The following is a 71,706-nucleotide window of genomic DNA, read 5'->3' as shown; positions in this document are numbered from 1 at the left end:
GTGGAGTGGCCATACTTGTTTAGAGTCTTGGAGAGGTTTGGACTTGGCAAAAAATTTGCAGCCTGGGTCAAGCTATTATATCACTCACCTTTAGCATGTATACAGACAATGAAAAATCTTTTGTACTTAATATAATTGTATTTATTTGTTTTTGCATTTATTGCATATATGTTTGTACGCACCGTCAGGATTGGCTATTTTTTAATTTTGTTGTACTCGTTGCAATGACAATAAATGAATATTATTATTATTATTATTAAATTATTGGCGATCTGAGTATTTTCCATTAACACGGGGCACTCGCCAAGGCTGCCCACTGTCTCCGCTTCTTTTTGCGATTGCAATTGAGCCTTTCTATTGCACTTAGATCAACCACAATATTTCAGGGCATTAGGAGAGGAAACATGGAACATCGTGTGTTTCTATATGCCGATGACCTCCTTCTTTATGTGAGCGACCCTACAGCTAGCATCCCTGCTATTGTGTCATTGTTAGATCAGTTTGGAACTTTCTCTGGCTATAAACTAAACCTCCAAAAAAGTGAATGCTTTCCCGTCAACCCAGCCCTACAGATCCGACAGGAATCCCTGCCTTTTCCCTTATCTCAAGATGGTTTTGTATATCTAGGAATACGCATTACCCACTCTTTTACATCTCTGTTTAAAGCTAATTATACGCCTCAAGTTAGGCAAATGAAAGCTGACTTTGAGAGATGGCGTAGTCTACCCCTTACTATGGCTGGGAGAGTACAGTCGGTGAAGATGACTGGACTTCCCAGATTTCTTTATTTGTTCCAGTGCTTGCCGGTCTTCCTATCCAAGTCATTTTTTAACTTAGTTAACCAATCTATAACCTCCTTTATATGGGGCAATAAGGTTCCAAGGGTTAATAAGTGTACTCTTCATAGAGGTCGTGAAGTAGGTGGACTGGGCCTTCCTAGTTTTATTCATTATTATTGGGCATCTAATATCCAAAAGATATTATTCTGGCTCCACCGACCAGATACAGACTGGTGTCTGCTTGAGTCACAGTCTTGTTACTCCTCGTCTCTTCCAGCTTTAGTATATTCCTCCCTGCCGTTGAAATCCTCTCGATTCACATCCAATCCTGTCGTACTATCCACCCTCAAAATGTTTAATCAATTTCGCTGTCACTATAAGTTCACATCAGCTTCAGTTTTGGGTCCCGTTCACAGTAACCATTTATTCCCCCCCTCTACACATGATTCTACCTTTAGACAATGGGGTTTGAATGGTCTTAAGTGCATTAAGGATTTATACAATGTCAACATATTTGATAGTTTTGATAACCTGTGCAGAAAATATGGCCTCCCACATAATCATTTCTTTAAATATCTTCAGATCCGCCACTTTGCCATGAAAAAAATTCTTCTTTTCCTGATCTCCCGTCTGTCACAGTGTTGGATAAACTCACTCTTACCTTTGCAAATAAAGGACTGATCTCCATATTATATTCTCAATTGATGTCTTTAGGGGATCAAAACATGAACAAAATTAAAACTAGGTGGGAGGATGACCTTGGTATGGATCTGTCTGAGGAATGCTGGACAGAAGCACTGAAAAGAGTCCATTCCTCGTCATCATGTGCAAGATTGACAATAGACAATAGACAATAGACAATAGGTGCAGGAGTAGGCCATTCGGCCCTTCGAGCCAGCACCGCCATTCAGTGCGATCATGGCTGATCACTCTCAATCAGTACCCCGTTCCTGCCTTCTCCCCATATCCCCTCACTCCGCTATCCTTAAGAGCTCTATCCAGCTCTCTCTTGAAAGCATCCAACGAACTGGCCTCCACTGCCTTCTGAGGCAGAGAATTCCACACCTTCACCACTCTCTGACTGAAAAAGTTCTTCCTCATCTCCGTTCTAAATGGCCTACCCCTTATTCTTAAACTGTGGCCCCTTGGGGCTCATACAATTCAAAATTTAAGCAAAGCCAGGCTTGCCGACATATATCCGGGGACAGACGCTGACTGTGACAGGTGTTCCTTCTCTACAGCCAATCTAGCTCACGCATTCTGGTCCTGCCCCAAACTTGGTGACTACTGGACAGTGGTTTTTAAAACCATCAGTGAAGTCCTTGGGGTGACAGTGAGGCTTTGCCCGCTTGTAGCTGTATTCGGCGTAACAGATGGAACTTTGGGTTTAAATGCAAACCAGTCTGACATCATTGCATTCAAATCACTTTTGGCCCGTAGGAGAATTTTGCTGGTCTGGAAATCTACAACCCCTCCATCTGCTGCCGTTTGGCTAGAGGACGTAATGTTTTTTCTAAAACTAGAAAAGATCAAATTTACACTCAGGGGGGTCTGTGAAAAAGTTTTATTCAAAATGGGAAACTTTTCTGTCATACTTTGAGAATCTAAAAGAACTACCCACTGACTGAGGGCACTTGATTGTAGTTGGGGATCTGCCTTTAATTATGTTTTACTTTTATTTATTTACTTATTTTTGTTTACATAATTGCCGATTACCTCACAGGATGGCTGATGCATAATGAATGAGTGTATCCTGAACCATCTGACATGTTGTAGATATGTATGGTCCTGCGCCTTGGAAGAATGTAGATGTTTTGCTGTCAAATTGTGCATTTGTATTTGTGATATGATGTATTGTGAACACATCAGTTGCAAAGGGGTGACAAGGGAGGGTGGGTGAGGGTTATTTTTGTTGTTATATATAAAAAACAAAATGGAGGGGAATAGTACCTGCTAAACAATGTTTCAGAAACATTTAGGCAGGTACATGGATAGGACAGGTTTAGAGAGATAAGGGCCAAACACAGGCAGATGGGACATGTTGGACAGTGTGGGCAAGTTGGGCCGAAGGGCCTCTTTCCACGCTATATGATACGATGAAACTATAACTACATTTTTTAACGTCTGGTGTTGATTTCTAATGTGATCTCTATCTTGTTTCCAGTATGCCTTAAAAGCAGGAGATTTGATTGAAATCTCTCGAAAGCTTGGGTATAAACACTGGGCCATCTACGTTGGACGTGGAAACGTCGTACATTTAAATTCAGGTAAAAGCTGTTCACTTTTTTTCTCCTATTTAACATGTTTTGCATTGAAGACTTCTCTGCCCACGCGTGATTCAACCCATACCAGGGATACTATCAGATGATAAATCTGGGCGGCACGGTGGCGCAGCTGTAGAGTTGCTGCCTTACAGTGAATGCAGTGCCGGAGACACAGGTTCGATCCTGACTACGGGCGCCGTCTGTACGGAGTTTGTACGTTCTCCCCATGACCTGCGTGGGTTTTCTCCGACATCTTCGGTTTCCTCCCACACTCCAAAGACGTACAGGTATGTAGGTTAATTGACTAGGTAAAATGTAAAAAATTGTCCCTAGCATGTGTAGGATAGTGTTAATGTGCGGGGATCGCTGGGCGGCGCGGACTCGGTGGGCCGAAGGGCCTGTTTCTGCGCTGTATCTCTAAATCTAAAAAATCTAAATAAAAGACCATTTAATATCTATTCTAGATGGAGTGAGTGGAGTGATAAGGATGGAGCCTCTCACTGAGGTAGCTGGCTGGAATACCTGGCGTGTCAACAATAGTTCGGATGAAGGATGGACACCAAAACCTGTGGACAAGATAATAAAAATGGCTATGAGAATGATTGGATTGAAAGTGAATTACAGTGTGATAACTGCAAATTGTGAACACTTTGTTAATTTAATTCGCTATGATGAAGATATATCGTTTCAGGTAAGTAAATAACGTGGACATAAAGCAATTGTTCTTTGAGGTGCCTGAGATAACTTTGGGGCCTGGTCCTCCAGCTAATAGTTGCCCTCCAAATGCATGGGACATGATGGTACAAGGGTGTTATATGTATAACAAGGGTGTTTTATGTATCCATCGCCTCTACTTCCTTAGAAGGCTTAGAAGTTTGGCATGTCCCCAGAACTCTCACCAACTTCTACAGATGCACCATAGAAAGTATTTTATCGGGAAGCATCATATCTTGGTTTGGGAAACCAAGCTCCATCCAAGACCGGAAGAAATTGCAGCGAATTGTGGACTCATTCTTTAGATATGTTAAGAGAAAAAGATTAGGAAAGACAAATGTGGGTCCCTTGAAGGCAGACACGGGTGAAACTATTATAGATAACAAGGAAATGGCAGAAGAGTTGAACAGGTACTTTGGATCAGTCTTCACTAAGGAAGACACGAAACAATCTCCCAGATGTACTAGAGGACAGACCATCTAGGGAGATGGAGGAACTGAAAGAAATTTGCATTAGGCGAGAAATAGTATTGGGTAGACTAATGGGACTGAAGATTGATAAATCCCCAGGGCCTGATGGTCTGCATCCCAGGGTACTCAGGGAGGTGGCTCTAGAAATAGTGGACGCATTGGTGATCGTTTTCCAATGTTCAATAGATTCAGGATCAGTTCCTGTGGATTGGAGGATAGCTAATGTTATCCCACTTTTCAAGAAAGGAGCGAGAGAGAAAACGGGGAATTACAGACCAGTTAGCTTGACATCGGTGGTGGGAAAATGCTGGAGTCAATTATTAAAGAAGTAATAACGGTGCATTTGGATAGCAGTAAAAGGATAAGTCCAAGTCAGCATGGATTTATGAAGGGGAAATCATGCTTGACTAATCTTCTGGAATCTTTTGAGGATGTGATAAGTAAAATGGATGAAGGGGAGCCAGTGGATGTACTGTATCTGGACTTTCAGAAAGCCTTTGATAAGGTCCCACACAGGAGATTGGTGAGCAACATTAGAGCACATGGTATTGGGGGTAGAGTCTTGACATGAATAGAGAATTGGTTGGCAGATAGGAAGCAAAGCGTAGGAGTAAACGGGTCCTTCTCAGAATGTCAGGAAGTGGCGAATGGTGTGCTGCAAGGCTCGGTGTTGGGGCAGCAATTATTCACCATATATATATTAATGATTTGGAGGAAGGAATTAGAAGTAACACTAGTAAGTTTGCAGATGACACAAAGCTGGACTGCAGTGTTAGGAGGTTGCAGGGTGACCTGGACAGGTTCAGTGAGTGGGCAGATGCATGGCAGATGCAGTATAATGTAGATAAATGTGAGGTTATCCACTTTGGCGGCAAAAACAAGGAGGCAGATTATTATCTCAATGGTGTCAGGTTAGGTAAGGGGGAAGTGCAGCGAGACCTGGGTGTTGTGCAGGTACAGCAAGCAGTGAAGAAAACTAATGGCACGTTGGACTTCAGTAAAGGAGTAAAGAGGTTCTTCTGCAGTTGTATAGGGCCTTGGTAAGACCACATCTGGAGTATTGTGTACAGTTTTGGTCTCCTAATTTGAGGAAGGACATCCTTGTAATTGAGGCAGTGCAGCGAAGGTTCACGATATTGATACCTAGGATGGCGGGACTGTCATTTGAGGAAAGATTGAAAAGACTAGGCTTGTATACACAGGAGTTTAGAAGGATGAGAGGGGATGTTACAGAGACATATAAAATTATAAAAGGACTAGACAAGCTAGATGCAGGAAAAATGTTCCCAATGTTGGGCGAGTCCAGAACCAGCGCCCACAGTCTTAGAATAAATGGAAGGCCATTTAAAACTGAGGTGAGAAGGAACGTTTTCACCCAGAGAGTTGTGAGTTTGTGGAATTCTCTGCCACAGAGGGCAGTGGAGGCCAAATCACTGGATGGATTTAAGAGAGAGTTAGATAGAGCTCTAGGCACTAGTGGAATCAAGGGATATGGGGAGAAGGCAGGCACGGGTTAGATTGTGGATGATCAGCCATGATCACAATGAATGGTGGTGCTGGCTCGAAGGGCCGAATGGCCTCCTCCTGCACCTATTTTCTATATTTTCTATAATACCCCAGACCATCAGACAAACCAACCTCCCTTCCATCGACTCCATCTACACCTCACGCTGCCTCAGCCAGGCCAGCAGCATAATCAAGGACTAGTCTCACCCCGGTCACACCCTCTCCCATTAGCCAAAAGGTATAGAAGTGTGAAAACGCACACCTCCAAATTCAGGGACAGTTTCTTCCCAGCTGGTATCAGGCAACTGAATCATCCTACCACAACCAGAGAGCGGTGCTGAACTACTATCTACCTCTTTGGTGACCTTCGGACGATCCTTGATCAGACTTTGCTGCCTTTACCTTGCACTCAACGTTATTCCCTCATTGTATATCTGTACACTCTGGACGGCTCGATTGTAATCATGTTTTGTCTTTCTGCTGACTGGATAGCACTCCACAAAAAGCTTTCCACTGTACCTCGGTACAGGTGACAACAAACTAAACTAATCTAATGTTCACTGGCTGGCTTTTGTATATTTGGCAGTCAGATCCAACTCATTCCACTGGGGTGGTGATTGGGGTAAAGTTTAGACCAAAATAGTAACGCAGACCGAGTCACACATTGAAGGGAAGAGGCGGCAAAGGCACAAGGTGACTGGACAAGTTCGATGTAGGAAAAATGTTCCCAATGTTGGGGGAGTCCAGAACCAGGGGCCACACAGTCTAAGAATAAAGGGAGTTCATTTAAATCTGAGGTGAGGAAAAACCTTTTCACCATGAATTTGTGGAATTCTCTGCCACAGAAGGCAGTGAAGGCCAATTCACTGGGTGGATTTAAAAGTGAGTTAGATAGAGCTCTAGGGGATAGCGGAATCAAGGGGTATGGGGAGAAGGCAGAAACAGGTTACTGATTGTGGATGATCAGGCCATGATCACAATGAATGGCGGTGCTGGCTCGAAGGGCCAAGTGGCCTCCTCCTGCACCTATTTTCTATGTTTCTGTGGGCAGTCACCAGAGGTCATGTCATCGATCACATAACTTAGAATCACAGAGTCACTTGGAACATTTCTACTGTAGAATCCATTACTGTACTTGAAAATATCTTTTGTTTTCACAGGTTAAGAAAATGCGCCACAGTATTACTGCATTTGCCTTCATCTTTCTTGCAAGGTTTTCTTCTGTGAGCCCATCGGTGAGCACATCAGTGAGCCCATCAGTGAAAAGCACAGGAAAACAATACGAGAGAGTGTTGAGTTTATCTCAAGCAGTTAATGAATCCCATTGACTGAGCCGAGGTCATTGTTGAAATATAACCATATAACCATATAACAATTACAGCACGGAAACAGGCCCGTTCGGCCCTACCAGTCCACGCCGACCATTTTCTCTGACCTAGTCTCATCTACCTGCTCTCAGACCATAACCCTCCAATCCCCTCCCATCCATATATTGGACCTCTGGTTCAGCATGTTCCACCAGGTGGCACCACCAGCACTGGCTGCCTCGCCAACAGTCTGTCTGTCCTTTCTACTATTTTTTATTATTTTAAGTCTGTGTTAAAAGTATGTTTTCATGTTTTGGTTTATGTGGGGGGTGGGGGGGGAGGGAAATTGGGGGCAACTTTTTTTCAATCTCTTAACTCGGCGGAGATGCGATTTCTCTCCTTATTTTATCTCCGTCCCCATTGCGGCCTAACATCGAGGAGTTGGCGGCCTTCATACCGCGGGCACGGCGCTTCATGTCGCGGTAGGGGCACAGACTTTAACATCGCGGAGCTTGCGATCCTTTGCCGAGGATCGATTGTGAAGAGCTCCAACCGTGGGGCCTGTGGACTTTAACACCATGAAGCCCGCGGTCTCTGGTAAGAATAGGCCGACTCAGGAGCTCCATGCCGCGGAGAGTTTTTCAATCCGTCCCGACACGGGGAGTTTCGATCATCCCGACTCGAGCGCCTCAGACAGTTGGCAGCGGCGACTGCGTACGGTTCAACAGCCACGACCGCGGTCGAACAAAGAGGAAGTTGATTGAACTTTATTACCTTCCATCACAGTAAGGAATGTGGAATCCGCTGTGGTGGATGTTTATGTTAAATTTTATTTTATATGACTGTGTCTTGGTGCTTTTCACTTAGTATGGCTGTATGGTAACTCAAATTTCACTGCACCTTAATTGTACATGTGACAATAAATTGATCTTGAAATCTTGAATCTCTCTTCAGGTCTAAACAGGGTTTATTTAAAGTGATCACAGCGCTGCTATGATCTAGGACTGATTTCAAAGCCAATCCACACCAAGCCTACCTTGTTATGGTGCCACACAAACAGGGTGAAGCATCCTACCGACGGGTGCCAACTATCTCACTCCCAAATAAGGGACACGGTGACATCACCGCCCCGCGCCACCTCACCCAGCTAGCGGCCACGTGATCCCACTCCACCAATGGTGGCCACCCGGGCCCGGAGGCGGGTTGCTACGCAACCTCCGTTAGGTGGCGCCCTGGCCTCTGGGCCTACACTGTCTGGACCTACACTGTCTGGACCTACACTGTCTGGGCCTACACTGTCTGAGCCTACAGACCCCTCCGGGCCTAATACGGGACAAGGGTTGTCCCATACGGGACAAACTAATTTAGACCAAAATACGGGATGTCCCGGCTAATACGGGACAGTTGGCAACCCTAGTTCATGTGCACTTCACCGGTGGCAAGGCGAGCAGATGGCTGCTTAATCTCGAGCTCCCGATAGCAAGTTAAAACTAATCTCCCTTAATTCACTAATTGCCACATAAATCGCACTATTCTGTATTGGAATGAGTGGGGGAGCGACAACTAGAAGTCAAAAGAAACTTGACAGATTAGAAAGAAATAAAGAGAATTCATGGTCGGACATGAAATGAACAGGTATGTGTGAGCGTGGCTTCCCGATTTCTGCTCAAAGTCTACCTGTTCATCTCTGTCATATGCTTGAGGTAACCCACTATTGAACATTATGTACGACTCGAGGCATTCTTAGATACCGAAACGACAAATAAAATGCAACGTCGAGCTAAAACTGGGGGAAAAGATGGCGTAGTCTCAAACAAGAATATTGCAGCCCCTAGCTGGTGATGGACCTGAACTACCAGAGGATCTCATAGAAACATAGAAAATAGGTGCAGGAGTAGGCCATTCGGCCCTCCGAGCCTGCACCGCCATTCAATATGATCATGGCAGATCATCCAACTCAGTATCCCGTACCTGCCCTCTCTCCATACCCCCTGATCCCTTTAGCCACAAGGGCCACATCTAACTCCCTCAAAAGGCTTTTTTGAAAGGCTTTGAAAGCCTTCTCGAAAGGCTTCATTCAGCACTCCTTGCAGATATGACACAAGCGATTAATTCTGCCCTAAAAAGAGAACTTGAAGATGCTTTGTCGCCGGTGAACACCACTCTGGAGGAAGTTAAGTCCTACTACGAAACACATGATGAACGTATTCGCGAGGTTGAAGATGGCCTGAATGACCACAGTGACAGGCTGGTGAATGCCGAAGCCGCCATAGCTACATTACAGAATGAAAACGCACTTCTGAAAGGGAAGCTAGGTGACCTCGAGAATCGGTCACGGAGATCTAACCTAAGGGTGGTCAGAATTCCTGAAAAATTGGAAGGTTCGGACCCTGTCAAATTTATGACTGAGTTTTTTAAAGAAGTGCTGGGGTCTGATTTCTTCCCAAGACCTCTCATGCTTTTGCGTGCTCACCGAGTTGGACCTACACCAACGAATGCCTTGAATACCAAGCCATCTAGACCAAGAGTGTTTCTGGTTCTTTTTCACTACTTTCAGGACAAACATCGCATCATCACCAGACGGAGGCAGGAACTGTCTTTCCGTGGGCACCGGGTGTTTTGTCATGAGGATTTCAGCGTGGAGCTGGGGAGAAAACATGCAGCTTTTAGGGAGATAAAATCCCTGCTCTACAAAAAAGGGGTTCGGTTCAGCTTCCTGTATCCTGCCCGGCTCCAGGTCACTCATGAAGGAAAAAAACACTACTTCGATACACCAGAAGCTGCCAAAGAGTTTTACTACTCGTGCTGGGGAGATGATGGCCGTGAAGAGCAATGACTTTTTAGGATATTCATATGGCATTGGCATAGCCTCTTACGTCGGTAAACTGTAAATTTTTGTAATTGTGGAATTTGATTGAGCTGGATTGCCATGCCGCTGAATCTGATCAATGAGTCGAGGACTTTCAACCAGCGAAAACGTAAACGTCTAGAATTGCTCTCTGGGGGGCAATTTTTATTCCTTTCTTTTTCGTAATGTTTTGCTTAATCTGTGTTATCCTTAGCCTATAAACCTCAAAGGGAAAGGTAGAACAAACAACCGTACAATCTTTGAGGAAGGGAGCCACCTTCAATTGGATTTAAAGTTTTAGTTAGGGAGCGCATCAGACGTTTTTTTGTTTTGTAATGCCTGCCATCATCCTCAGTTGGGGAGGAAGATCTAGGTTTTGGGGGTTAAATGTATGTTTTTTGTTATTGTAAGGGGATGAGGGAAATGTTTTGGGTAATGGCAGCTTACTTTTTGAATATCACAACTGCACTAGACATTTGTTTTGGTGTTTTCACATGCAGCCTTCGCGTTGTTTTGGATGGCAGGCCCTGGTATGTATTCTTGAAATATGTATTTTAAATTATGGCTAATGGTAACATTGATGGAGGCCATCCTGTGAGGTTTATATCCTGGAATGTAAATGGGCTTAATGGTCCTGTTAAAAGAGCTAAAGTTTTTTCTAATTTAAAGCAATTAAAAACAGATATAGTACTTCTACAAGAAACTCACTTAAGATTGGAAGATCATAATAGACTGCGTAAAACGTGGGTGAGTCAGATTTTTCACTCTAGATTTAATAGCAGGCAATATTAATCGGCAAAAGAATACAGTTTACACCATCTGAAGTAGTCAGTGACCCTAATGGCCGGTTTATTATAGTTACTGGGACTCTTTTTCAAAAACCTGTCGTATTAGTGAATGTTTATGCCCCTAATTGGGATGATGTCTACTTTGCAAATAAGGTTTTGTCATTAATACCTGACCTGAACACATGTCAGCTAAGCTTTTCGGGAGACCTGAACTGTGCTATTGATCCATTGCTTGACAGGTCTAGTTCCAAGGGGATATCTTCTGTTATGGCAAAGACCTTCTCACTGTTTATGCAACAAAATGGTTATGTGGACCCCTGGAGATTCTTGAACCCAATTGCTAGACAATTCTCTTTTTTCTCTCATGTTCACCGCTCTTTCTCCAGAATAGATTACTTCTTTATAGACAGCTCCTTTATTCCTATGGTTAAGAAAATTGAATATACTGCCATAGTAATATCAGATCACTGGCCTGTGATACTGGACCTAGATTTTCCTTTAAACATTAGAGAACGACCTCTTTGGAGACTCAACTCCCTTCTGCTTTCCAATGAGAAATTCTGCATTTTTGTATCGGCTAACATACAAACTCCTTACAGTGCAGCACCCGTAGTCAGGATCGAACCTGAGTCTCCGGCGCTGCATTCGCCCGGACAGCGTAGGTCCAGACAGTGTAAGTCCAGACAGTGTAGGTCTGGAGGCCCGGGCACCACCTAACGGAGTTTGCGTAGCAACCTGCCTCCCGGCCCGGGCGGCCGCCATTAGTGGAGCGGGAGCACGTGGCCGCTGGCTTGGTGAGGTCATGTGGGGCGCGGGGCGGTGACGTCACCTTGTCCCTTATTTGGGAGTGAGGTAGTTGGCAACCCCTAGTGCAGGGAAAGGGGTGCAGGTGCCAGATGGAACGGGGTGTAGTGGCGGTTGGCTGTACTTAGGCAAGAACACAACCATGGACACCCCCCCCCAGCTCCTCAAACCTCCCCCCCCCCCCATTCAATGTGATCATGGCTGACCTCAACACACCTCCGAGTCAGTTCCCTCATCAATCTTCCAAAAGCATTTATCCTTGAGAGGGAATCTTATAGCGACGTATAAAATTATAAAAACACTGGACAAGCTAGATGCAGGAAAAATGTTCCCAATGTTGGGGGAGTCCAGAACCAGGGGCCACTCACACAGTCTAAGAATGAAGGGGAGGCCAATTAAAACTGAGGGGAGAAAATACTTTTTCACCCAGAGAGTTGTGAATCTGTGGAATTAATTCTCTGCCACAGAGGGCAGTGGAGGCCAATTCACTGGATGAATTTAAAAGAGAGTTAGATAGAGCTCTAGGGGCTAGCGGAATCAAAGGGTATGGGGAGAAGGCAGGCACGGGTTACTGATTGTGGATGATCAGCCACGATCACAATGGCTGGCTCGAATGGCAAAATGGTCTCCTCCTGCACCTATTTTCTCTGTTTCTATATCAACTGATCTGACCTGCACCAGCCCGAGGGACAAAGAATGCCAGAGGTTCACCCACCTCTGAGAGAAGAAATATAATTATATTGATTTATTAATTCGTTGAATCTGATCACGTGTTATCTATGAGTATTGTGTTTACAGATTTGTTCTGCTGCAGCAAGTAATTATTTCAATATTCTGTTGTTTTGGTACACATGCCAATTAAACACTCGGAACTTGATTTAATGACTGTCTCTCTCATTGTTCGTGGCTCCCACAACTGTGCACATCTCAACATCCATCCAAGACGCAAAGTGCTGGAGTAACTCAGTGGGACAGGCAACATCTGTGGAGAACATGGATAGGTGACGTTTCACAGAGTGCTGGAGTAACTCAGCGGGTCAGGCAGCATCTGTGGAGAACACGGATAGGTGACGTTTCACATAGTGCTGGAGTAACTCAGCGGGTCAGGCAGCATCTGTGGAGAACATGGATAGGTGACGTTTCACAGAGTGCTGGAGTAACTCAGCGGGTCAGGCAGCATCTCTGGAGAACATGGATAGGTGACGTTTCACAGAGTGCTGGAGTAACTCAGCGGGTCAGGCAGCATCTCTGGAGAACACAGAGAAGTGAAATTGCAGGTTGGACCCTTCAGAATGGGAACGGAAATCTCCCAACCGGTTGAGTTATTCCAGCACAATGTATATTTTTTTAAAAACCAGCATCTCTCCATTTCACTCCTCCACTGTGAAATCTCCTCGAGGTATGCCTACTGTGAAGAGGTCCTCAGATACTGCAAGATACTTGTTTCAACACCTGGTATTCCGACTGGGCAGTGTACCACACTAGGAAGCAAACACTGAATTTTTCAATTTTAGGCAACGTCTCTCTCTCTGTCCATCTCTCTCTCTGTTGCTGTCTCTCTGTCTCTCGCACTCTCTCTCTCTCTCTGTTGCTGTCTCTGTCTTTCTCTCCCCCTCCCCATCCTCTCCCTCTCTCTCCCCCTCTCTCCCCTCTCTCCCCCTCTCTCCCCCCTCTTCCCCCTTTCTCCCCTTCTCTCTCTCCACTTCTCTCTCTCCCCTTCTTTCTCTCCCCTTCTCTCTCCTTCTCTCTCACCTCCTCTCTCTCCCCCCCCTCCCCCTCTCCACCCTCCCCCTCTCCCTCCCCCTCTCTCTCCCCCTCTCTCTCCCCCTCTCTCCCCCCACCCCCTTTCTCCCCTTCTCTCTCTCCCCCCTCTCTTCCCCCTCTTTCTCTCTCTCTCCCTCTCAATCCACCACCACTATTCCCACTTTCCCCCTTTCAGTTTCAGTTTAATTTATCGTCCTGTATACCAAGGTGCAGTGAAAAGCTTTTGTTTTCTTTCATATTTTCATATTTCAGATACAGCACGGAAACAGGCCTTTTCGGCCCACCAAGTCCGCGCCGCCCAGCGATCCCCGCACACTAACACTATTAACACTATCCTACACACACTAGGGACAATTTTTACATTTACCCAGTCAATTAACCTACATACCTGTACGTCTTTGGAGTGTGGGAGGAAAGACAATACACAGTTCCCATACCCTCCTCCCCCTTGCACCCATTTATCACCCATTTCTGTCCCCCTCTTGGTTCGATCCACCTACCACCCACACATTTTACTCACCAGATCCACACCCCTACCTCGTTGCTCTTGTCCTCAACACTGCTATCCACAGCAATGCTGATGACTCTCTGATCACAGGGAGAGAGGGAGGGTGGGTGGGGGGATGCACTTCTAGAAAACCTGTAACCCAATGTTCCATAAAATAGTGTACGCATGAACAGTGTACCCTTCCACAGTTTTCCACTTTCCATAAAGGAATGAGAAGGATGAGAGCAGATCTTATCGAAACGTATAAGATTATTAAGGGGTTGGACACGATAGAGGCAGGAAGCATGTTCCCAATGTTGGGGGAGTCCAGAACAAGGGGCCACAGTTTAAGAATAAGGGGCAGGCCATTTAGAACTGAGATGAGGAAAAACTTTTTCAGTCAGAGAGTTGTGAATCTGTGGAATTCTCTGCCTCAGAAGGCAGTGGAGGCCAATTCTCTGAATGCATTCAAGAGAGAGCTGGATAGAGCTCTTAAGGATAGCGGAGTCAGGGGGTATGGGGAGAAGGCAGGACGGGGTACTGATTGAGAATGATCAGCCAAGATCACATTGAATGGCGGTGCTGGCTCGAAGGGCCGAATGGCCTCCTCCTGCACCTATTGTCTATTGTCTAGCAAGATGGCGGGGATTCGAGCAAGATGGCGGCGCGCACGGACGCAGCGGCTCACAGCTCTCCCTTTCGGTGCTTTTTATGTGTGTTATCTGTGTTATGTCTGTTAGTCAATTTTAGTCATGCAAATCAGGCAAATCAGGCAAATCCTACTTACAACCAAAAGGATCTTCTGATCATAGGATTCCAGTGCAATCGGGACCTTACGAGCGAATTGCTACACCCACGAAATATACCGGAAGAGATAGCCAGGACACCGGGCTCTCCGTGGATAGTTGTCGGCGCGAACAGGCGTCGAAGGCGGAGGAGAAACAGGAAGCAAAAGCGAGGACGCCGGTACTTGCCAAGCTAAAGAGACAGCCACACAAACCACCGCTACCCAGCATGTTTCCCACCAACGCCAGATCCATCATCAACAAAATGGACGAACTAAAACTACAGATATCAGCAAACAAACTCGTGGAGGACTGTTGCATTCTCTTAGTAACAGAGACATGGCTTCATCCACTTATCCCAGACGGAGCCATTGAGCTAGCCGGGCGTACAGCGTTTCGCTGGGACAGAAACATCGACTCCGGTAAGAGCAAGGGGGGGGGGGGGGGTTATGCATTTACGTGCACAACAACTGGTGCACTAACATCCAAATCATAGATAGCCATTGTTCTCCTGATCTGGAGTTCCTAACAGTTAAATGCAGGCCTTTTTACCTTCCTCGTGAATTTACAGGGGTTATAGTAACAGCAGTCTACATCCCACCGAATGCTAACGCTAGCACAGCTTTAGGCTACCTGCTCGGTGCAATAAACTCACAACAGTGCACATATCCAGAAGCAGCCCACATCATAGCCTGGGACTTCAATCATGCAGACCTAAAGTCAGTTCTCCCGAAACTTGAAGATGTGCTACCAGGGGGAAAAACACACTAGACAAGGTTTATTCAAATATTAAGAAGGGTTTCAGGTCAGCACCACTACCACACCTGGGGCAGTCAGATCACCTGTCCATATTCTTAACTCCAGCATACACCCCACTCAGGAGGAAAGCTCCAGTCACCATAAAGACTGTTAAGACATGGCCTGAAGGAGCTTCCTCGCAGCTGCAGGATTGCTTCGAAAGGACCAACTGGGATATTTTTGAGGATCAGGACTTGGAGGAGTATACATCAACTGTACTCTGCTACATCCAAAACTGTGTTGACAATGTCACCGTCGACAAACGTATCCGGTTGTATCCCAATCAGAAGCCCTGGATGACAAAGGATGTCAGGTCTCTCCTCAAGGACCGTAACACCGCCTTCAGGTCTAGTGATAGAGCTCTATACAGTGCTGCTAGAACCAACCTGAAGAGAGGCATCAAGGATGCCAAAGCGTCCTACAAGAGGAAGATTGAGGACCACTTTACCAACAATGACCCACGGCGGGTATGGCAAGGCATCCAGCACATCACCAACTACAAGACCAGCAACCGCACGACTGCCGACGGCGACGCCTCGCTGGCAGAGGAACTTAACTGTTTCTTTGCTCGTTTCGAGGTGAAAGCTGCAGTGGCAGACATAACACCCTCTCCAGCACCTGACAGCAACACCTTCACTGTGCAGGAGTATGATGTTAAGCGCGTGCTCAGAGCAGTGAATCCCAGGAAAGCTGCAGGCCCCGATGGTGTGACGGGCAGAGTGCTGAGGGAATGTGCAGACCAATTATCTGTCTTCACAAAAATCTTCAACCTGTCCCTTTTAAAATCCACCATCCCTCCCTGCCTGAAGTCCGCCACAATCATCCCACTGCCGAAAAAGTCTGTCATCAGCGGCCTTAACGACTACCGTCCGGTAGCACTCACACCGGTCATCACAAAGTGCTTCGAGAGACTGGTCCTGCAGCACATCAAAGCCAGCCTCCCACCCACCTTCGACCCATACCAGTTTGCCTACAGAGCAAATAGGTCTACAGGGGATGCCATCGACACTGCTCTTCACACTGCACTGACCCACCTTGAACACCAGGGGAGCTATGTGAGGATGCTCTTCCTCGACATCAGCTCTGCCTTTAACACGGTCATCCCGAGCAGACTGGTCACCAAACTTTCTGACCTTGGATTTTCCCAAACCATCTGCCAATGGATCAAGGACTTCCTGACCAACCGCCCCCAGACCGTCAAAATAGGCCCTCACCTCTCCTCCACCATTACACTGAGCATCGGCTCACCACAGGGCTGTGTGTTGAGCCCCATCCTTTACTCCCTCTACACTCACGACTGCGCCCCCACCCATCCCACCAACACCATCATCAAGTTCGCGGATGACACGACTGTGGTTGGACTCATCTCAGGAGGAGATGAGACAGCCTACAGGGATGAAATCCAAAGGCTGGCAGCATGGTGTTCTGTGAACAATCTTGTCCTGAACTCCTCCAAAACAAAGGAACTTATAATTGACTTCAGGAAAACCAGTGTAGAATACGACCCACTCTACATCAATGGGGTCTGTGTGGAAAGGGTACCCACTTTCAGGTTCCTGGGTACGCACATCGCAGAGGATCTTACCTGGTCTACCAACACCATCACCACAGTGAAGAAGGCACAGCAGAGACTCCACTTCCTGAGGATCCTCAGGAAAACCAACCTGCAGGAGAAGCTCATGATGTCCTTCTATCGCTGCTCCATCGAGAGTGTGCTGGCATACTGTATAACCACATGGTATGCCAGCTGCTCAGAAAAGGACAGGAAGGCCCTTCAGAGGGTCATCACGACGGCCCAGAAGATCATCGGCTGCTCACTGCCCTCCCTGGAGCACCTGTTCAGCCTACGCTGCCTAGGTAGAGCAGGCAAAATAATAAAAGATCCATCCCACCCCGGCCACCGTCTGTTTGTTCATCTGCCCTCTGGTCGACGTTTCAGGTCGATCAAATCCCGAACAAACAGACTTAAGAACAGTTTTTACCTCAGGGCCATACGAGAACTGAACACTGCCTTCTGCACTAGGCAACACTGTTAAAAAATCTTTTGTACTTAATATAATTGTATTTATTTGTTTTTGCATTTATTGCATATATGTTTTTACGCACCGTCAGGATTGGCTATTTTTTAATTTCGTTGTACTCGTTGCAATGACAATAAATGAATATTATTATTATTATTATTATTATTATTATTACTATTGTCTAAAGTCCCTTAGCGTGAATTTTTGTTGTGTATTTTACATTCTTAATGGCTGAATGTTTACACAATACAATACAATATATCTTTATTCTCATTGTACAGGGGTACAACGAGATTTGGAATGCGCCTTCCCTACAATGCAATAAATTAATTAGATAATCAGTATAAATTTATACAATGCAGTGAAACAAAATTAGAAACAGTTTAAAAACAGAATAAAGTGCAAGTAGATCTGTGCCGGTTCACTGTGCGATGTGACCATCTGGCTCAGCAGGACCGGTTCATGGCAGCTATGGTCCTGGGGATGAAGCTGTTCTTGAGTCTGGAGGTGCGGGCGTAGAAGGCCTTGTAGCGTCTGCCCGATGGTAGAATTTCGAACAGACTGTTGCAGGGGTGTGAAGAGTCTTTGTGGATGCTGGTGGCTTTTCCGAGGCATCGTGTGTTGTAGATGTCCTCCAAGGCTGGTAGCTGTGTTCCGATGGTCTTCTGAGCTCTATGGACTACCTGCTGAAGAGCTCTCCTCTCTGCCTCCGTGTAGCTGAGGTACCACACAGGGATGCCATGCGTTAGGATGCTCTCTATGGTGCAGCGGTAGAAGGTCGTAAGCAGCTGTTGGGGCAGACCAGACTTTTTCAGTGTTCTCAGGTAGAATAGTCGTTGCTGTGCCTTCTTGACCAGCGCAGCGGTGTTAGTGGACCATGTGAGATCCTCCGAAATGTGAGTGTCCAGAAACATGAAGCTGGACACTCTCTCCACACTGTCCCCATTGATAAAGATCGGAGCGTATTCCGAGCGTATAAGGCAGAGATAGATAGATTCTTGATTAGTACGGGTGTCAGGGGTTTTGGGGAGAAGGCAGGAGAATGGGGTTGAAAGGGAAATATAGATTAGCCATGATTGAATGGCAGAGTAGACTTGATGCGCCGAATGGCCAGGTTCTGCTCTTATCTATATGTTACTAAAACTCTCATCTTGTTTGTTCCCCTGTATGTTTTGCTTGTTCCTCTGTATGTTTGTTCGTTCCTCCGTATGTTTGTGCCGTTTGTTTGTGCCCCCATTGATCCCACACGGTACACGATAGCGCGGCAATTTTAGGCCCACCCTACTCACCATTCCCCCATGGGCTCAATAAATTGACTTTTGTTACTTTTTTAAAAATGATTTACTTAATAAACTTTCTTAAACGCGCTCCCCCCCCCCCCCCCGCTGGGAAGACCAGCGGGAGGACCGGAGTCCGTCCCGGTGTGCCCCGTACCTGACCTTCCCCCCGTGGCGCAGCACGGCGGCAGAGGGTCAAACAAGATGGCCGTCGCTGCCGAGGCAGGAGAGGTTGCCACCCAACGGGTCCACAGCTCGTTGTGGCCGACGCTCTGGCTGCCCGGGGCCGGGGTCAGTGTCTCCCTCTCCCATTTCCTCAACCCCCTCGCCCGCTCACGGCCCCGGGGAAGACTCCCCGGCCGGCAACTGGTCTGACAATCCGAGTTCTTTACCTTCAGCCTGAATAATATGCGTATATTGAATGAGTACAACAGATTTATTCCACAGTGGGGTTCTTCCCGTAAGGATATCCAGATACAATGCTAGTGTCTGAAAAGATCTCAACTGCGGAGAGGGAAAGAACAACTTTTCCATGATTGTTTACTTTTTATACAGAAAGGAAGGGTGTAACAGATAAAATCAAGGACCAATTACAATTCTAATACAATTCCCATGGTTACAGAGAAAATAAAACCATTAACCTCTCTCTCTCTCTCTCTCTCTCTCTCTCTCTCTCTCTCTCTCTCTCTCTCTCTCTCTCTCTCTCTCTCTCTCTCTCTCTCTCTCTCTCTCTCTCTCTCTCTCTCTCTCTCTCTCTCTCTCTCTCTCTCTCTCTCTCTCTCTCTCTCTCTCTCTCTCTCTCTCTCTCTCTCTCTCTCTCCCTCTCTCCCTCTCCCCCTCTCCCCCTCTCCCTTCCCCCCCTGCGGTTTCAGAAGCAGCTACTCGAGTTTCACTTTCACAAGAAAGTTCTGAGGTCTCACACTCGCATCCAATCTATCACAGAAGTAACACATATCCCCCCCCTTTCCCCTCCAGGAGGGAAACTAGTTTAACATAGTCCACACTGACCAATTCACAAAAGATTTCTACAGACCCCATCCTCCCCGAGACGGGTTACTCAATTGAAAGTCTCCAATCCATAAAACTTTCACTATTGGACCCGCCCAGGATATTCGCAACTAGAATTGAAAGCAATTCTTGGACTCGACCTGAGAGCTGACGTACTGAAGCTGAGAACTCAGACGAGAGACAAATAGTTTTCTACATTCTGATCTGCGGGTGTGGTGAACATCAGAGGCAGTACAAACTCACCAAGTGAACATGAACCATCGAAAGGTAATCTTTAATCTCAGCTCTGGTCACTGGGCAGCTGCTGGCTATCGATGCTCAGACATATTGTCTCCATCAGTCAGAAAATGTCTGAGGCTCAACAACCTCCACCCAGAGCCGTGTGAGACTGGGGTCTGCTGACTGCGGGCCGCACGCGATGTGGCTGGGGGGCATTTTCCTGAGCTTTTTCTTGTTCATATGTGGTCTTCAGGGGACGTGGCAGCTGATGCCAGGATGGAGTTGATGCCAGGGTGGAGTTGATCAGGCACCGGCAAACATTTGGCGGACATTCTCAGTCCAGGACATCAGAGGGTAAAGGGACCAAAAGGGACAGTGAGTGGAGATGTCAGTTCTGGGATGGAGGGGGACGGTGGGAGCCAGTGAGGAGATGGGGTGGTAAACAAGGCGAACAACTTAGGAAAAAAGAGAGCGAGATAGAGATAAAAGAGACAAGGCCACTCAGATATCTGGCATCAAGGGCAAGAAAATATGGTATATTCTTTTCTGTTTGGTGCTACCCTCCCCCCCCCCCCACCTAAATCTTTGCACATCCCCAATCTTTTCCACTCGTCACTACTTGTGCTACAAGTGTGGCTTTAAACTAAATAGTGGGGGGGAGGGGTTGACAAACTGGGAATATGTAGATGGAGTGAAAGGGGAAGCAAATACAGGAGAAATTGCAAAGGACTCTCGAATGAATGGGGAGGGAAGTTCTAGAAGGGATAAGAGAGTAAGGTCAAGGCCAATTGTGACCGGTGTGAGAGGGGAGGTGAATACGGAAATAAAAGTGTTGTATTTAAATGCGCGAAGTATAAGAAATAAAGTGGAACTGAATATTCAGGGGTACACAACGTATAGAAAAGACAGACAGGTGGGCAGAGGGGGTGGGGTCGCTCTGTTGGTGAGGAATGATATTCACTCCCTTGCAAGGGGTGACATAGAATCAGGAGATGTAGAATCAGTATGGGTAGAAATGAGGAATTGTAAGGGGAAAAAGACCCTAATGGGAGTTATCTACAGGCCCCCAAACAGTAGCCTCGACATAGGGTGCAAGTTGAATGAGGAGCTAAAATTGGCATGTGGCAAATGTAATGCTACGGTGGTTATGGGAGATTTCAACATGCAGGTAGACTGGGAAAATCAGGTTGGTAATGGACCCCAGGAAAGAGAGTTTGTGGAGTGTCTCCGAGATGGATTCTTAGAACAGCTTGTACTGGAGCCTACTAGGGAGAAGGCAATTCTGAATTTAGTGTTGTGTAATGAACCTGATCTGATAAGGGGACTCGAGGTAAAAGTGCCATTAGGATGCAGTGATCACAATATGATAAGTTTTACTCTACAAATTGAGAGGGAGAAGGGAAAATCGGAAGTGTCAGTATTACAGTATAGCAAAGGGGATTACAGAGGCATGAGGCAGGAGCTGGCCAGAATTGACTGGAAGGAGGCCCTAGCAGGGAAGACGGTGGAACAGCAATGGCAGGTATTCCTGGGAATAATGCAGAAGTTGCAGGATCAATTTATCCCAAAGAGGAGGAAAGATTCTAAGGGGAGTAAGAGACACCTGTGGCTGACAAGGGAAGTCAAGGACAACATAAAAATAAAAGAGCAGAAGTACAACAAAGCAAAGAAGAGTGGGAAGCCAGAGGATTGGGACTCTTTTAAAGAGCAACAGAAGATGACTAAGAAGGCAATACGGGGAGAAAAAATGAGGTACGAGAGTAAACTAGCCAATAACAGCCAAGGATAGTAAAAGCTTTTTTAGGTATGTAAAGAGGAAAAAAATAGTCAAGGCAATGTGGGTCCCTTGAAGACAGAAGCGGGGGAATTTATTAAGGGAAACAAGGAAATGGCAGACGAGTTGAACCGGTACTTTGGATCTGTCTTCACTAAGGAAGATACAAGCAATCTCCTAGATGTTCTAGTGGGCAGAGATCCTAGGGTGACAGAGGAACTGAAGGAAATCCACATTAGGCAGGAAATGGTGTTGGGTAGACTGATGGGACTGAAGGCTGATAAATCCCCAGGGCCTGATGGTCTGCATCCCAGAATACTTAAGGAGGTGGCGCTAGAAACTGTGGACGCATTGGTGATCATTTTCCAATGTTCTATAGATTCAGGATCAGTTCCTGTGGATTGGAGGGTAGCTAATGTTGTCCCACTTTTTAAGAAAGGAGGGAGAGAGAAAACGGGAAATTATAGACCAGTTAATCTGACATCAGTGGTGGGGAAGATGCTGGAGTCAATTATAAAAGATGAAATTGCGGAGCATTAGGATAGTAGTAACAGGATTGTTCCGAGTCAGCATGGATTTACGAAGGGGAAATCATGCTTGACTAATCTTCTGGAATTCTTTGAGAATGTAACCAGGAAAATTGACAGGGGAGAGCCGGTGGATGTGGTGTACCTTGACTTTCAGAAAGCCTGTGACAAGGTTCCACATAGGAGATTAGTGGGCAAAATTAGAGCACATGGTATTGGAGGTAGGGTACTGACATGGATAGAAAATTGGTCGACAGACAGAAAGCAAAGAGTGGGGATAAATGGGTCCCTTTCAGAATGGCAGGCAGTAACTAGTGGAGTACCGCAAGGCTCGGTGCTGGGACCGCAGCTATTTACAATACACATTAATGACTTGGATAAAGGGATTAAAAGTACCATTAGTAAATTTGCAGATGATACAAAGCTGGGTGGTAGTGTGAACTGTGAGGAAGATGCTATGAGGTTGCAGGGTGACTTGGACAGGTTGTGTGAGTGGGCGGATGCATGGCAGATGCAGTTTAATGTGGATAAGTGTGAGGTTATCCACTTTGGTGGTAAGAATAGGAAGGCAGATTATTATCTGTATGGTGTCAAGTTAGGAACAGGGGACGTACAACGAGATCTGGGTGTCCTAGTGCATCAGTCACTGAAAGGAAGCATGCAGGTACAGCAGGCAGTGAAGAAAGCCAATGGAATGTTGACCTTCATAACAAGAGGAGTTGGGTATAGGAGCAAAGAGGTCCTTCTGCAGTTGTACAGGGCCCTAGTGAGACCGCACCTGGAATACTGTGTGCAGTTTTGGCCTCCAAATTAGAGGAAGGATATTCTTGCTATTGAGGGCGTGCAGCGTAGGTTTACTAGGTAAATTCCCGGAATGGCAGGACTATCATATATTGAAAGACTGGAGCGACTAGGCTTGTATACACTGGAATTTAGAAGGATGAGAGGAGATCTTATCGAAACGTATAAGATTATTAAGGGGTTGAGGCAGGGAACATGTTCCCAATGTTGGGGGAGTCCAGAACAAGGGGCCACAGTTTAAGAATAAGGGGTAGGCCATTTAGAACTGAGATGAGGAAAAACTTTTTCAGTCAGAGAGTTGTGAATCTGTGGAATTCTCTGCCTCAGAAGGCAGTGGAGGCCAATTCTCCGAATGCATTCAAGAGAGAGCTGGATAGAGCTCTTAAGGATAGCGGAGTCAGGGGGTATGGGGAGAAGGCAGGAACGGGGTACTGATTGAGAATGATCAGCCATGATCACATTGAATGGCGGTGCTGGCTCTAAGGGCCGAATGGCCTCCTCCTGCACCTATTGTCTATTGTCACTTTAATTTCTTGTTTCATGTGCAGTATCTTGTGTTTTATGACTGTTCTTCTTCTTCTTCTTGTTAAGCCCCTGGCTCCTCTAGGGAGCATAGGCCATTGACAAATGTCCTCCACCTCACTCGGTTGTTGGCGGTTCTTTCGAGGTCTCCCCAGTTGAGCCCACTCCCAGACATTTCTGCCTGGACACCTCTTCTCCAGCTGTTCCTGGGGGGACCTCGTTTCCTCTTTCCTTGGGGTTTCCATTTAAGGGCTTGCTGGGTGACGTTTGTGGCAGGTTTCATTCGTCAATGTTTCTGTAACTCACACATTTTTCCAGGGTGGGGGAGTTAACCCCACACCCAACCTGGAGGACCAGGGACTGCTTCGTCTGTTTTCTCACCCATGACCTGTCCGGTTTGGTTGAACCTGCCAGGGATATAAAACCCCATCCGGCATAGCTCACAGGATCACCAGAGTACGCAAGCTTCTCCACCACGTCAAGGTTGCAGTCCAGGAGAAGTGTTTTATCATTGTTGGCAGATCAATTTCCCTCCTGGGATGAATAAAGTTCGATCGTATCGTTTGATCCTGGCTTTGGACACTGAATTAGTGCGGCCTCTTTTGTTCAAAATGAATGTTCTGATCATAATCATAGTATGGCTGTACGCTAACACAAATTTCACTGTATCTTAACAACAATAAATTGATCTTGACCTAAGCCTTGCACCACTGTGGTTCGGTGGTGGTGATGGGGATGTGTGTCTACCTTCTCCCACACAAACATGAGCAGTGATCAAATAAACACGTATGTGAATTCAGTGTCTGCAGAGATCACAGCCTAATCTGTTTGTGCATTTCATGACCCTTGTCCACAGTCACCTGTTGAGCATTCCCAACAGTCTACTTGCTTATAAAGGGTGGGGAACAAGTAGGGTTGCCAACTTCCTCACTCCCAAATACGGGACAAGGTGATGTGGTACAGGGCCTTGGTGAGACCGCACCTGGAGTATTGTGTGCAGTTTTGGTCTCCTAATCGGACGAAAGACATTCTGGCCTTAGAGGGAGTACAGAGAAGGTTCACCAGATTGATCCCTGGGATGGCAGGACTTTCATATGAAGAAAGACTGGATAGACTCGGCTTGTACACGCTGGAATTTAGAAGACTGAGGGGGGATCTTATAAAAACATATAAAATTCTTAAGGGGTTGGAGAGGCTAGATGCAGGAAGATTGTTCCCGATGTTGGGGAAGTCCAGAACCAGGGGTCACAGCTTAAGGATAAGGGGGAAGTCTTTTAGGACCGAGATGAGAAAACATTTCTTCACACAGAGTGGTGAGTCTGTGGAATTCTCTGTCACAGAAGGTAGTTGAGGACAGTTCATTGGCTATATTTAAGAGGGAGTTAGAAGTGGCCCTTTAGGCTAAAGGGATCAGGGGGTATGGAGAGAAGGCAGGTACAGGTTACTGAGCTGGATGATCAGCCATGATCATATTGAATGGCGGTGCAGGTTCGAAGGGCCGAATGGCCTACTCCTGCACCTATTTTCTATGTTTCTATGTCACCAACCCCCGCCCCACGTGACCTCACCCAGCCAGCGGCCACATGCTCCCGCTCCATCAATGGCGACCAACCGGGCTGGGAGGCGGGTTGCTAGGCAACCTCCGTTAGGCGACGCCGGGGCCTAAGGGGCTTAACTGTCCAGAGCTAAAATGTCGGAAACCTAGAGTGTCGGGACCTAAATTGTCGGAACCCACAGTGTCGGGGCCTTCAGCGCCCCCCCAGGCCTACAATGTCGGGGCCTTCAGCGTCTGGGCCCTACAGCGCCCCCCCGGGCTTAATACGGGACAAGGGCGGTCCCATATGGGACAAAACAATTTAGCCCAAAATAAGGGATGTCCCGGCCAATACGGGACAGTTGGCAACTCTAGGAACAAGGTGGACAAGGGAAGGGGGAGCCGAGGAAAAGGATGTGGGCGAGATTGTTTATCGGTAGCCCTGTGTGGGTGGATTTGTGCATCTGGGTTCATGTACCTGTGTGACCACCTGTTTGTGTGCTAAGTCTGCACCGACTCACACCCCCTCCTCCTGGCCTTCCTCACCAGTGGACCCAGACCTCACTCTGTTAAGCCCAGGTCCCACAGTCGTCCATCCTCGGAGAACGACCAAAAACCACCCAGACTCTGATTTTAAAGACAATTGATAGCGGCAAAACAGGCAATGTGGCCCAATTGCAGGTTTTTAGGATCTTTGGGAAAATCCTCCTGCAGATCAGCCTTCATTTCCAGTAAATTTGAGAGATTTCCCGAGCGGTCTCTCTCAAGCTGCTTAACGGGAAGTTCAAAAGTTGAAATACCAATTTATAATGCATCAAAACTTCTGAGTTTCTTTCAGTTTCATGTTCAACTGGCTTCCTGAAAAGATCATCGCTTCCGTCATGCATATCCTGTGAGAGTAAGCTCCTGTTTGCGCTACTCTGACTGACTATAGACACTTTAACTCCTTGTTCCCTTTGTTTAACACTTTTCCTGCCGTTAACTTCGAATAAATATTAAATAAACGGAAACCTTCTGGTCTGAGCCAACATTTTGCATCTTTGTCAGGGGGTCTTCAGAGGGTCAGAGAGGCAGACGTGGAAAAGTAACGGGGCATTTAAAAAAAAAGAATGAGACAAAAAGATCTAGTTGCAACTTTCTCAATGAAATGCAAGAACAATTAGGCAGTTGGAAATGATTAACAACTGAATGTGGAAAAAGGTCATGAAATGCACAAACAAGTTGGGTTTGACATCCACAAACACTGAATTCACACCCGCATTTATTTGATCACTGCTAATGTTTGTGTGGGAGAAGGTAGACACACTCCCCAGCACCTCCCGACCGAACCAAGATGGTGCACGAATTAAAACAACATCCATTTCTAACAAAGGTGGCTGCACTAATTCATTGCCCAAAGCCAGGATCAAACACCAATCTAAAATTAAATAAAACATATTTACATTTTATTCCTCATCTTGCTTTTGTTGCCAGATAGGTTCAAGGTGAAGGGGAAAAGATTTAATAGGAATCTGAGAGGCACCTTTTTCCACACAGAGGGTGGTGGGTGTAGTTCAGGCTGGGACAATCCCATCATTTAAGAAACAGTTGGACAGGTACATGGGTGGGACAGGTTTGGAGGGATATGGACCAAGCATAGGCAGGTGGGACTGGGGTAGCTAGGACATTGTTGGCCAGTGTGGGCAAGTTGGGCCGAAGGGCCTGTTTTCACACTGTATCACTCAATGACTATATAACTGTGTGTGTCCTCGTCTCTTTTAGCTCCACATCGGTTTCTGTTTCCTCAGCCTTCTATTTTCTCTTATTTAAGCCATCTCCTATCAACTGTTCCCTCATGAAAACTGCTGCAGGCACTCTGTAAATCCTGTGCGGCCTCATCCTACCCCATTTTACCCCCCCCCCTTTCACTACCCTCAGCCCCAAATCACCAGAGATCAGTACGTTCTCTGACAAGATGCTGAGATTTGTTGATCAGCCGACAGATGCAGTGATTTCTCTACCTGGACAAGTGAAGATCGACGGACAAAATAAAAAAATATAAGTGAAATATTGACCTTTATCTCAAGAGGGCTGGATCACAAGCAGAAATTATCTTACAGTATAATTGGCAGATTTATCTCAATTAGTTCCACCCTGGACACCTCATTCTTGGGTACACTCCCGCACAGATTCACCAGGTAAATATTAAGGCTAAAAAACAATCACAAGAACAATATGCACAGATTTGATTTGCACTCCTGCAGGTACAAAAGATAAAATGAATTATTGTATTGAACCCTAACCATAAAAATCCAAATAACTACAAACATCAGATATTGTCACAATGTTTAGCAGGTACTATGACAATGTTTAAGAAACATTTGGACAGGTACATGGATAGGACAGGTTTAGATAGATAAGGGCCATACACAGGCAGGTGGGAGATGTTGGACAGTGTGGGCAAGTTGGGCCGAAGGGCCTGTGTCCACGCTGTATGATACGATGAAACTATAACTACATTTTTTAATAGCTGGTGTTGATTTCTAACGTGACCTCTATCTTGTTTCCAGCCTGCCTTAAAACCAAAACGTGGAGATTTGATTGAAATCCCTCGAAACGTGTATACACACTGGGCCATCTACATTGGAGGTGGAGAGGTCATACATTTAACCTCAGGTAAAGGCTGTTCACTTTTTTTCTCTTATTTAACATGTTTTGCATTAAAGACTTCTCTGCCTACGTGTTATTCAAGCCGTACCAGGGATACTGTCAGACCTGATAAAAACCCTTTAATATCTATTCTAGATGGAGCGAGTGAAGATGTGAGTGTTCAGTTCTCTAGCTCGACAGAATTTGCTGTGGTAAAGAGGGAGCCTCTCACTAAGGTAGCTGGAACTGATCACTACTATGTCAACAACAGCTCAGACACAACATTTAAAGCAATAACCGTGAAGAAGATAATAAACAGGGCTAAAGAGAGCGTTGGACGGAAAGTGCATTACAATGTTCTAAAACAAAACTGTGAACATTTTGTAAATTCACTTCGATATGGTAAAGATATTTCGTACCAGGTAAGTGCAGAACCATAAGACATAGGAGCAGAATTAGGCCATTCGACCCATCGAGTCTACACGGCCATTCAAAGATCTGTTTTTCCCAGTCAAACCCATCCTCCTGCCTTCTCCCCATAATATCTGATGCCCAACCTAATCAAGAACCTATCAATCTCTGCCTTAAAAATACCCAATGACTTGACTTTCACTGTCGTCTGTGGCAATGAATTCCACAGATTCTCCACCCATTGGTTCAAGAAATCCCTCCTCAGCTCCATTAAAATTTTCTGAGGCTGTGACCTTTGGTCCAAGATTCTCCCACTACTGAAAACGTCCTGTCCACATCCACTTTATCCAGGCCTTTCATTATCTGGTAGGTTTCAATGAGGTTCCCCCCCCTCATCCATCTAAACTCCAGCGAGTGCAGGCTGACAGGTTTCAAGTGCTCATCGTACATTAACTCAATCATTCTTGGGATCATTCTCGCAAACCTTCTCTGGATCCTCTCCAAAACCAGAACACCCTTCCTCAAATATGGGCCCCAAACCCGCTCACAATATTCCAAACGTGGCCTCACCAGCACCTGATCAAACTTCAGCATTACATCCTTGCTTTTATATTCTAGTCCGTTCAAAATGATTACATTTGACTTCCTCACTGCTGACTCAGTCATACAATGTGGAAACAGGCCCTGTGGCCCAACTTGCCCACACCGTCCGACATATCCCAGCTACACTCGCCCACCTGCCTGCTATTGGCCCATATCCTTCCAAACCTGTCCTATCCAGGTACCTGTCTAACTGTTTCTTACACGTTGCGATAGTCCCTGACTCAACGACCTCCTCTGTCAGCTCGTTCCATACACCCTCAGATTCCTATTAAATCTTTTCCCCTTCACCTTAAACCTATGTCCTCTGGTCCTCGATTCACCAACTCTGGGCAAGAGACTCTGTGCATCTACCCGATCTATTCCTCTCATGATTTTATATAAGATCACCCCTCATCCCTCTGCGCTCCAAGCGCTTCTGCGCTCCTAGCCGACTCAACCTCTCCCCATAGCTCACACCCTCAAGTCCTGGCAACATCCTCGTAAATCTTCTCTATACCCTTTCCAGCTAGACAACATCTTTCCAATAACATGATACCCAGAATGGAACACAATACTCTAAACGCGGCCTCACCAACATCTTATACAACTGCAACATGACCTCCCATCTTCTATACTCAATACTCTGACTGATGAAGGCCAATGTGCCAAAAGCCTTTTTGACCACCCTATCGACCTGCGACTCCATCTTCAAGGAACTATGTTCCTGCACTCCTAGATCCCTCTGCTCTACAACATTCCCCAGACCCCTACCATTCACTGCGCATGTTAGACTTCCCAAAATGAAACACCTCACATTTCTCTGTATTAAATTCCATCAACCATTCCTCAGCCCGCCTGGCCGACTGATCAAGGCCCTGCCACAAGTTCTTACAACCATCAACACTCAAAATGCAAATGATCAATTTGGAGATTCTCCACAACACTCCCAAGTCCCTTTGCACCACCAATTTCAGAATCCTCTTCCGATTTAGAAAGTGGTCTAGGCCTTTATTCATTCTACCAAAGTGCATGACCATACACCTCGCTATGCTGTATTCCATTTGCCATTTCTTTGCCTACTCTCCTACCCTCTATTGTGGGAGTCCATCTGCAGCCTCCCTACTTCCTCAACACTACCTGCCCCTCCACCTATCTTCATATCATCTACAAACTTGGCCTCAAAGCCATCAATTCCCTCATTCAGATAATAACGTGGACATAAAGCCATTGAGGGGCCTGAGATGACTTTGGCCTCCAGTTGACCCTCCTCATGTATGGGACATGATTAGGGTTGCCAACTGTCCCGTATTAGCCAGGACATCCTGTATTTTGGGCTAAATGTGTTTGCCCCGTACGGGACCGCCCTTGTCCCGTATTAGACCCGGGGGGCGCTGTAAGCCCGGACACTGTAGGCCCAAGGGCCACTGTAAGCCCGGACACTGTACGTCCAGACAGTGTAGGCTAACAGAGTGTGTTCGGGGAGCGGGGCCGAGTGTGTTCGCCTAACGGAGGTTGCGTAGCAACCTGGCTCCAGGCCCGGGCGACCGCATTGGTGGAGCGGGAGCACGTGGCCGCTGGCTGGGTGAGGTCACGTGGGGCGCGGGGGCGGTGACGTCACCTTGTCCTGTATTTGGGAGTGCTATAGTTGGCACCACCATCACCAGATGTCATGTCATTGATGGCATGTTGGGATCACACATTTACTTGGAACATTTTTACTGTAGAATCCATGACTAGACGTTACTTTCTTCCACAGGCTGATGTTGCAAACCGTGTTATTGGTGGCGGGATCTTCACCACTGCAGCTTCCATTATCGGTGGCATTCTTATCTTTCTTTGGAATTTGAGGCGTTAATGAAAACGATGCCTCATGAATAACAGAGTGCTGGATTCCTAATTAAAGCATTTAATTAACCCATTGACTGAATTGTGGTCACTGTTGATATGTGGGAACTCTACTACAGTATCTTTCTTCAGTCCCTCACAGGGTTTATTAAATTTGATCACAGCACTGCTGTGATACAGGAAGACAGATTTCAAAGCCAACCCACTTCACACCAAGCCTACCTTGGTTATTTTGGGCCGAAGGGCCGAATGGCCTACTCCTGCACCTATTGTCTGTTGCCTATTGTCTATTGTTATGGTGGTACACAAGCAGGGTGGACATATGGGGAGGGAATGGGATTCTGGGCACTGGTGTGCCATACGGTGAGACAAGGGGAGAGCAGTAGAAAAGAGGCAGAAGGGAATCTTGAGGGTTTTGAGAGAGCAGCGAGCTCGCCACAAGAATCTAAATCCAACTCTGTCAGTGGTATCCAGAATCCAAGAACAGGAAATGTAAACCATCAGCCTTTGAGATGGCGAGACCAAGCGCAGGCTCAGCATCTCTGGAGAACATGGATAGGTGACATTTTCGGTCGGGACCCTATTCTCAAACCGACCTGAAACGTCACCTATCCATGTTCTCCACAGATGCTGCCTGACCCGCTGAGTTCCTCCAACACTGTATGAAACGTCACCTATCCATGTTCTACAGAGATGCTGCCTGACCCGCTGAGTTACTCCAGCACTCTGTGGAACGTCACCCATCCATGTTCTCCACAGATGCTGCCTGACCCGCTGAGTTAATCCAGCACTCTGTGAAACGTCGCCAATCCATGTTCTCCAGAGATGCTACCTGACCTACTGAGTTACTCCAGCACTTTATGTCTTTTTTTGTAAACCCACATGAAAAGTTCCTTGTTTCTCCAATAAAACAACGAGCCTCATTGAATTCTGTGTGTCAGAGACACTGGCTTGCAATGGCTGGTCTGGAGAACATGGAAGGTGCTAGCACCATGCTGGACCCCGATCCGACGAGAGGTAAGATGAGCTTGTAAGCGGGATACACGTATAACCATAAGCCTGTGCTTCTTCCTAAATCTACAAACAGTCGGCTAAGTTTTAAAACTAGCTATCCTCCCTCGTACTGAAAATAGGCTTCACTCACCCATCTCAGTAGTCCCTTAGAAGAACAGGTTAACACAATGATTTTGCAGCTGTCTGATGGGCTACTTGTTACTCAAAGTGAGCCTGTTTGCCTGGCAAGGGGGATGTTATCAGTAGGGTTGCCAACTGTCCCGTATTAGCCGGGACATCCCATATTTTAGATAATAGACAATAGACAATAGGTGCAGGAGTAGGCCATTCGGCCCTTCGAGCCAGCACCACCATTCAATGTGATCATGGCTGATCATTCTCAATCAGTACCCCGTTCCTGCCTTCTCCCCATACCCCCTGACTCTGCTATACTTCAGAGCTCTATCTAGCTCTCTCTTGAAAGCATCCAGAGAATTGGCTTCCACTGCCTTCTGAGGCAGTGAATCCAACAGATTTACAACTCTCTGACTGAAAAAGTTTTTCCTCATCTCCGTTCTAAATGGCCTGCCCCTTATTCTTAAACTGAGGCCCCTGATTCTGGACTCCCCCAACATTGGGAACATGTTTCCTGCCTCTAACATGTCCAACCCCTTAATAATCATATATGTTTCTATAAGATCCCCTCTCATCCTGCTAAATTCCAGTGTATACAAGCCTCGTCGCTCCAGTCTTTCAACATATGATAGTCCCGCCATTCCGGGAGTTAACCTAGTAAACCTAGGCTGCACGCCCTCAATAACAAGAATATCCTTCCTCAAATTTGGAGACCAAAACCGCACACAGTACTCCAGGTGCAGTCTCACTAGGGCCCTGTACAACTGCAGAAGGACCTCTTTGCTCCTATACTCAAATCCTCTTGTTATGAAGGCCAACATTCCATTGGCTTTCTTCACTGCCTGCTGTACCTGCATGCTTCCTTTCAGTGACTGATGCACTAGGACACCCAGATCTCGTTGTACGTCACCTTTTCCTAACTTGACACCATTCAGATAATAATCTGCCTTCCTATTCTTACCACCAAAGTGGATAACCTCACACTTATCCACATTAAACTGCATCAGCCATGCATCCGCCCACTCACACAACCTGTCCAAGTCACCATTTTGAGCTAAATTGGTTTGTCCCGTATGGGAGCACAATTGTCCCGTATTAGGCCTGGGGGGCGTTGTAGGCCCCGACAGTGTAGGTCCGGAGAGTGTAGGCCCCGACAGTGCAGGTCCAGACATTGTAGGTCCGGAGAGTGTAGGTCCGGACAGTATAGGCCCGGACAGTGTAGGTCCAGAGGCCTGGGCGCCGCCTGACAGGAGGATGCGTAGCAACCCGCCTCCCGGCCCAGGTGGCAGCCATTGGTAGCGCGGGAGCACGTGGCCGCTGGCTGGGTGAGGTCACGTGGGGTGCTGGGTGGTGACGTCACCTGGTCCCTTATTTGGGAGTGAGATATTTGGCAACCCAAGTTATTAGACAACTCCATTATAGCTGAGAAGCACGTTTCACCCCTCTCACCGCCCATTGAGGGATTGCAGCAGACCTTCCAGGTGAGGCAGAGGTTCACGTGCACCTCATCTCATCTCATCTACTGCATCCGCTGTTCCCTGTGAGACACTTCTACTTCGTGAGACCAAGCTTAGACTCGGCGGCCGTTTCACCGAACATTTGCGCCCGGTCTGCCAACTGGATCGTCCGAGCGAGCGAGTCTTTATCACGCATCTCACATTTTTAAATCGCATTAATTCTGCTCGCTCAAATTAACAATCACTGATCTGTGGAACCGCCCAGGAAGCTTGAGACTAAAATTGAAAGCAAGTCAAGCTTCCTGAGCTGCCGAAAGGAGGGAGAGAGAAAACGGGAAATTATAGACCAGTTAATCTGACATCAGTGGTGGGGAAGATGCTGGAGTCAATTATAAAAGATGAAATTGCGGAGCATTAGGATAGTAGTAACAGGATTGTTCCGAGTCAGCATGGATTTACGAAGGGGAAATCATGCTTGACTAATCTTCTGGAATTCTTTGAGAATGTAACCAGGAAAATTGACAGGGGAGAGCCGGTGGATGTGGTGTACCTTGACTTTCAGAAAGCCTGTGACAAGGTTCCACATAGGAGATTAGTGGGCAAAATTAGAGCACATGGTATTGGAGGTAGGGTACTGACATGGATAGAAAATTGGTCGACAGACAGAAAGCAAAGAGTGGGGATAAATGGGTCCCTTTCAGAATGGCAGGCAGTAACTAGTGGAGTACCGAAAGGCTCGGTGCTGGGACCGCAGCTATTTACAATACACATTAATGACTTGGATAAAGGGATTAAAAGTACCATTAGTAAATTTGCAGATGATACAAAGCTGGGTGGTAGTGTGAACTGTGAGGAAGATGCTATGAGGTTGCAGGGTGACTTGGACAGGTTGTGTGAATGGGCGGATGCATGGCAGATGCAGTTTAATGTGGATAAGTGTGAGGTTATCCACTTTGGTGGTAAGAATAGGAAGGCAGATTATTATCTGTATGGTGTCAAGTTAGGAACAGGGGACGTACAACGAGATCTGGGTGTCCTAGTGCATCAGTCACTGAAAGGAAGCATGCAGGTACAGCAGGCAGTGAAGAAAGCCAATGGAATGTTGACCTTCATAACAAGAGGAGTTGGGTATAGGAGCAAAGAGGTCCTTCTGCAGTTGTACAGGGCCCTAGTGAGACCGCACCTGGAGTACTGTGTGCAGTTTTGGCCTCCAAATTAGAGGAAGGATATTCTTGTTATTGAGGGCGTGCAGCGTAGGTTTACTAGGTAAATTCCCGGAATGGCGGGACTATCATATGTTGAAAGACTGGAGCGACTAGGCTTGTATACACTGGAATTTAGAAGGATGAGAGGAGATCTTATCGAAACGTATAAGATTATTAAGGGGTTGAGGCAGGGAACATGTTCCCAATGTTGGGGGAGTCCAGAACAAGGGGCCACAGTTTAAGAATAAGGGGTAGGCCATTTAGAACTGAGATGAGGAAAAACTTTTTCAGTCAGAGAGTTGTGAATCTGTGGAATTCTCTGCCTCAGAAGGCAGTGGAGGCCAATTCTCCGAATGCATTCAAGAGAGAGCTGGATAGAGCTCTTAAGGATAGCGGAGTCAGGGGGTATGGGGAGAAGGCAGGAACGGGGTACTGATTGAGAATGATCAGCCATGATCACATTGAATGGCGGTGCTGGCTCTAAGGGCCGAATGGCCTCCTCCTGCACCTATTGTCTATTGTCACTTTAATTTCTTGTTTCATGTGCAGTATCTTGTGTTTTATGACTGTTCTTCTTCTTCTTCTTGTTAAGCCCCTGGCTCCTCTAGGGAGCATAGGCCATTGACAAATGTCCTCCACCTCACTCGGTTGTTGGCGGTTCTTTCGAGGTCTCCCCAGTTGAGCCCACTCCCAGACATTTCTGCCTGGACACCTCTTCTCCAGCTGTTCCTGGGGGGACCTCGTTTCCTCTTTCCTTGGGGTTTCCATTTAAGGGCTTGCCGGGTGACGTTTGTGGCAGGTTTCATTCGTCAATGTTTCTGTAACTCACACATTTTTCCAGGGTGGGGGAGTTAACCCCACAACCAACCCCCAACCTGGAGGACCAGGGACTGCTTCGTCTGTTTCCTCACCCATGACCTGTCCGGTTTGGTTGAACCTGCCAGGGATATAAAACCCCATCCGGCATAGCTCACAGGATCACCAGAGTACGCAAGCTTCTCCACCACGTCAAGGTTGCAGTCCAGGAGAAGTGTTTTATCATTGTTGGCAGATCAATTTCCCTCCTGGGATGAATAAAGTTCGATCGTATCGTTTGATCCTGGCTTTGGACACTGAATTAGTGCGGCCTCTTTTGTTCAAAATGAATGTTCTGATCATAATCATAGTATGGCTGTACGCTAACACAAATTTCACTGTATCTTAACAACAATAAATTGATCTTGACCTAAGCCTTGCACCACTGTGGTTCGGTGGTGGTGATGGGGATGTGTGTCTACCTTCTCCCACTCAAACATGAGCAGTGATCAAATAAACACGTATGTGAATTCAGTGTCTGCAGAGATCACAGCCTAATCTGTTTGTGCATTTCATGACCCTTGTCCACAGTCACCTGTTGAGCATTCCCAACAGTCTACTTGTTTATAAAGGGTGGGGAACAAGTAGGGTTGCCAACTTCCTCACTCCCAAATACGGGACAAGGTGATGTGGTACAGGGCCTTGGTGAGACCGCACCTGGAGTATTGTGTGCAGTTTTGGTCTCCTAATCGGACGAAAGACATTCTGGCCTTAGAGGGAGTACAGAGAAGGTTCACCAGATTGATCCCTGGGATGGCAGGACTTTCATATGAAGAAAGACTGGATAGACTCGGCTTGTACACACTGGAATTTAGAAGACTGAGGGGGGATCTTATAAAAACATATAAAATTCTTAAGGGGTTGGAGAGGCTAGATGCAGGAAGATTGTTCCCGATGTTGGGGAAGTCCAGAACCAGGGGTCACAGCTTAAGGATAAGGGGGAAGTCTTTTAGGACCGAGATGAGAAAACATTTCTTCACACAGAGTGGTGAGTCTGTGGAATTCTCTGTCACAGAAGGTAGTTGAGGACAGTTCATTGGCTATATTTAAGAGGGAGTTAGAAGTGGCCCTTTAGGCTAAAGGGATCAGGGGGTATGGAGAGAAGGCAGGTACAGGTTACTGAGCTGGATGATCAGCCATGATCATATTGAATGGCGGTGCAGGTTCGAAGGGCCGAATGGCCTACTCCTGCACCTATTTTCTATGTTTCTATGTCACCAACCCCCGCCCCACGTGACCTCACCCAGCCAGCGGCCACATGCTCCCGCTCCATCAATGGCGACCAACCGGGCTGGGAGGCGGGTTGCTAGGCAACCTCCGTTAGGCGACGCCGGGGCCTAAGGGGCTTAACTGTCCAGAGCTAAAATGTCGGAAACCTAGAGTGTCGGGACCTAAATTGTCGGAACCCACAGTGTCGGGGCCTTCAGCGCCCCCCCAGGCCTACAATGTCGGGGCCTTCAGCGTCTGGGCCCTACAGCGCCCCCCCGGGCTTAATACGGGACAAGGGCGGTCCCATATGGGACAAAACAATTTAGCCCAAAATAAGGGATGTCCCGGCCAATACGGGACAGTTGGCAACTCTAGGAACAAGGTGGACAAGGGAAGGGGGAGCCGAGGAAAAGGATGTGGGCGAGATTGTTTATCGGTAGCCCTGTGTGGGTGGATTTGTGCATCTGGGTTCATGTACCTGTGTGACCACCTGTTTGTGTGCTAAGTCTGCACCGACTCACACCCCCTCCTCCTGGCCTTCCTCACCAGTGGACCCAGACCACACTCTGTTAAGCCCAGGTCCCACAGTCGTCCATCCTCGGAGAACGACCAAAAACCACCCAGACTCTGATTTTAAAGACAATTGATAGCGGCAAAGCAGGCAATGTGGCCCAATTGCAGGTTTTTAGGATCTTTGGGAAAATCCTCCTGCAGATCAGCCTTCGTTTCCAGTAAATTTGAGAGATTTCCCAAGCGGTCTCTCTCAAGCTGCTTAACGGGAAGTTCAAAAGTTGAAATACCTATTTATAATGCATCAAAACTTCTGAGTTTCTTTCACTTTCATGTTCAACTGGCTTCCTGAAAAGATCTCCATCGCTTACGTCAGGCATATCCTGTGAGAGTAAACTCCTGTTTGCGCTACTCTCTGACTGACTATAGACACTTTAACTCCTTGCTCCCTTTGTTTAACACTTTCCCAGCCGTTAACTTCGGATAAATATGAAATAAACGGAAACCTTCTGGTCTGAGCCAACATTTTGCATCTTTGTCAAGGGGTCTTCAGAGGGTCAGAGAGGCAGACGTGGAAAAGTAACGGGGCATTTAAAAAAAAAGAATGAGACAAAAAGATCTAGTTGCAATTTTCTCAATGAAATGCAAGAACAATTAGGCAGTTGGAAATGATTAACAACTGAATGTGGAAAAAGGTCATGAAATGCACAAACAAGTTGGGTTTGACATCCACAAACACTGAATTCACACCCGCATTTATTTGATCACTGCTAATGTTTGTGTTGGAGAAGGTAAACACACTCCCCAGCACCTCCCGACCGAACCAAGGTGGTGCACAAATTAAAACAACATCCATTTCTAACAAAGGTGGCTGCACTAATTCATTGCCCAAAGCCAGGATCAAACACCAATCTAAAATTAAATAAAACATATTTACATTTTATTCCTCATCTTGCTTTTGTTGCCAGATAGGTTCAAGGTGAAGGGGAAAAGATTTAATAGGAATCTGAGAGGCACCTTTTTCCACACAGAGGGTGGTGGGTGTAGTTCAGGCTGGGACAATCCCATCATTTAAGAAACAGTTGGACAGGTACATGGGTGGGACAGGTTTGGAGGGATATGGACCAAGCATAGGCAGGTGGGACTAGGGTAGCAAGGACATTGTTGGCCAGTGTGGGCAAGTTGGGCCGAAGGGCCTGTTTTCACACTGTATCACTCAATGACTCTATAACTGTGTGTGTCCTCGTCTCTTTTAGCTCCACATAGGTTTCTGTTTCCTCAGCCTTCTATTTTCTCTTATTTAAGCCATCTCCTATTAACTGTTCCCTCATGAAAACTGCTTCAGGCACTCTGTAAATCCTGGGCGGCCTCATCCTACCCCATTTTACCCACCCCCCTTTCACTACCCTCAGCCCCAAATCACCAGAGATCAGTACGTTCTCTGACAAGATGCTGAGATTTGTTGATCAGCCGACAGATGCAGTGATTTCTCTACCTGGACAAGTGAAGATCGACTGACAAAATAAAAAATATAAGTGAAATATTGACCTTTATCTCAAGAGGGCTGGATCACAAGCAGAAATTATCTTACAGTATAATTGGCAGATTTATCTCAATTAGTTCCACCCTGGACACCACAATCTTGGATACACTCCCGCACAGATTCACCAGGTAAATATTAAGGCTAAAAAACAATCACAAGAACAATATGCACAGATTTGATTTGCACTCCTGCAGGTACAAAAGATAAATGAATTATTGTATTTAAACCCTAACCATAAAAATCCAAATAACTACAAACATCAGATATTGTCACAATGTTTAGCAGGTACTATGACAATGTTTATGAAACATTTAGACAGGTACATGGATAGGACAGGTTTAGATAGATAAGGGCCATACACAGGCAGGTGGGAGATGTTGGACAGTGTGGGCAAGTTGGGCCGAAGGGCCTGTGTCCACGCTGTATGATACGATGAAACTATAACTACATTGTTTAATAGCTGGTGTTGATTTCTAACGTGACCTCTATCTTGTTTCCAGTCTGCCTTAAAACCAAAACCTGGAGATTTGATTGAAATCCCTCGAAACGTGTATACACACTGGGCCATCTACATTGGAGGTGGAGAGGTCATACATTTAACCTCAGGTAAAGGCTGTTCACTTTTTTTCTCTTATTTAACATGTTTTGCATTAAAGACTTCTCTGCCTACGTGTTATTCAAGCCGTACCAGGGATACTGTCAGACCTGATAAAAACCCTTTAATATCTATTCTAGATGGAGCGAGTGGAGATGTGAGTGTTCAGTTCTCTAGCTCGACAGAATGTGCTGAGGTAAAGAGGGAGCCTCTCACTAAGGTAGCTGGAACTGATCCCTACTATGTCAACAACAGCTCGGACACAAGATTTAAAGCAATAACCGTGGACAAGATAATAAACAGGGCTAAAGAGAGCGTTGGACGGAAAGTGAATTACAGTCCTCTAAAACAAAACTGTGAACATTTTGTAAATTCACTTCGATATGGTAAAGATGTTTCGTACCAGGTAAGTGCAGAACCATAAGACATAGGAGCAGAATTAGGCCATTCGACCCATCGAGTCTACACGGCCATTCAAAGATGTGTTTTTCCCAGTCAAACCCATCCCCCTGCCTTCTCCCCATAATATCTGATGCCCAACCTAATCAAGAACCTATCAATCTCTACCCAATGACTTGACTTTCACTGTCGTCTGTGGCAATGAATTCCACAGATTCTCCACCCATTGGCTCAAGAAATCCCTCCTCATCTCCATTTAAATTTTCTGAGGCTGTGACCTTTGGTCCAAGATTCTCCCACTACTGAAAACGTCCTTTCCACATCCACTTTATCCAGGCCTTTCATTATCTGGTAGGTTTCAATGAGGTTCCCCCCCCTCATCCATCTAAACTCCAGCGAGTGCAGGCTGACAGGTTTCAAGTGCTCATCGTACATTAACTCAATCATTCTTGGGATCATTCTCGCAAACCTTCTCTGGATCCTCTCCAAAACCAGAACACCCTTCCTCAAATATGGGCCCCAAACCCGCTCACAATATTCCAAACGTGGCCTCACCAGCACCTGATAAAACCTCAGCATTACATCCTTGCTTTTATATTCTAGTCCCTTCAAAATGAATGCTAACATTGCATTTGGCTTCCTCACTGCTGACTCAGAGTCATACAATGTGAAAACAGGCCCTGTGGCCCAACTTGCCCACACCGTCCGACATATCCCAGCTACACTTGCCCACCTGCCTGCTATTGGCCCATATCCTTCCAAACCTGTCCTATCCAGGTACCTGTCTAACTGTTTCTTACACGTTGCGATAGTCCCTGCCTCAACGACCTCCTCTGTCAGCTCATTCCATACACCCTCAGATTCCTATGAAATCTTTTCCCCTTCACCTTAAACCTATGTCCTCTGGTTCTCGATTCACCTACTCTGGGCAAGAGACTCTGTGCATCTACCCGACCTATTCCTCTCATGATTTTATATAAGATCACCCCTCATCCCTCTGCGCTCCAAGCGCTTCTGCGCTCCTAGCCGACTCAACCTCTCCCCATAGCTCACACCCTCAAGTCCTGGCAACATCATCGTAAATCTTCTCTATACCCTTTCCAGCTAGACAACATCTTTCCTATAACATGATACCCAGAATGGAACACAATATTCTAAACGCGGCCTCACCAACATCTTATACAACTGCAACATGACCTCCCATCTTCTATACTCAATACTCTGACTGATGAAGGCCAATGTGCCAAAAGCCTTTTTGACCACCCTATCGACCTGCGACTCCATCTTCAAGGAACTATGTTCCTGCACTCCTTGATCCCTCTGCTCTACAACATTCCCCAGACCCCTACCATTCACTGCGCATGTTAGACTTCCCAAAATGAAACAACTCACATTTCTCTGTATTAAATTCCATCAACCATTCCTCAGCCCGCCTAGCCGACCGATCAAGATCCTGCCACAAGTTCTTACAACCATCAACACTCAAAATGCAAATGATCATTTTGGAGATTCTCCACAACACTCCCAAGTCCCTTTGCACCACCAATTTCAGAATCCTCTTCCGATTTAGAAAGTGGTCTAGGCCTTTATTCATTCTACCAAAGTGCATGACCATACATCTCGCTATGCTGTATTCCATTTGCCATTTCTTTGCCTACTCTCCTACCCTCTATTGTGGGAGTCCATCTGCAGCCTCCCTACTTCCTCAACACTACCTGCCCCTCCACCTATCTTCATATCATCCACAAACTTGGCCTCAAAGCCATCAATTCCCTCATTCAGATAATAACGTGGACATAAAGCCATTGAGTGGCCTGAAATGACTTTGGCCTCCAGTTGACTCTCCTCATGTATGGGACATGATTAAGATTGCCAACTGTCCCGTATTAGCCAGGTCATCCCGTATTTTGGGTTAAATTTGTTTGCCCCGTACGGGACCACCCTTGTCCCATATTAGACCCGGGGGACACACTGTAAGCCCGGACAATGTAGGCCCGAGGGCCACTGTAAGCCCGGACACTGTACGTCCAGACAGTGTAGGCTAACAGAGTGTGTTCGGGGAGCGGGGCCGAGTGTGTTCGCCTAACGGAGGTTGCGTAGCAACCTGGCTCCCGGCCCGGGCGACCGCATTGGTGGAGCGGGAGCACGTGGCCGCTGGCTGGGTGAGGTCACGTGGGGCGCGGGGGCGGTGACGTCACCTTGTCCCGTATTTGGGAGTGCTATAGTTGGCACCACCATCACCAGATGTCATGTCATTGATGGCATGTTGGGATCACACATTCACTTGGAACATTTTTACTTTCTTCCACAGGCTGATGGTGCAAACCTTGTTATTGATTTTGGGGTCATCGCCACTGCAGTTTCCATTGTCGGTGTCATTTTTCACTTTCTTTCGAATTTGAGGCGTTATTGAAAACGATGTCTCATGAATAACAGAGTGCTGGATTCCTAATTAAAGCATTTAATTAACCCATTGACTGAATTGTGGTCACTGTTGATATGTGGGAACTCTACTACAGTATCTTTCTTCAGTCCCTCACAGGGTTTATTAAATTTGATCACAGCACTGCTGTGATACAGGAAGACAGATTTCAAAGCCAACCCACTTCACACCAAGCCTACCTTGGTTATTTTGGGCCGAAGGGCCGAATGGCCTACTCCTGCACCTATTGTCTGTTGCCTATTGTCTATTGTTATGGTGGTACACAAGCAGGGTGGACATATGGGGAGGGAATGGGATTCTGGGCACTGGTGTGCCATACGGTGAGACAAGGGGAGAGCAGTAGAAAAGAGGCAGAAGGGAATCTTGAGGGTTTTGAGAGAGCAGCGAGCTCGCCACAAGAATCTAAATCCAACTCTGTCAGTGGTATCCAGAATCCAAGAACAGGAAATGTAAACCATCAGCCTTTGAGATGGCGAGACCAAGCACAGGCTCAGCATCTCTGGAGAACATGGATAGGTGACATTTTCGGTCGGGACCCTATTCTCAAACCGACCTGAAACGTCACCTATCCATGTTCTCCACAGATGCTGCCTGACCCGCTGAGTTCCTCCAACACTGTATGAAACGTCACCTATCCATGTTCTACAGAGATGCTGCCTGACCCGCTGAGTTACTCCAGCACTCTGTGAAATGTCACCCATCCATGTTCTCCACAGATGCTGCCTGACCCGCTGAGTTACTCCAGCACTCTGTGAAACGTCGCCAATCCATGTTCTCCAGAGATGCTACCTGACCTACTGAGTTACTCCAGCACTCCGTGAAACGTCGCCAATCCATGTTCTCCAGAGATGCTACCTGACCTACTGAGTTACTCCAGCACTTTATGTCTTTTTTTGTAAACCCACATGAAAAGTTCCTTGTTTCTCCAATAAAACAACGAGCCTCATTGAATTCTGTGTGTCAGAGACACTGGCTTGCAATGGCTGGTCTGGAGAACATGGAAGGTGCTAGCACCATGCTGGACCCCGATCCGACGAGAGGTAAGATGAGCTTGTAAGCGGGATACACGTATAACCATAAGCCTGTGCTTCTTCCTAAATCTACAAACAGTCGGCTAAGTTTTAAAACTAGCTATCCTCCCTCGTACTGAAAATAGGCTTCACTCACCCATCTCAGTAGTCCCTTAGAAGAACAGGTTAACACAATGATTTTGCAGCTGTCTGATGGGCTACTTGTTACTCAAAGTGAGCCTGTTTGCCTGGCAAGGGGGATGTTATCAGTAGGGTTGCCAACTGTCCCGTATTAGCCGGGACATCCCATATTTTAGATAATAGACAATAGACAATAGGTGCAGGAGTAGGCCATTCGGCCCTTCGAGCCAGCACCACCATTCAATGTGATCATGGCTGATCATTCTCAATCAGTACCCCGTTCCTGCCTTCTCCCCATACCCCCTGACTCTGCTATACTTCAGAGCTCTATCTAGCTCTCTCTTGAAAGCATCCAGAGAATTGGCTTCCACTGCCTTCTGAGGCAGTGAATCCAACAGATTTACAACTCTCTGACTGAAAAAGTTTTTCCTCATCTCCGTTCTAAATGGCCTGCCCCTTATTCTTAAACTGAGGCCCCTGATTCTGGACTCCCCCAACATTGGGAACATGTTTCCTGCCTCTAACATGTCCAACCCCTTAATAATCATATATGTTTCTATAAGATCCCCTCTCATCCTGCTAAATTCCAGTGTATACAAGCCTCGTCGCTCCAGTCTTTCAACATATGATAGTCCCGCCATTCCGGGAGTTAACCTAGTAAACCTAGGCTGCACGCCCTCAATAACAAGAATATCCTTCCTCAAATTTGGAGACCAAAACCGCACACAGTACTCCAGGTGCAGTCTCACTAGGGCTCTGTACAACTGCAGAAGGACCTCTTTGCTCCTATACTCAAATCCTCTTGTTATGAAGGCCAACATTCCATTGGCTTTCTTCACTGCCTGCTGTACCTGCATGCTTCCTTTCAGTGACTGATGCACTAGGACACCCAGATCTCGTTGTACGTCACCTTTTCCTAACTTGACACCATTCAGATAATAATCTGCCTTCCTATTCTTACCACCAAAGTGGATAACCTCACACTTATCCACATTAAACTGCATCAGCCATGCATCCGCCCACTCACACAACCTGTCCAAGTCACCATTTTGAGCTAAATTGGTTTGTCCCGTATGGGAGCACAATTGTCCCGTATTAGGCCTGGGGGGCGTTGTAGGCCCCGACAGTGTAGGTCCGGAGAGTGTAGGCCCCGACAGTGCAGGTCCAGACATTGTAGGTCCGGAGAGTGTAGGTCCGGACAGTATAGGCCCGGACAGTGTAGGTCCAGAGGCCTGGGCGCCGCCTGACAGGAGGATGCGTAGCAACCCGCCTCCTGGCCCAGGTGGCAGCCATTGGTAGCGCGGGAGCACGTGGCCGCTGGCTGGGTGAGGTCACGTGGGGTGCTGGGTGGTGACGTCACTTGGTCCCTTATTTTGGAGTGAGATAGTTGGCAACCCAAGTTATTAGACAACTCCATTATAGCTGAGAAGCACGTTTCACCCCTCTTACCGCTCATTGAGGGATTGCAGCAGACCTTCCAGGTGAGGCAGAGGTTCACGTGCATCTCATCTCATCTACTGCATCCGCTGTTCCCTGTGAGACACTTCTACTTCGTGAGACCAAGCTTAGACTCGGCGGTCGTTTCACCGAACATTTGCGCCCGGTCTGCCAACTGGATCGTCCGAGCGAGCGAGTCTTTATCACGCATCTCACATTTTTAAATCGCATTAATTCCGCTCGATCAAATTAACAATCATTGAACTGTGGAACCGCCCAGGAAGCTTGAGACTAAATTTGAAAGCAAGTCAAGCTTCCTGAGCTGCCGAACGGAAGCTGAGAACTCAGACGAAAGACAAATCGTTTTCTACATTCTGATCTGCAAGTGTGTTGAACATCAGAGGCAGTACAAACTCACCAAGTGAACATGAACCATCGAAAGGTAATCTTTAATCTCAGCTCTGCTCACTGGGAAGGTGCTGGCGATCGATGCTCAGACATATTGTCTCCATCAGTCAGAAAATGTCTGAGGCTCAACAACCTCCACCCAGAGCCGTGGGACACTGGGGTCTGCTGACTGCGGGCCGCACGCGACGCGGCTGGGGGGCATTTTCCTGAGCTTTTCCTTGTTCATATGTGGTCTTCAGGGGACGTGGCAGCTGATGCCAGGGTGGAGTTGATGCCAGGGTGGAGTTGATCAGGCACCGGCAAACATTTGGCGGACATTCTCAGTCCAGGACATCAGAGGGTAAAGGGGCCAAAAGGGACAGTGAGTGGAGATGTCAGTTCTGGGATGGAGGGGGACGGTGGGAGCCAGTGAGGAGATGGGGTGGTAAACAAGGTGAACAACTTAGGAAAAAAGAGAGCGAGATAGAGATAAAAGAGACAAGGCCACTCAGATATCTGGCATCAAGGGCAAGAAAATATGGTATATTCTTTTCGGTTTGGTGCTACCCTCCCCCCCCCCCTAAATCTGTGCACATCCTCAATCTTTTCCACTCGTCACTAAGAGAGTAAGGTCAGGGTCAATTGTGACCGGTGTGAGAGGGGAGGTGAATACGGAAATAAAAGTGTTGTATTTAAATGCGCAAAGTATAAGAAATAAAGTGGATGAGCTTGAGCCTCAGTTAGACATTGGCAAGTATGATGTTGTGGGAATCACTGAGACATGGCTACAAGAGGACCAGGGCTGGGAACTGAATATTCAGGGGTACACAACATATAGAAAAGACAGACAGGTGGGCAGAGGGGGTGGGGTCGCTCTGTTGGTGAGGAATGATATTCACTCCCTTGCAAGGGGTGACATAGAATCAGGAGATGTAGAATCAGTATGGTTAGAAATGAGTAATTGTAAGGGTAAAAAGACCCTAATGGGAGTTATCTATAGGCCCCCAAACAGTAGCCTCGACATAGGGTGCAAGTTGAATGAGGAGCTAAAATTGGCATGTCGCAAATGTAATGCTACGGTGGTTATGGGAGATTTCAACGTGCAGGTAGACTGGGAAAATCAGGTTGGTAATGGACCCCAGGAAAGAGAGTTTGTGGAGTGTCTCCGAGATGGATTCTTAGAACAGCTTGTACTGGAGCCTACTAGGGAGAAGGCAATTCTGAATTTAGTGTTGTGTAATGAACCTGATCTGATAAGGGGACTCGAGGTAAAAGTGCCATTAGGAGGCCGTGACCACAATATGATAAGTTTTACTCTACAAATTGAGAGGGAGAAGGGAAAATCGGAAGTGTCAGTATTACAGTATAGCAAAGGGGATTACAGAGGCATGAGGCAGGAGCTGGCCAGAATTGACTGGAAGGAGGCCCTCGCAGGGAAGACGGTGGAACAGCAATGGCAGGTATTCCTGGGAATAATGCAGAAGTTGCAGGATCAATTTATCCCAAAGAGGAGGAAAGATTCTAAGGGGAGTAAGAGGCACCCGTGGCTGACAAGGGAAGTCAAGGACAACATAAAAATAAAAGAGCAGAAGTACAACAAAGCAAAGAAGAGTGGGAAGCCAGAGGATTGGGACTCTTTTAAAGAGCAACAGAAGATGACTAAGAAGGCAATACGGGAAGAAAAGATGAGGTACGAGGGTAAACTAACCAATAACGTAAAGAAGGATAGTAAAAGCTTTTTTAGGTATGTAAAGAGGAAAAAAATAGTCAAGGCAAATGTGGGTCCCTTGAAGACAGAAGCGGGGGAATTTATTAAGGGAAACAAGGAAATGGTAGACGAGTTGAACCGGTACTTTGGATCTGTCTTCACTAAGGAAGATACAAGCAATCTCCTAGATGTTCTAGTGGGCAGAGATCCTAGGGTGACAGAGGAACTGAAGGAAATCCACATTAGGCAGGAAATGGTGTTTGGTAGACTGATGGGATTGAAGGCTAATAAATCCCCAGGGCCTGATGGTCTGCATCCCAGAATACTTAAGGAGTTGGCGCTAGAAATTGTGGACGCATTGGTGATCATTTTCCAATGTTCTATAGATTCAGGATCAGTTCCTGTGGATTAGAGGGTAGCTAATGTTGTCCCACTTTTTAAGAAAGGAGGGAGAGAGAAAATGGGAAATTATAGACCAGTTAGTCTGTCATCAGTGGTGGGGAAGATGCTGGAGTCAATTATAAAAGATGAAATTGCGGAGCATTTGGATAGTAGTAACAGGATTGTTCCGAGTCAGCATGGATTTACGAAGGGGAAATCATGCTTGACTAATCTTCTGGAATTCTTTGAGAATGTAACCAGGAAAATTGACAGGGGAGAGCCGGTAGATGTGGTGTACCTTGACTTTCAGAAAGCCTTTGACAAGGTTCCACATAGGAGATTAGTGGGCAAAATTAGAGCACATGGTATTGGAGGTAGGGTACTGACATGGATAGAAAATTGGTCGACAGACAGAAAGCAAAGAGTGGGGATAAATGGGTCCCTTTCAGAATGGCAGGCAGTAACTAGTGGGGTACCGCAAGGCTCGGTGCTGGGTCCGCAGCTATTTACAATATACATTAATGACTTGGATAAAGGGATTAAAAGTACCATTAGTAAATTTGCAGATGATACAAAGCTGGGTGGTGGTGTGAACTATGAGGAAGATGCTATGAGGTTGCAGGGTGACTTGGATAGGTTGTGTGAGTGGGCGGATGCATGGCAGATGCAGTTTAATGTGGATAAGTGTGAGGTTATCCACTTCGGTGGTAAGAATAGGAAGGCAGAGTATTATCTGTATGGTGTCAAGTTAGGAACAGGGGACGTACAACGAGATCTGGGTGTCCTAGTGCATCAGTCACTGAAAGGAAGCATGCAGGTACAGCAGGCAGTGAAGAAAGCCAATGGAATGTTGACCTTCATAACAAGAGGAGTATAGGAGCAAGGAGGTCCTTCTGCAGTTGTACAGGGCCCTAGTGAGACCGCACCTGGAATACTGTGTGCAGTTTTGGCCTCCAAATTAGAGGAAGGATATTCTTGCTATTGAGGGCGTGCAGCGTAGGTTTACTAGGTAAATTCACGGAATGGCGGGACTATCATTTGTTGAAAGACTGGAGCGACTAGGCTTGTATACACTGGAATTTAGAAGGATGAGAGGAGATCTTATCGAAACGTATAAGATTATTAAGGGGTTGAGGCAGGAAACATGTTCCCAATGTTGGGGGAGTCCAGAACAAGGGGCCACAGTTTAAGAATAAGGGGTAGGCCATTTAGAACTGAGATGAGGAAAAACTTTTTCAGTCAGAGAGTTGTGAATCTGTGGAATTCTCTGCCTCAGAAGGCAGTGGAGGCCAATTCTCTGAATGCATTCAAGAGAGAGCTGGATAGAGCTCTTAAGGATAGCGGAGTCAGGGGGTATGGGGAGAAGGCAGGAACGGGGTACTGATTGAGAATGATCAGCCATGATCACATTGAATGGCGGTGCTGGCTCGAAGGGCCGAATGGTCTCCTCCTGCACCTATTGTCTATTGTCACTTTAATTTCTTGTTTCATGTGCAGTATCTTGTGTTTTATGACTGTTCTTCTTCTTCTTCTTGTTAAGCCCCTGGCTCCTCTAGGGAGCATAGGCCATTGACAAATGTCCTCCACCTCACTCGGTTGTTGGCGGTTCTTTCGAGGTCTCCCCAGTTGAGCCCACTCCCAGACATTTCTGCCTGGACACCTCTTCTCCAGCTGTTCCTGGGGCGACCTCGTTTCCTCTTTCCTTGGGGTTTCCATTTAAGGGCTTGCCGGGTGATATTTGTGTTAGGTTTCATTCGTCAATGTTTCAGTAACACACACATTTTTCCAGGGTTGGGTAGTTAACCCCACAACCAACCCCCAACCTGGAGGACCAGGGACTGCTTCGTCTGTTTCCTCACCCATGACCTGTCCGGTTTGGTTGAACCTGCCAGGGATATAAAACCCCATCCGGCATAGCTCACAGGATCACCGTAGTACGCAAGCTTCTCCACCACGTCAAGGTTGCAGTCCAGGAGAAGTGTTTTATCACTGTTGGCAGATCAATTTCCCTCCTGGGATGAATAAAGTTCGATCGTATCGTTTGATCCTGGCTTTGGACACTGAATTAGTGCGGCCTCTTTTGTTCAAAATGAATGTTCTGATCATAATCATAGTATGGCTGCACGCTAACACAAATTTCACTGTATCTTAACAACAATAAATTGATCTTGACCTAAGCCTTGCACCACCGTGGTTCGATGGTGGTGATGGGGATGTGTGTCTACCTTCTTCCACACAAACATGAGCAGTGATCAAATAAACACGTATGTGAATTCAGTGTCTGCAGAGATCACAGCCTAATCTGTTTGTGCATTTCATGACCCTTGTCCACAGTCACCTGTTGAGCATTCCCAACAGTCTACTTGTTTATAAAGGGTGGGGAACAAGTAGGGTTGCCAACTTCCTCACTCCCAAATACGGGACAAGGTGATGTGGTACAGGGCCTTGGTGAGACCGCACCTGGAGTATTGTGTGCAGTTTTGGTCTCCTAATCTGAGGAAAGACATTCTGGCCTTAGAGGGAGTACAGAGAAGGTTCACCAGATTGATCCCTGGGATGGCAGGACTTTCATATGAAGAAAGACTGGATAGACGCGGCTTGTACACGCTGGAATTTAGAAGACTGAGGGGGGATCTTATAGAAACATATAAAATTCTTAAGGGGTTGGAGAGGCTAGATGCAGGAAGATTGTTCCCGATGTTGGGGAAGTCCAGAACCAGGGGTCACAGCTTAAGGATAAGGGGGAAGTCTTTTAGGACCGAGATGAGAAAACATTTGTTCACACAGAGAGTGGTGAGTCTGTGGAATTCTCTGTCACAGAAGGTAGTTGAGGCCAGTTCATTGGCTATATTTAAGAGGGAGTTAGAAGTGGCCCTTTAGGCTAAAGGGATCAGGGGGTATGGAGAGAAGGCAGGTACAGGTTACTGAGCTGGATGATCAGCCATGATCATATTGAATGGCGGTGCAGGCTCGAAGGGCCGAATGGCCTACTCCTGCACCTATTTTCTATGTTTCTATGTCACCAACCCCCGCCCCACGTGACCTCACCCAGCCAGCGGCCACATGCTCCCGCTCCATCAATGGCGACCACCCGGGCTGGGAGGCGGGTTGCTAGGCAACCTCCGTTAGGCGACGCCGGGGCCTAAGCGGCTTAACTGTCCAGAGCTAAAATGTCGGAAACCTAGAGTGTCGGGACCTAAATTGTCAGAACCCACAGTGTCGGGGCCTTCAGCGCCCCCCCAGGCCTACAATGTTGGGGCCTTCAGCGTCTGGGCCCTACAGCGCCCCACCCCCCGGGCTTAATACGGGACAAGGGCGGTCCCATATGGGACAAAACAATTTAGCCCAAAATAAGGGATGTCCCGGCCAATACGGGACAGTTGGCAACTCTAGGAACAAGGTGGACAAGGGAAGGGGGAGCCGAGGAAAAGGATGTGGGCGAGATTGTTTATCGGTAGCCCTGTGTGGGTGGATTTGTGCATCTGGGTTCATGTACCTGTGTGACCACCTGTTTGTGTGCTAAGTCTGCACCGACTCACGCCCCATCCTCCTGGCCTTCCTCACCAGTGGACCCAGACCTCACTCTGTTAAGCCCAGGTCCCACAGTCGTCCATCCTCGGAGAACGACCAAAAACCACCCAGACTCTGATTTTAAAGACAATTGATAGCGGCAAAACAGGCAATGTGGCCCAATTGCAGGTTTTTAGGATCTTTGGGAAAATCCTCCTGCAAATCAGCCTTCGTTTCCAGTAAATTTGAGAGATTTCCCGAGTGGTCTCTCTCAAGCTGCTTAACGGGAAGTTCAAAAGTTCAAATACCAATTTATAATGCATCATAACTTATCTAGGTTTCTTTCACTTTCACGTTCATCTGGCTTCCTGAAAAAGAACTTTATCGCTTACCTCAGGCACGCCCTGTTGGAGTAAGCTCCTGTTTGCTCTGCTCTCTGACGATGGACACTTTAACTCCTTGTCCCTTTGTTTAACACTTATCCTGCTGTTAACTTCAGACAATTCTATCTATCTGTCTGTCTCTCTGTCTGTCTGTCACTAAAACTCTGATCTTGTGTGTATGTGTGAGTGTGTGTGAGTGTGTGTGAGTGTGTGTGAGTGTGTACATCTGAGATTTAGTTATTGAACCACAGTCGAAATGGTAAATGATAGCGCCACAATTTTAGCACCACCTTAATCAGCATTGTCACGGGAACCCTTTAAAACAAGTTTTGTTCAAATTGGTCTTATGTTTTTAAAGTTAGAGACATTTTAAAGTTTAAAAGTTACCTTTCAAATGGATTTCTTGCCATGTTTAGCGTGTGACGTCAAAATGGGACCTGCACGAGTGACGGCCAATGAGGGGGTGGGGGGGCCTGATTTTAACAAATGCGTTCCCCCCCCCCCCCCCGGAGGACCAGCGGTAGGACCGCCGCCCTGATTAGTCACCGGGGAGGGTGCTTTTTTGGGTCCACGCCTTGCTCTGGCTGCAGCGCTGGCGGCACGGGGCCGATGTGAGTAGCACCCTCTCCCCTTCTCTGTTCCCTCCTCCCCCACCTACAGTCCCGGGAGACACTTCCCACCCAGCAACGGGGCTTCGTCAGTTGGAGATAGTTGCCGCGCTGCAGGATCGTCACCATTGTCCTGCAGTTCAAACGACTGTTATATTTTTTAAGTTTTTCACTTTTTATATTTTGAAAATCACCTTTTTAACTTTAAAAATCCCTTTTCCACCTGCCTGGGCCTTTGGCTGCGTTCGACGTCACAATGGGACCCGCCCAAGTAACGAGAGTGTCGGCCAATGGGGGGGGGTGATGAGCCGTTGAACTGAAACTTTAACAAATGTGCTCCCCCAACCCCCCCCCCCCAGCCGGGAGGACCAGTGCCCGCCCCGGCGTGCCGCACGTCTGACCTTCCTCCCGTGGTGCAGCGCGGCGGCAGTGTTGATCAACAGACAGATCCAATGATTTTTCTACCCGGACAAGTGAAGATCAACGGACAAAATAAAAAAATATAAGTGAAATATTGACCTTTGTCTCAAGAGGGCTGGATCACAAGCAGAAATTATCTTCCAGTATAATTGGCAGATTTATCTAAATTAATTCCACCCTGGACACCACAATCTTGGTACACTGCTGCACAGATTCACCAGGAACATACAGTATTAAGGCTAAAAAACAATCATGAGTACAAAATGCACAGATTTGATTTGCACTCCTGCAGGTACAAAAGATTCATGAATCATTATGTTGTTGGGTTTATTGTATTGAACCCTAACTATCAGATTCCAAATAACTACAAACATCAGGTACTATTGCAATGTTCAGCAGGTACTACGACAACATTTAAGAAACATTTAGACAGGTACATGGATAGGACAGGTTTATAGAGATTAGGGCCAAACACAGGCAGGTGGGACATGTTGGACAGTGTGGGCAAGTTGGGCCGAAGGGCTGTGTGATTCAGTGACTCTATAACTAAATTTTCAAACATCTGGTGTTGATTTCCAATATGATCCCTATCTTATTTTCAGTCTTCCTTGAATCCTGGAGATTTAATTGAAATATCTCGGTTTGGGTTTAAACACTGGGCCATCTACATTGGTGATGGAGATGTCGTACATTTAACTTCAGGTAAAAAACGTTTTTTTCTCCTATTTAACATGTTTTGCAATGAAGACTTCTCTGCCCACGCGTCATTCAACCCATACCAGGTGTGATGGCAACTTCAGTCCTTTCCAATAAAGTCCTTTCCGCTTGCCATTACTTCACAGATCGATCGATCTTGACGCGGAGCCCCAACAGAGAGATCTTCAAGACATTTCAGTTTAATTGGTCGTTTATTAAAGTAGTAATACAAACAGATCTGTATTTCTCCAAACTTTTCTCTCGTCGCAGGTCTGGTATGAACCCTATCTCGCCATACTCCCTGTATCTGCCCCTCCCGTCTCTGCATTTACAGATATTCCCCAAATTCTGGCACCTCCCAATCTATTAAGCCCATATAGGTAGTCATCTCACGACAAACCCCCAAGTGTCCAAAAATAATACAGCAAGATACAAAATAATATCTATACTACAACTCTCGTTTGTTTTTTGTTTGTTTGTTTGTCCCTGAACTACAGCCAAAACGGTGCACGACAGCGCGACAATTTTAGGCCCACCTTACTCACTGTCATCCCTTTGGTGCTAATGGAAGAAGTTTCATTGAAATCGGTGTTATATTTTTAAAGTTATTCACATTTTAAAGTTTAAATCTATCTTCTAGGGTGGGAGGGAGGGGGGAGGAGGGAGGATAAGCGGGGTTGAGAGGGATGGAATGGGTGGGGAGGGGAAGGAGGAGGGGGAGGGAGGGAGGGTTGGGAGGAGAGGGTGCTGCACCAATGCAGGAGAGGTTTGGGCCCAACGGGTCCACTTGGTCTAGTAATATGTTAAAACAGCTAGCATGAACACATATGGCTTCCACACCAGGGATGCTATCAGAAGATAAAAGACCATTTAATATCTATTCTAGATGGAGCGAGTGGAGAAACGAGTAAGCGATTCTCTCGGTTGGAAAAGACTGCTGTGATTAAGATGGAGCCTCTGGCTGAGGTAGCTGGCTGTGATCCCTGGTGTGTCAACAACAGTTCAGACTCAAGATGGACACCATTACCCATTGACAAGATAATAAAAAGGGCTAAAGAAATGGTTGGACAGAAAGTGCATTACGATGTAATAAATGCAAACTGTGAACACTTTGTTAATTCAATTCGATATGGCAAAAGTATATCGTTTCAGGTAAGTATATAACGTGGACAATTGTTCTTTGAGGGGCCTGAGATTACTTTGGGGCCTGGTCCTTCAGCTAATAGTTGTTCCTCCAAATGCATGGGACATGATGGTACAAGGGTGCTATATACCGATCAGCCAAAACATTGTGCTCACCAGCCTAATATGCTGTTGGTCCTCCATGTGCAGCCCCATAAGCAGCAGGGTGCGATGCACTGTGTATTGTGACACATTCCCACTGTGACTACCATTAAAAATTTCTGTGACTTGTGCTTACAGTCGACCTTCTGTCGGTTCGGACCAGACGGGATAGCCTTTGTTGCCCTCGCGCATCGATGAGCCTTGGGCGCCCAACACCCTGTCGCCGGTTTGTGGTTTGTCCCTCCTCGGACCACGGTCGGTCGGTACTCACCACTGCTGACAGGGAGCACCCCACAAGCCTTGCCGTTTCAGAGATGCTCTGACCCAGTCGTCTGGCCATAACAATTTGGCCCTTACCAAAGTCGCTCAGGTCTTTACTCCTGCCCATTTCTCCTGCATCCAAACACATCAACTTTAAGAACTGACTGTTCACTTGCTACCTAATATATCCCACCCCTTGACAGGTGCCATTGTAACACGATAATCAATGTTATTCACTTCGCCTGTCAGTGGTCATAATGTTTCGGCTGATCAGTGTATGTATAACAAGGGTGTTATATGTATCCAACGCCTCTACTTCCTTAAAAGGCAAAGACGTTTGGCATGTCCCCTACAACTCTCACCAACATCTACAGATGAACCATAAAGTATTTTATTAGGATGCATCATATCTTGGATTGGGAACAGCTCCATCCAAGATCACAAGAAATCGCAGCAAATTGTGGGCACAGCCCAGACCACACAAACCAACCTCCCTTCTATTGACTCCATCTACATCTCACGCTGCCTCGGCATAATCAAGGACCAGTCTCACCCCGGTCACTCCCTCTCCTTCCCTCTGCCATTAGGCAAAAAGTATATAAGTGTGAAAACGCACACCTCCAGATTCAGGTACAGTTTCTTCCTAGCTGTTATCAGGTAACTGAATCATCCTATCACAACCAGAGAGCAGTCCTGAACTACTATCTACCTCTTTGGTGACCCTCGGACTACCCTTGATAGGACGTTGCTGGCTTTATCGTGCACTAAGCGTTATTCCCTTATCATGTATCTGTACACTGTGGACAGCCCAATTGTAATCAGGTATTGTCTTTCTGCTGACTGGATAGCATGCAACAAAAGCTTTTCACTGTACCTCGGTACACGTGACAACAAACTAAACTAAACTAATGTTCACTGGCTGGCTTTTGTATATTTGGCAGTCAGATCCAACTCACTCCACTGGGGTGGCGATTGGGGTAATGTTTGGACCAAAATAGTAATGCAGACCGAGTCACACATTGAAGGGAAGGGGCGGCAAAGGCACAAGGGGCAGTCACCAGAGGTCATGTCATCGATGACATAACTTAGAATCAGAGTCACTTGGAACATTTCTTCTGTAGAATCCATTACTGTACTTGAAAATATCTTTTTATTTTCACAGGTTATTAAAACATGCTGCATTATAGCTGGATTGGCCATCATCAGTCCTGGTGCTGCTGCTGCTGCTGTTGCAATTGGTGCCATCGCCGTTCTTAAAGGTTCTCCTTCCGTGAGCTCATCAGTGAGCCCATCAGTGAAAAGTTCAGGAAAACAAAAGCGGAGGGTGCTGAGTTTTTCCTTAAGCAGTTAATGAACCCCATTGAGAGCCAAGGTCATTGTTGAAATATTGGAACTCTGGTACAGCATGTTCCACCGGGTGGCGCCACCAGCACTGGCTGCCTCGTCAACAGTCTGTCCTTTCTTCTGCTTTATATTAATTTAAGTTGTGTTAAAAGTATGTTTTAGTGTTCCTTGGTTTGTTTTATGTGGGGGGTGGGGGGGGGAATTGGGGAAAACTTTTTTTAATCTCTTACCTCGACAGAGATGCAAATTTTTTCCGTATCGTATCTCCGTCCCCATTGCGGCGTAAATCGAGGAATTGGCGGCCTTTCCTGGAGACCGGTCTGGCGCTTCATGCCGCGGGCGCGACGCGGACTTCAACATCGCGGAGCTTGCGATCCTTTGCCGGGGATCGACTGTGGAGAGCTCCAACTGCGGGGCCTGTGGACTTTAACACCGTGAAGCCCGCGGTCTCTGGTAAGAAGAGGCCGACTCGGGAGCTCCATGCCGCGGAGAGAGTTTCAATCCATCCCGACGCGGGGAGTTTCGATCATCCCAACGCGAAGGCTTCGGACAGTCGGCAGCGGCGACCGCGGATGAACAAAGAGGAAGCTGATTGAACTTTATTACCTTCCATCACAGTGAGGAATGTGGAGTCCGCTGTGGTGGATGTTTATGTTAAATTTTATTTTATGTGGCTGTGTGTCTTGTTGCTTTTCACTTAGTATGGCTGTATGGTAACTCTAATTTCACGGGATCAGTCTGAAGAAGGGTCTCGACCCGAAACGTCACCCATTCCTTCTCTCCCGAGATGCTGCCTGACCTGCTGAGTTACTCCAGCATTTTGGGAATAAATCGATTTGTACCAGCATCTGCAGTTATTTTCTTATTCTAATTTCACGGTACCTTAATTGTACATGTGACAATAAAGTGATCTTGAAATCTTGAATCTCTCTTCAGGTCTGCACAGGGTTTATTTAATGTGATCACAGCGCTGCTATGATCCAGGAGGACTGATTTCAAAGCCAATCCACTTCACACCAAGCCTACCTTGTTGCCACACAAGCAGGGTGAAGCATCCTACCTAAGGGTGCCAACCATCTCACTCCCAAATAAGGGACAAGGTGACGTCACCACCCCGCGCCCCACATGAACCTCACCCGGCCCGCGGCCAAGTGCTCCCGCTCCACCAATGGCATCTGCAGTTCCTTCTTACAGTTTCTTCCAAGCTGAAACATCCTACCACAACCAGAGAGCAGTGCTGAACTACTATCTACCTCTTTGGTGACCCCTGGACTATCCTTGATTGAACTTTTCTGGCTTTACCTTGCAGTAAACGTTATTCCCCTTTATCATGTATCTATACACTGTAAATGGCTCGATCGTAATCATGTTTTGTCTTTTTGTTGACTGGATAGCACGCAACAAAAGCTTTTCAATGTACCTTAGTAGACGTAACAATAAACGCAACTAAGCAATGTAAGCTATCAACAGGGCTATCAAATAATGCCACTTTCGAACAACCAACTTGGCCAGTTCATTATATTGTTAGGGATACATTGCCTGGATATGTTGCAGGAATAACCCAGAGAGTTGTGAATTTGGGCCATTCTTAGTCACGAGTATGACCAAAAATGTTACCAATTGTGGAATACATCACATCTTATTTATCCATCCATCCATCCATCCTTCCATCTATCTCTATATCTGTATATATTACTAGAACTCTGTGTCCGTGTGTATGTATGCAGCATAACTTTTGTCGCTCGCACAGCCAAAACGGTACACCATAGCGCTACAATTCTTGCACCACCATACTCACCATTATCCTGGCCATATAACCACTCTCATTCAAATTGAAGCTATATTTTTAAAGCTATAGAGATCTTAAAGTTTAAAATGTTTCTTTCTAACCCATTTCCTGAATGTCTTCAGAGTGTGATGTCACAATGGGCCCCATGCGCCTGTGAGATGATCTTGCGCTCCCCCCCCCCCCCCCCCGCGCGACGTCACAATGCAATGCGACCCGCACGTCTTCAACACATCAGCTCGCCCCCCCGACCCTTAGCTGATGCGACCCCCCCCCGGACCTTTAACTAATGCGCTCCCCCCCCCCGACCTTTAACTAAGGGAAGAGTGGGGGTGGGGGAGAGTGGGGGTGGGGAGGAGGGAAGAGTGGGGTGCGGGTAGGGAGAGTGGGGGTAGAGGAGGGGAGGGAGGTGGGGGCGAGTGGGGAATAAGGGTGGGGAGGGGGAAATAGGGGTGGGGTGGGGGAAATAGGGGTGGGGAGGAGGAAATGGGGATGGAGGCAGGGCCGAGGGGAGTGGGGGTAGGGAAGGGGAAAGTGGGGGTAGGGAAGGGGAAAGTGGGGGTGGGGGCAGGGAAGGGGAAAGTGGCGGTGGGGGCAGGGGAGGGTCAAGTGGGGGTGGGTAGGGGGGATGGAATGGGTCAATGGCGGGAGGAAGGGGGGATAAGGGGGATTGAGTGGGGGGGTTGAGGGTTACAATACAGGAGAGGCTTTGGGTCCAGCCCTCACTCAATCATAACCTCTCCCCTTCCCTGTCCCCCCTCTACAAGGAATAGGCCCAACGGGTCCACTTGGTCTAGTCTATACACTAAAACTCTCGCTTGTTTGTTTGTAACCGAACTTCAGTCAAAACTGTACAAGATAGCGTGACATTTTTAGGCCCACCTTATTCACCGTCGTCACTTTAATGGTAAAAATGGTAGTTTTATTGAAATTGGTGTTATATTTTTTAAGTTATTCACATTTTAAAGTTTTTTTAAACCAGCGCATACGCAGTTGGGGCCAGTCCTCGCGTAGGATGGCCACCAGACCAGCGCCTACACTTACGTAAGATAGCCGTCGGGTAACTGAGCGTGTGCAGTTTGGGGGAGGGTCATCATTTTCGTTCAGCTCCCACTTCCCGCCAGATGCCCGTTTGGTTCCGCGGCCCAAGTGGAGGGAGCGTCACCGCCGCCGCTCCAAACCCCGGGAGTCTCCATCATGGCCGCCGCTCCGCCCCGGAGTCCCTGGCCCGCCCCGCCATCACCGCTGCTGCCGCTCCAAACCACGGGCGTCTCCATCATGGCCACCACTCCGCTCCGGAGCCCCCGTCATCACTGCTGCCGCCGCTCCAAACCACGGGCGTCTCCTTCACTGCTAGACCCCAGAGCCCCGCTGATCCATTGCCCAGACGCCACTACTTCTCCTTCCCGCTCTAAACCCCGGGCGTCTCCATCATGGCCGCCGCTCCACTCTCCTGCTCCGCTGAGCCATCACACCGCCGTCGCTGCTCCCGCTGCCGCTCTAAACCCCGGGCGTCTCCATCATGGCCGCCGCTGCTCCTGCTGCCACTCTAAACCCCGGGCGTCTCCATCGCTGTCGTCGCCGACGAGCCTTCAGCTCACGCTCAGCATCACCGCTGCTGCTGCCACTCTCAGCCACGGCCGTCTCCTTCACCGCTCAGTCCCGGAGCCCCCGCCGAGCAGTTAAAGGTACGACGACGATGGCTACGGCGGCTGCTGCTGCTGCTGCTGCTCCCTCCCCCAAACTGCACACGCGCAGTCACCCGACGGCCATCTTACGTAAGTGTAGGCGCTGGTCTGGTGGCCATCCTACGCGAGGACTGGCCCCAACTGCGCATGCGCTGGTTTTAAAAAACTTTAAAATGTGGGGAGGAGCCTGATCCCTTCAATCCACAAAATGACACTCTCACACTCCCTCACCTTCTTTTCTTACACCGCCCCCTTTTTTTCCACTCATTGAACATCATCACCATCTTTTTACAGGGAGGGGAGGGACGTGACCCGCCGACAGCTGCGACACCCATGGCAACGGCGCTGTAGGCCGCAGCGCAACCCATGGCAACGGCGCTGTAGGCCGCAGCGGCACCCATGGCAACGGCGCTGTAGGCCGCAGGCTCCGGGTTAACACTGACTCACCCGAGGAGTTTTCCTCTCATCTCACTTTCCCATCCCATCCCTCCCCTCACCGCCCCTCCCCTCCCCTCCCTCCCTCCATCCCCACCCCCCCCTTCCCCTCCCCTCCCCTCCCTTACCTGTGGAAGCTAGTGTACTTGTTGGACATGGCCGTGCATCCCTCCCCTCCCCCCCCCTCCCTTCCTGCCCTCCCCTCCCCTCCCTGTGGAAGCTGGTGTACATGTTGTACACGGCCGTGCATCCCTCCCCTCCCTGTGGAAGCTGGTGTACATGTTGTACACGGCCGTGCATCCCTCCCCCCCTCCCCTGCCCTCCCTGTGGAAGCTGGTGTACATGTTGTACACGGCCGTGCATCCATCGGCCGCGCAACTGGTCGGCATTATCTTTAAAAATAACAAATCCCCCCCCAAAACCTCCTTCACAAAATAAAGCCAAGTTTCCATCACGCATTTGTAACACCTCTGGTGCCTTTTTCCTCCTCCCCTTCGTTTCTCTCTCTCTCTCTCTTGCTTTCCTTCCCCCCACCGGACCTCCTTTACTGATGGCGGGTTGGTGAGTAGAGACCTTGCTGTGGGTGGGTAGGGAAAGTGGGACATTCACGTTTAAGTGCATGGCGTGAGCAGGGACGTCTTTCCCCTCTCCTCTCCTCTCCATGGGCAAACGCCATATTCCAGCTCAAGGTAAGGGTGACGTTTGTTTTACCTTGAATACAACACAAAAGTGCTGGGGCAACTCAGTGGGAAGTTGGGAAGGAATTCCCTCCAAAGATGCTGCCTAAGCCCAACTCAAAATTTCCAACATCTGCAGTTCCCTGTGTTTGTCTCTCTCTTTGATTTTCTTTTAACCTTGGCTGTACTTAGGCAGGAGAGTGAGGAGGATGTAAGATAAATTGCATCTTGTTCTCATTGGAGGCCCGAACACTTCTTGTATGTACAGAACAATTAAAAATTAATAATTTGGCATCTCCTGCCTACTCTACAATTCAATGATAGATCAGCCATGATATTATCTCTTTACAACTCGCACTCACTAACCCTATATTGTTTCATTTGCTCCAAGTTAAAATTTGCAAGTGCTGAATTCTGTTCACGAACTTTAAATGTAGTGGCCATTTGGAGTCACAAGAGACTGTGGGTGATATAATTTAATAATAATAATAATAATTCATTTATTTTATATAGCGCCTTATCGGGTGCTCAAAGCGCTTTACAAAAACAATCAACATAAAAACAAACAGACAAACTATCCTAACGGAAAAGCGGCGAATAAACAACGCCAGCGTCCTCTCACGTCAGGGTCCGGCAGTAGACAACAAAAAGCACAGGACACACAGATACAATTTTTACACAAACAGCCATCACAGTGATTGCTCTAGGCACACCCTCACTGTGATGGAAGGCAAAGTCTTATCTCCTCCTCATTCTTCTCCCGTGGTGCCACGAGGTGATCGAGGCTCCCAACTTTTTGAAGCCCCCACCGGGCGATGGAAAGTCCCAGGGCCGAGCCGAGCAGGCCGATGAAAGTCCTGAGCCCCCACCGGGCGATGGAAAGTCCCAGGGCCGAGCCGAGCCGAGCAGGCTGATGAAAGTCCTGAGTCCTGAGTCCAGGCCCTGCGACCGGAGTCTTCAAGGTCGATCCCAGAGAAAAAAATTTAGAGAGAAAAAATTTAGAGAGAAAAATTTAGAGAGAAAAAAACACTATTGTAGGAATTCAGCATCCGTGGCATCTCATCAGGACTGATTGGCAAGGTTTTTTTTTGTGCTACAAGTGTACTTTGCAGAAATTATGTATTTGCATTCTTGGGCACCTGTTCATCTATACATTTGTAACATTGGGCAGTTTTTCAAAATTATTTCTGTTGGGATTGAGCAATGTTCTGAGATTTGGTTTGTTTAAAAAAGTACTGATGCAAACTGATGAAAATGCTCCCTTGGGACACCACCTGATAATTGCCACACTTTGGGAGGGTTTGGTGGTATTAGATTAAACCTTTATAACAATACTAAAAGTATAAACAATAATAAGTGTAATCTTATAAGAGTGGTATGCTTTAAAAAACCTTTTCAGTTATTCAAAGTTCAATAGTTAGCAAAAAATATAATTTAAATATATTTTTAAAAATCAAAATTAAACGCAAACCAAATTTTAACTTTTAGTATAAATGTCTATTCAAATGTTTCTGGTTTTACATATTTCCTTTTTTTCATTCTACCCCTTCCCTTGTTATCATCTATCCTTGTGCTTTAACTCTTTTCTATATTTCTTAAATTCATTACTTTTAACAAAAATCTTAATTTCACTGACTAAACAACTGACAAAACCGTTGTTCTCAAGGCAGACAACTGCACATTTCCACTGTCATACAGAGAAATAAGTGCTTACTGACATCATCCACAGACAGATGAAACGCTATCAAAAGATACGTCCAATATTCTTTGCTCTTCCATGACAGAGCAGATAGCTTCTCTTTGTTAGTTCTTCAATCAGTTTTAATGCTGAATATAGATAATATCTAAAGTTTCAGGAATACAGGCCTAGCCGACACAACTACCCACTATAGTCCCAAATCATCGTTGCTAATTAGCATTTTATGCCACTTCAAGGTCATATTTCCTTCCTGGTTTATTTACCGGCACTGAACAGAATAATCTAGAAGAAAGTGCACGCATGTATCCTTGATGTTATGGCAAAAATCTATTTGACCTTTTTATATATTTTGCCTTTCCACAAAGGGTTCTTCAGTTAGATTCTTGCTCGTCCATAGTTCTTGTCTTCTTGGGGAAAAAAAACCTGTGGTGTTTAATTAGAATCCAAAATAGATGACTCCACATTCAATGCTGAACTCCATTGTCATCGTTTTCATCACTCCCAATTTGTTAATGCCGTTTCTCAATTTTCTGTTTCTATCTACACTATTTACTGCATGAGGGTGTTGATCTGAAAAGTCACCTATCCATATTCTCTTGAGATGCTTGACTCACTGGGTTACTTCAGCATTTAAAAAACAATCTTCCTTTGGTAAATCAACATCTGCAGTTACTTGTTATTACACTATTTACTGTTAGCAATGTCATTAAATGGTTTTACTGGTTTGGGAACTATCCAAGTCTGCAAGAAATTGCAGTGAGGTGGGGATATAGCCAGTCCGTCACGCAAACTAGGCTTTCCGCCTCTGACTCCATGTGCACTTCACGCAACCTCGGAAAAGCAGCCAACGTAATCAGAGACTTGTCTCACCCTGGTCATTCCTTCTTCTCCCTGCTCTTTTTGGGCAGATCCCCATCTGTTATCAGGATTCTGAATAGTCCTTCCATAAGCTAGGGCACTGTCCGATTCAGTGGACTTTCTCACTGCCAGGCCCCAAGTGGTCAGGATGAGGGAACACACATCTAGCTCCCTCACCCTGAATATAGGATCCCCCCAGGGCTGCGTCCTTAGCCCCCTAATGTACTCCCTGTACACCCATGACTGTGGGGCCAGGTTCAGCTCAAACTCCATCATCAAGTTTGCTGATGACACTGTGGTGGTGGGCCGGATCTCCAACAACGATGAGAAGGCCTACCGGGAGGAGGTGGCTGATCTGGCACTCTGGTGTCAGGACAATAGCCTCCTCTTGAATGTCACTAAAACAAAGGAGCTGATTGTGGACTTCAGAAGGGCTAAACATCCAGGGACGTACACGCCACTGGAGATAGATGGGTCTACTGTGGATAGGGTGAGCAGTTTTAAATACTTGGTAGTCTGCATCACAGAGGATCTGACGTGGGCAACGCACATTGCCGCACTGGTGAGTAAGGCTAAGCAGCGTCTTTACCACCTTAGACAATTGAGGAAATTCAGTGTGTCTCTGAGGATCCTTCATTGCTTCTACTCTGGGGCTGTAGAGAGCATCCTGTCCGGCAACATTATAGTCTGGTTTGGGAACAGCTCTGCCCAGGACAGGATGGCCCTGCAGAGAGTAGTGCATTCGGCAGAATGCACCATGGGAACTACACTCATCCCCCTGCAGGACCTATACATCAGGAGGTGCAGATCCAGAGCAAGCAAGATCATGAGGGACCCCTGCCACCCCAGTAACGGACTGTTTCAGATGCTACGATCAGGCAAACGCCTCCGCTGTCACGCTGCGAAAACGGAGAGGATGAGACGGAGCTTCTTCCCACAGGCCATCAGGACTGTCAACTTTTATAACCCCAGACTAAATTTTTGTCGACACTAATAGTAACTTATTAACTTTATTTATATGCTGTAACTGTAATTCATTTTGTGCACAACCCGCAGGCATTACCACTTTCATTTCACTGCACATCGTGTATGTGTATGTGACAAATAAATTTGACTTGACTTGACCTCTACTACTTGAGATGTGACCTCTACTACTTGAGACTGCTTCTCCATCACGTAAAAGGGCCAGTATCCTTCGATTCATCGAGAACACATGACGGACATATTCTTCCTTCCTTCAAAGACGTCTGCATAGAAAGAGGTTTGTTGCAAACTGATGACCATTGGCAACAGACGATGGAAGATGCTAAACGGACAAGACTCCCCGAAGCAATGAGAGATTTGTTTGTTTTGCTGACGATTGCTGAGATCAACACTTCTCGACAATTATGGGATCGCTTCAAGAATTCAATGTCTGAAGATTACCTTCAAAGAGAACGGAGAACAATCGATGATCCAAATATCATGATTGATGAGAGGCATCATGATCAGGCTCTGTTGTATATTCAAGACAAGCTTGTGAATTACAACAAGACACTGGGATACTTTCATGTGCCACTACCAAGACATGGAAGGATGAACCTTGATGGTGACAATCCAGAATTGCTGAGTGAACTGCAGTACAATAGACCTGAACAACAGTGATTTGTTGAAGAGAAGGAGCCTCTGCTGAATGTTGAGCAAAAAGCAGTGTATGACCATGTGTGCAGCTGCTTGGAAAGGAATGTTCCTTCAATGTTTTTCATTGATACACCAGCAGGAATGGGCAAAACAATTCTCATCAATTTGATCCTCTCCAAAGTTCGAGGTCAAGTTGATGTTGCTTTTGCTGTAGCATCCTCTGGTATAGCGGCTACATTGATGCCTGGTGGAAGAACTGCACATTCTCAATTCAAGATACCCATCGAAGTGACCGATAATGCCATGTGCAACATTGAGAAGAACTCCAACATGGTTCATTTGATCAGGAGTGTGAGACTGTTCGGGATGAGTGCCCGATGATTAGGAGGGAGAGCTTTGAAGTGGTGGACAGAACTCTTCGACATCTATGCAAAAAGAACGATGAGCCTTTTGGCGGCATTCTTACCTTTTGTTGTGGCGATTTTCGCCAACTCCTTCCTGTTGTGAAAAGGGGAAATGATGCTGATGTTGAAAATTCCTGCATCAAGAAATCCTATTAACGTTCAAATTGTTATATTTTGTTGTTCACATTTTAAACTTTAATAAATCCCTTTTCCACTTGCTGTGCCCATCAGCCGCCCATGCGCAGTAATACCTCCATGTTCGATGTCACAATGGAAACCCGACGAGCGGGAATGGCGGCGCCGCCAGAGAGCCCCTAAGAATGGAGGGAGGGATAAGGGAGGATGGAGTGGGTGACTGGGGTGTGGGAGGGGAAGGGGGGGAGTGGGTGGGGAAGAAGAGGGGTTGAGGGGATGGAGTGAGGGAGGGGAGGGTGCTAGACCAATGCAGAAAAAAAAACATTTTAAAGAAAAATCGCGATTTTCATTGAGATTTTAAAATATTTTTTTAAAGGCATTTATTTTAAAGAAAAAAGTGCGATTTTTCCCAACATCACAATGGTAACCCAATGAGTTATGGGCCCAACGGGTCCACTTGGTCTAGTCTGTTCTAATTCTGAAAGCATTACAGGTATATTGTTTTGTACTGTATATACAACTTATACATGTCGAAGTTTATCAAGTGAAATTTTTATATGTTACGCTGACAATGTTTGTTTAGAGTCAGAGGTCAAATATGACTGATCACGTGTGTGACCTCACACGGAAGCATTTTTTTCATCTGTTTTATCTTACAAACGCTGTGAGATTTTAAAAGCTATCTTTAACAGGCATGCATCATAGTTCTGTAGGCAGGAAAATAGCAATGAATAAGATTAATATCATAAGATTTTTTTAATGTATTACTTTATGTGATGACTTCTGGTCACGTGTGTGACATTTTGGATCACTTTCCAAAGAATGTCACATTTATGGAATTCTCTGCCTCAGAAGGCAGTGGAGGTCGATTCACTGGATGCATTCAAAAGAGAGTTAGATGGAGTTCTTAGCGCTCGCGAAATCAAGGGATATGGGGAGAAGGCAGGAACGGGGTACTGATTGTGGATGATCAGCCATGATCACATTGAATGGCAGTGCTGGCTCGAATGACCTAAGCCTACACCAATTGTCTATGCATCTATGTAATACAATACAATGCAATACATTACATCTTTATTGTCATTGTACAGGGGTACAACGAGATTGGGAATGCGCCTCCCATACGCTGCAATAATTTAATTAATTTAAACAACAACAACCCAACGAAACAAATTGTAACAGTTTTAAGACAGAATAAAGTGCAAATAATATCAAGGGACTCTCTTTAAACTTCAACAGGTGTATGGTAGAAAGGTTCCAGACTTCTCGATGAATACGGCCTAGAACAATGTAGACTACAGATAGTGGTAGACATTTCCCAATCCATCACAATGAAGGATATATATGTGTGTAGACACTGGTAGGGACACCCACTGCAAAAAGACAAAACCGATGCCCCCACGTCCATATAGTTCAGAGCTTATTTGGAGGTTGTGGAGTTTTATAACCCGATGGTTGTAGGAAAGAAGCTATTCTTGAACCTGCACGTTACAATTTTCGGACTCCTGTACCACCTTCCCAATGGCGGGGGTGAAATGAGAGCGTGTTTCAGGGTGGTGTGGGTATCTGATGATGCTGGCTGCATTTTTGAGTCAACGACTCCTGTAATATGCACTGCACTGAACTTTTTTCTCATTTATTATATTGTTTGCAGACTATTATGTTTACATATTCTGTTGTGCTGCTGCAAGTAATAATTTCATTGTTCTATCCGGGACACATGACAGCAAAACGCTCTTGACTTTCTTTATATATTATTACATTATCCTTATAAATCTACCTTGTCTGGGCTTCAGTCTTCGTGGACGGCACTCGCCTCCTTGCCATCGAGGCCGCGCTTTTTTAATCGTAAAAAATCGAATTAAACAGTTGCAGCTGATTCAGAACGCCACTGCTCGAGTCCTCACTATGACCAAGAAAGTGGATCACATCACTCCAGTTCTGAGGTCTTTACACTGGCTTCCAGTCTGTCAAAGAATTGATTTCAAAATACTACTGTTGGTTTATAAAGCACTGAATGGTTTAGGGCCAAAATATATTTCTGATCTTCTGCTACATTATGAACCATCCAGACCTCTCACCTCTCACCTCTCAGGAGCAAAGAAGTCCTTCTGCAGTTGTACAGGGCCCTAGTGAGACCGCACCTGGAGTACTGTGTGCAGTTTTGGTCTCCAAATTTGAGGAAGGATATTCTTGCTATTGAGGGCGTGCAGCGTAGGTTCACCAGGTTAATTCCCGGAATGGCGGGACTGTCGTATGTTGAAAGACTGGAGTGGCTAGGCTTGTATACACTGGAATTTAGAAGGACGAGAGGGGATCTTATTGAAATATATGATTATTAAGGGGTTTGACAAGTTAGAGGCAGGAAACATGTTCCCAATGTTGGGGGAGTCCAGAACCAGGGGCCACAGTTTAAGAATAAGGGGTAGGCCATTGAGAACGATGAGGAAAAACCTTTTCAGTCAGAGTTGTAAATCTGTGGAATTCTCTGCCTCAGAAGGCAGTGGAGGCCAATTCTCTGAATGCATTCAAGAGAGAGCTGGATAGAGCTCTTAAGGATAGCGGAGTCAGGGGGTATGGGGAGAAGGCAGGAACGGGGTAGTGATTGAGAATGATCAGCCATGATCACATTGAATGGTGGTGCGGGCCTCGAAGGGCCGAATGGCCTCCTCCTGCACCTATTGTCTATTGTCTGCTTCCTGTCCCCAGAGTCAGAACTAAACATGGAGAAGCAGCGTTTAGTTTTTTTTATGCACCACATTCATATGTGGAACAAACTCCCAGAAAACTGCAACTCCCAGATCTTTTAAATCGAGGCTGAAGACTATTCTGTTTGACGCTACATTTTAATAAATCAAATAATTATTCATTACTTACACTGCACTGTGACTTATGATATCATATGATATGATATGATATGATACTTACACTGCACTGTGACTTTTAATTTTGTATTTTGCATTTTATACCTGTCTCATTCTATTCTAGCTTGTTTTTATTTACTATTCTCCTTAAGGACAGTTTTTAATTCCTTTTAACCGCTCTTTGATGTTTTATGTGAAGCACTTTGAATTGCCTTGTTGCTGAAATGTGCGATGTAGATAAACTTGCTTTGCCTTTTACCTCAGGACCGCGGGCGCCCGCCCTCGACGTTTTGGCGGCAATGCCTCGGCGCCCGCGCGGCTTCCCGCTCCACGCAGGCGCAGTGCTGCAGGCGCCGGCGGCAGCGGCGACCGAGGCGCATGCGCGGCGCCGGCCTCTGCACGGGCGCGTGCGCGTTGCAGGCAACGAAGGTTGAAGCGCACGAGTGGTGCCGGCGACTGCGGTCGGAGAGCATGCGCGTTGCCGGCAACGGCGGTTGAAGCGCACGAGTGGTGCCGGCAACGACGGTTGAAGCGCACGTGCGGCGCCCGCAGCGGCAGTTGAGGCGCATGCGTGGTGCTGAGGAGACGACGACGACCCGCCGCCATTTGCCTCGTAAAAGGTAAAAATAAAAAAAATATGCTTATCTTACTTCGATTGGCGCTTTTGAAACGCACGATGGGCTTTGGTTAGAAGAGGCTTGCGGGGTCACCGCCCCTCCCCCAGCGCGGCGCTCCCTCATCACCGCCCCCTCCCACAGCGCGGCGCTCCCTCATTACTGACCGCCCCTCTCACAGTGCGGTGCTCCCTCATCACAGTGCGGTGCTCCCTCATCACAGTGCGGTGCTCCCTCATCACAGCGCGGTGCTCCCTCATTACTGACCGCCCCTCTCACAGCGCGGTGCTCCCTCATCACCGCCCCCCATCACAGGGCGGCGCTCCTTCATCACCGCCCCCCCCTCACAGCGCGGCGCTCCCTCATCACCGCCCCCTCCCACAGCGCGGCGCTCCCTCATCGCCAACCCCTCACAGCGAGGCGCTCCCTCATCACCGACCGCCCCCCTCACAGTGCGGCGCTCCCTCATCACCGCCCCTCCCACTGCGAGGCGCTCCCACATCACCGCCCCTCCCACAGCGCGGCGCTCCCTCATCACCAACCCCTCCCACAGCGCGGCGCTCCCTCATCACCGCCCCTCCCACAGCGCGGCGCTCCCTCATCACCACCCCCCCCTTCAGAGCGGCGCTCCCTCATCACCAACCCCACACAGCGCGGCGCTCCCTCATTACTGCCTCCTTTCCCCAGCGTGGCGCTCCCTCAACACCAACCGCCCCCTCACAGCGCGGCGCTCCCTCATCACCGCCCTTCCCACAGCGCGGCGCTCCCTCATCACCGACCGCCCCCTTCACAGCGCGGCGCTCCCTCATCACCGACCGCCCCCTCACAGCGCGGCGCTCCCTCATCACTGCCCTTCCCACAGCGCGGCGCTCCCTCATCACCGACCGCCCCCTTCACAGCGCGGCGCTCCCTCATCACCGACCGCCCCCTCACAGCGCGGCGCTCCATCATCACAAACCCCACACAGCGCGGCGTTCCCTCAACACCGACCGCCCCCTCAGAGCGCGGTGCTCCCTCATCACCGCCCCTCCCACAGCGCGGCGCTCCCTCATCACCGCCCCTCCCACAGCGCGGCGCTCCCTCATCACCGACCGCCCCCTTCACAGCGCGGCGCTCCCTCATCACCGACCGCCCCCTCACAGCGCGGCGCTCCATCATCACCGCCCCTCCCACAGCGCGGCGCTCCCTCATCACCGCCCCTCCCACAGCGCGGCGCTCCCTCATCACCGCCCCTCCCACAGCGCGGCGCTCCCTCATCACCGACCGCCCCCTCACAGCGCGGCGCTCCATCATCACCGCCCCTCCCACAGCGCGGCGCTCCCTCATCACCGACCTCCCCCTCCTACAGCGTGGCGCTCCCTCGTCACCACCCCTCCCACTGCGCGGCGCTCCCTCATTACCAACCCCTACACAGCGCTCCCATCACCGCCCCTTCCACAGCGCGGCGCTCCCTCATTACCAACTCCTCCCACAGTATGGCGCTCCCTCATCACCGAATGCCCCCTCTCACAGCGCGGTGCTCCCTCATCACCAACCGCTCTCAAATCGCGGCGCTCCCTCATCACCGCCCCTTCCCACTGCGCGGCGCTCCCTCAGCATTGCCTTCGTCCACACTGGGGAAGCTGCTCATTCCAAGGGATGATTCTGGGTCCTGACCCAGGCTCAAATGGCACCTCTTTACCGATCACTAAAGTCCAGGGTACTCAACTTCAGAACCCATGGACACATTTACTCCACACGGGGACCCCACCAGGTTCAAGAACACCTTCTTGACATCCACCTTCAGGCTGTTAAACACCACACAACGCTAACCTCAGCAGGTCAGACAGCAACGCTGGTGATAAGGAATAGGTGACATTTAGTGTCAAGACCCTTCTTTGGACTTTTTTTAGGGGAGGAATGCGAGGAATAGATCGGGTAGATGCAGAGTCTCTTTCCCAGAGTTGGGGAATCGAGGACCAGAGGACATAGGTTCAAGGTGAAGGGGAAAAGCTTTCATAAGAATCCGAGGGGTAACTTTTTCGCACAAAGGGTAGTGGATGTATGGAACAAGCTGCCAGAGGAAGTAGTTGAGGCTGGGACTATCCCCACGTTTAAGAAAGAGTTAGACAGGTACATGGATAGGACAGGTTTGGAGGGATATGGACCAAACGCGGGCAGGTGGGACTAGTGTAGCTGGGACATTATTGGCTGGTGTGGGTAAGTTGGGCCGAAGGGCCTGTTTCCACACTGCATCACTCTATGACCCAAAAGATCACTTATTCCCCAGAGATGCTATCTGACCTGCTGAGTTACTCCAACTTTTTGTGTCTATCTTTCGTTTAAAACAGCATCTGCAGTTCCTTCCTACACTGACCTTCTGTGGACTTTGTGTTTGATTGCACTACGGCTTAGCTGCAGCAAGAATTTCATTGTTGAGAATTAAACACTCTTGACTTGACTCTTGTGCCCAGGAAATCTGGGGCAGCAGTATGGAGCAATGGTAGAGTTGTTGCCGTACAGCATCAGACACCCTGGTTCAATCCTGAATACGGCCACGGAGTTTGTACGTTCTACCTGTGACCATGTGGGTTTTCTCCGGGTGCTTCGGTTTCCTCCCACACTCCAAAAAGGTGCAGGTTTATTGCCTTTGGTAAAATTGTGTATAGGATAAGGCTATTGTACTGGGTGATTGCTGGTCAGCGCAGGCTCGGTGGGCTGGAGGGTCTGTTTCTGTGCTGTATCTCTTTTTTTTTAAAGGATGGATTGAATCTTTGCAAGGGATCTAGTGACGGTGATGCCCTGGCTTTGACTGGTGTATGTCAGGAATCGTGTACCCTGGACCTACCAACCTGCAATACAATAGAGTGACTCAACAGTCATTCATACTTAGCAGGATTTTATTTGGATAGAAAAAAATTGTAATACTTTATATATTGAAGCAAAAGACACAGAAAGGAGACCCTCACTGACGAAACACGCCTTAGATACACACTCTCCAAGCACATAACAGACCTGCTGTTAATAGCTCAACGGAGGCAAGGACAGAGAAAGCACAAAAAATTACACAGAGACACTTGTACACTGTTCCCGAGGAATCAAAGGGAGAATGGAAGCACATTTAATGGAAATTTACAAAATGTAACTAATAAATACTCGAGGAAGAACGGTATTGACTGTGTCAAAGAGGCTCGACATTTGGAGAGCTCTTTGAAACAACTGGCACAGACATGATGGGTTGAATATGGCCTTCTGCACTGGAAAGTGCTCCAAGCCATCATTATCTTCTGCTAGTCATGTCCAACTGATGCAAGAGTTTACTGATCCTCATGTCTAGTCTCGTATCATTCTGGAGTAACTCAACGGGTCAGGCAGCATCTGTGGAGGATGTGGATTGGCAACATTTTTGGTCAGGAAGCTCCGTCAGGGTATGAAGAGTAGTCCCAATCCGGTCCGTCATTTACAGTCAGGGACTGAGGAAAGATCCTGACCCGAAATATCTCCTATTCTTAGGAGACAAAAAACCTACAGGTGCTGGTTTAAATTGAAGGTAGACACAAAAAACTGGAA

General features: G+C 47.3%; 3 protein-coding genes across 3 annotated transcripts; all 3 read left to right on the top strand.

Moving 5' to 3' along the window:
- The first annotated feature begins 19,654 nt into the window (after positions 1–19,654).
- On the top strand, positions 19,655–30,508 carry LOC144609449 (phospholipase A and acyltransferase 3-like). Its single transcript, XM_078427927.1, has 4 exons — positions 19,655–19,887; positions 27,547–27,652; positions 27,782–28,047; positions 30,375–30,508. Exons 1-4 carry the CDS (start codon positions 19,873–19,875, stop codon positions 30,471–30,473), a joined length of 486 nt encoding a protein of 161 aa, XP_078284053.1. The 5' UTR covers positions 19,655–19,872; the 3' UTR covers positions 30,474–30,508.
- A 911-nt stretch (positions 30,509–31,419) lies between these two features.
- LOC144609625 (phospholipase A and acyltransferase 3-like) lies at positions 31,420–41,777 on the top strand. Its single transcript, XM_078428123.1, has 4 exons — positions 31,420–31,480; positions 38,860–38,976; positions 39,106–39,371; positions 41,676–41,777. The coding sequence occupies exons 1-4, from the start codon at positions 31,420–31,422 to the stop codon at positions 41,775–41,777; spliced, it is 546 nt and encodes a 181-aa protein (XP_078284249.1).
- A 2,955-nt stretch (positions 41,778–44,732) lies between these two features.
- Positions 44,733–55,539, top strand: LOC144609405 (phospholipase A and acyltransferase 2-like). Its single transcript, XM_078427875.1, has 4 exons — positions 44,733–44,837; positions 52,395–52,494; positions 53,375–53,640; positions 55,196–55,539. The coding sequence occupies exons 1-4, from the start codon at positions 44,823–44,825 to the stop codon at positions 55,382–55,384; spliced, it is 570 nt and encodes a 189-aa protein (XP_078284001.1). The 5' UTR covers positions 44,733–44,822; the 3' UTR covers positions 55,385–55,539.
- Positions 55,540–71,706: the final 16,167 nt, after the last annotated feature.

The sequence above is a fragment of the Rhinoraja longicauda genome, chromosome 34, assembly GCF_053455715.1.
Source record: "Rhinoraja longicauda isolate Sanriku21f chromosome 34, sRhiLon1.1, whole genome shotgun sequence".
Taxonomy (NCBI): Eukaryota; Metazoa; Chordata; class Chondrichthyes; order Rajiformes; family Arhynchobatidae; genus Rhinoraja; species Rhinoraja longicauda.
Note: the sequence above shows the minus strand (reverse complement) of the source record. Positions and strands in the feature narration are given on the sequence as shown.

What these genes read in the sequence shown, in the direction of transcription:
- LOC144609625 (XM_078428123.1), top strand. Translation starts at nt 31,420, where the DNA reads ATGGCTGGTCTGGAGAACATGGAAGGTGCTAGCACCATGCTGGACCCC. An exon ending in GGACCCCGATCCGACGAGAG is followed by an intron (nt 31,481 to 38,859) that starts GTAAGATGAGCT and finishes CGTGACCTCTAT; the next exon opens with CTTGTTTCCAGTCTGCCTTA. An exon ending in GGTCATACATTTAACCTCAG is followed by an intron (nt 38,977 to 39,105) that starts GTAAAGGCTGTT and finishes TATCTATTCTAG; the next exon opens with ATGGAGCGAGTGGAGATGTG.
- LOC144609449 (XM_078427927.1), top strand. An exon ending in GGTCATACATTTAACCTCAG is followed by an intron (nt 27,653 to 27,781) that starts GTAAAGGCTGTT and finishes TATCTATTCTAG; the next exon opens with ATGGAGCGAGTGAAGATGTG. An exon ending in GTAAAGATATTTCGTACCAG is followed by an intron (nt 28,048 to 30,374) that starts GTAAGTGCAGAA and finishes TTTCTTCCACAG; the next exon opens with GCTGATGTTGCAAACCGTGT.
- LOC144609405 (XM_078427875.1), top strand. An exon ending in TGTCGTACATTTAACTTCAG is followed by an intron (nt 52,495 to 53,374) that starts GTAAAAAACGTT and finishes TATCTATTCTAG; the next exon opens with ATGGAGCGAGTGGAGAAACG. An exon ending in GCAAAAGTATATCGTTTCAG is followed by an intron (nt 53,641 to 55,195) that starts GTAAGTATATAA and finishes TTATTTTCACAG; the next exon opens with GTTATTAAAACATGCTGCAT.